General features: G+C 44.4%; 1 protein-coding gene and 1 long non-coding RNA gene across 4 annotated transcripts; one reads left to right on the forward strand and one right to left on the reverse strand.

Moving 5' to 3' along the window:
• Positions 1-2,150: 2,150 nt before the first annotated feature.
• Positions 2,151-48,118, reverse strand: septin12 (septin 12). Of its 3 annotated transcripts, XM_037475326.2 has the most exons (11): positions 47,927-48,118; positions 34,167-35,726; positions 14,475-14,843; positions 12,998-13,126; positions 8,806-8,887; positions 8,352-8,489; positions 6,901-7,018; positions 6,665-6,760; positions 6,022-6,118; positions 5,389-5,440; positions 2,151-5,116 (listed from the first exon to the last, which is right to left on the reverse strand). In XM_037475326.2, the coding sequence occupies exons 1-11, from the start codon at positions 47,979-47,981 to the stop codon at positions 4,951-4,953; spliced, it is 2,862 nt and encodes a 953-aa protein (XP_037331223.2). In that variant the 5' UTR covers positions 47,982-48,118; the 3' UTR covers positions 2,151-4,950. The 3 variants fall into 3 exon arrangements, with proteins under 3 accessions (XP_037331223.2, XP_037331225.2, XP_037331226.2); XM_037475328.2 differs by lacking the exons at positions 34,167-35,726; positions 47,927-48,118 and adding an exon at positions 20,636-20,721; XM_037475329.2 differs by lacking the exons at positions 34,167-35,726; positions 47,927-48,118 and adding an exon at positions 18,092-18,371.
• On the forward strand, positions 44,380-44,610 carry LOC134132941 (uncharacterized). Its single transcript, XR_009957120.1, has 2 exons — positions 44,380-44,460; positions 44,492-44,610. It is a non-coding gene; the product is annotated as an uncharacterized LOC134132941 (long non-coding RNA).
• Positions 48,119-72,089: the final 23,971 nt, after the last annotated feature.

Consider the following 72,089-nt stretch of genomic DNA (forward strand, 5'->3'; position numbering starts at 1 on the left):
CACTCATCTTCTCAGCATCATGATTCCTGGAGTGGAGAGGATAAAGCGACAAAATGTCAGGAGAGGTGCTGGTGCAGGCTGAAAGCAGGACTCAAATGCAGGATCTTCCAAGTTTCAAAAGGTACTCTTTATTCACCAATACAAATCAAAAAGGACGTGCACAGGCGTCTTGGGGCCGAGTCGGGCTGGGACGGGCGTCTTGGGGCCGAGTCAGGAGCCGGAACTGGGGGGTTCGTGGTCTCCTTCCCCCCGGGCTCCTTCTCCTCGGATTGCAGAGGTCCCGGAGTTCGAGGCACACCTTCTGGTAGCTTCTGGGACCGAAAACAAAGTTCGTTTTTCGCTGCCAAAATGGACTCCTCGCGTCCAGGTCGTCAGGGCCCAGATCGCTCCAAGAGTCTGCTGAGTCCTTTACTGGCCGCGTCATTCTGTCATGGAGAGCTGCTGGTGCAGGCTGAAGGCAGGACTCAAATGCAGGATCTGCTAGTGTTGTTACCTCCGACTCTCCTGCTTCGAAGCTTGTGTCGAAATATGAACCAGTGCAAGGTGAAGCAAATGTATCGGTGCTTGGCTCGTTCGCAGCTGATCACGTGATCAGTGACGTCTGAAGCTTCGTTCCGGCGCACAGTCACGTGACCGCTTCGATTTGATTCAAATGGGTGCGAAACTATGGGGCGTTTGTAAAATGCTTTACATATTTTATGTATTTACATGATTTTGACTCCAAATGTTTGAAAAAGCGACATGTGAATATTGTCCTGCTTTTTTTATACATATGATGATGCTAAATGTATGAAAATGGTGCAGGATTTTAGAACGTGCTACATTTTACAAACGGCGCCCCATACGGTAGTCAAAGTCAGTGTTGTTGTGAGTAGCAAAGAGCAAATTTACAATGGAACCTTTTGGCAAAGAGAGGTCGCTCCGAGATGTGGGAGCACTTTGATTTCCTCTTACAAGGTTAGCAATAAGAAGGCCAAGTCTGTCCTTTGTATTGTGTGATTATTAATCAGTTATGGATGTTTATTATATCTCAATAAAAATCAATAATTTCATGCCCCATCTCATGTGTCCACAAGCACCTCAATGTCCAGTCATAACAAACCTGTACAATCACTGCCCCACTGAGCTTTCCTCTGTAAATCACTTCCCACATTCCAGATAAGTCCCTATGACTGCCATGAAGTGCACATGCAGTAGGAAGCACTTGCTGGTATTTTAAATTATATTGCTTACATATAACTATACTATATATATATATATATATATATCTTCTATTAATTCTACTGCTAGTATGATCACAAACATACATGCACAAAGGTGCAGAAAGACACAAATAAGTGTTTGTTCCACTTCTTCCCAATGTACAAAGAATTGAAAAACACAAACAAGGACACAATTCAAACCTGAATAACAATAGTTGTATTCATATAGGAATCCATGTATTTATTAATGATTTATTGGTTCAACCTTTCATAATCATGTTCAACCCACAGAGACTGGGCCAAAATATACTGGTAGTGTATTTGAAACATGCACTACACGTATCCAACAGCAGAGGTCATCATAGAGTTTGCGATGCATTGAATGAATGAACCTTTTTCCGATACAATTGGCTGGAAAGCTTCACTGGTTCAGAAAGCTTCACTTTGCCATCACTAGGATCTGCCAAGCTTCAAAAGGTGCTCTTTATTCACCAATACAAATCAAAAAAGTGCACCAACAACAACTAGACTTAGACAATAACGCGACAAGGTACAACAGGCACACAAGGCTTAAATACACTAGGGAGGTGCAGGTGATTGAACACAGGTGGAAACAATCAGGCAATCACAGGACAAGGCAGGAAGTGAAGTTACCCAGGGACACAAGAGACAAGAAACTGCAAAATAAAACCGGAAGGAGAACCAAACCGTGACACAAAATGCATCCACTGCTGCCTGTATGTTGAATGTATCAGCACACTTTAATACTTTCTCCATACATAACACACTTTGTTCATTTTTTCACACCCTGTCTTGTAGAACAACGTAAAATGACACCTTGAACGTTTTGGTTGATTTAGGCACGTGGTGATAAGGGACCCGAATAATGTTGCTAACATGGCGGCCTGGACCTGTAGTTTATCACAATCACTTCACACTCGATTCAGAAGGTGTATTTAGGTATTTATTTGTAAATCAACAGTGCTAACAGGTGCATCAATACTATAAAAAACAATGAATCAAACCGGAACTAATAGTACATCCTGTGTATAAAATACAAGGAGGAAGTTGGCGCAGAGGCTCAGGATATAGAGCTGAGAATCAGTGCCAGATGATCAGAATGAAAATCCGTGAATAGTGACAGCGTAGTAAGCAAAATCAGGTGAGACTAACACTCGTTGGAAAATATTTAAGTGGTCATAATCATTTCCAGTAAAAGTTCCCACTGTAGCTGCCTACATATTACCATTGAGCCTGCTCTCACTAAGAGTATATGCAGTACAGTCACAGAGAGGAACTCAGCATCTGTCGCATTATATCCTCCTAACTCATCCATGGAGGGATGCTTTGTCATCTCAGCATGAACCATTGTTTCAATCCAATCAGTAGGAATCCTGCTACACATTTTCACATGGAGGTGTACATAATAAAATGAATACCGCCAGCATTTGGGTTTATTTTGAGAATTACAGAATTCGCAGCTTTATTACATGCTTTTTTTCTCTCCCAAACAAACTCTCAAGTTCGCAGAAGGTTTTGTATTTAGTCATGATAGCTAGCGGGGAACTTTTTTCACCAATTATGATGACCAAGGCACAGATGGTCCAACTTAATATCCTATTCATACACCTGCTCAGTGTAGAGGACAGAGACCCTTTATGAATGTTACAGAAAAGACTTTCCTTGTACATGTGCTGTTTTAGAATGGTGTCCATCCACACTGCACCTGCATCTATTGTTATCAGCCTCATGGGTTAAAACGGGAACGCAACGACTACTAGTAGTTCACATTATCACCCATAACAATACCACAATGCAACGTCGACCTGTGGTGGCAGGAGTATGACCTCAACACAGGAGGAAGCCAAGTGAAGGACTTTAAAGGGCTACAGGCTGGATTCAAATAGTCCCAAAATGACCTCCTAGTTAGTAAAAGACAACCACTGTGTTTAGGGATTCTGACCCCTGCTTCCACTGAGCTACCTATCTGTGATGCGACGGGAGACCCAAGTTAGTGATGTCAGTCAACGGTGGCAAAACTACAACTTTCCAAACATCCTGATCTTTATTTCGGCCGAATGATACGTCACCATATAAATTTCGCCGCCACTAGGAATTGTGGGATGGAATCTCCTTTCCTTTTGTGAAGCATGGTCCAGTGGTTCCTAGGCCAACCATCAAGGACAGCGTAGCTCCCACTTCTCACCAGAAATATCTGTGTGACTGTGTCTGAGGAGGCGGGAGGAACATTTACCCTACTGAGAACAAGCAGTCGTCAAAATAAGCTGAATATGATGAGACTGTACTGTACCTGTGTACTGGAAGGCAGTTCTTGACTTGTAATCTGAACACATTTAAAGGCATAGAGTTGTGAACAGATCCAATGAGCTGTACAAATGGGGCTTATGGCACAGATGATTGGCCTAAAGCATCTCCAATGATTCAGAGCGGTCAGTGCACCCCTAGTTCAATGAGGTTTATCATTAGCATTATCATAACTGTTGCATTCTCATCCACAATATTGACGGTTTTCATTAATCCCGGCAGGATAGGCTGCTTGCATTGATGAGAAAATATCTAGTGTTATGTATTTGGGTCATAGTTGGTGTGTCCAGGCAGGATGATCTGGATTTAGACACTGTGGTGTGTCTACACAGTGATGTTTGAGTTGCACTACAAACGTCTTGTATGTTTAATTGGCTGGATGCTTGAATGGATTGGTTTAGCAAGAAAATGAGAACATATATGTGTAAATGTCTGATTGTTTTAATGAACGGCCAACCGGGGGAACCAGAAGCCGGTCCAATGCACCTAAAAACCGAAACATTGAAAAACACCACTAATTATAAAAGCTAGTTCATACTCCTGCATCAATTATCCTGTTCGTAACCTGATCTCAGTGAAAGTCAGACAGTCATGTTTTCTACATGAAAAGCAGATTCCAGATTATGAGCTATGTGTTCAGGTGAATAGCTACACCTACATAGTAATAGCATATGGCTTTTCTGAGCAGCATGGAGTTTGTGTTACTAATCACTTGGCCTATTCAAACTAACACACTTCTGCACACCCTCTAAGTTAAACCCTGACTAACCCATGACATCATAACACGTTTTATTCTATCCATGGCAAGTAGAAAGCAGATCCAATTCCTCCACACATTTCACTAAAGGGTTGGATGAATGAAGCATGTTGGTTTGGCACTTAAATGTGTACCAGCATCTTTATGAAAAAGGTATGTTAGACACTAGGGTTCTGTGTCCCTCCCGTCATATTTTATACTTTGAACACGTGACCTCAGCAAGAATGACGCACTGTATGGACAAACATCTCTGCACGTCTGCAATATGAAGACACTATTAATTGGGCTCTAATGTGCTGCTTTCCAGATGTGAGATGTGAGAAAGGGTGAACAGAAAGGTTTGTCCACACTTCTGTCCATAAATCGTAAAATGTGTACAGTAGATAAAAAGACGCTTAGCAACCATTGTGGGATGTATTTGTTTCCCGTCGCCTTCTCCCCTGCTCCCGCAACTTGTCACCATGCTTCCAGTAAATACATATGTGAACAGTGGTTTCATACGTATCCATATTTGATGCATTTTGTATGTATTGCAACTTAATTTCTCATTTAAAAACAATCCACTTGGTGGTTTGTCTCTTACTGCAAAAATAAAATAAAAGGATCTAGTATGAAAATATCTGTCAATGTGATTGAGTGAGTAGGATGAGCAGGACGATGGGGAGATCAGAGGTGGCTGTCGGATTCACATTTGTCAGCTCGTCCGTTCTCCAGTGGCCAGGTGGACTGGCCCAGGTCTCTGAAGTCTACTTTGCTCTCATTGAGGCGATGTACGCGGTAGGTCTCATAGTGGACGTCGTGTGTTACGTCTTTCAGGTCCTGCAAGTGAGACCTTTGCAAAAACACAAGAGAATATTACAAATAACAACTTGATGTTCATTTACTATCATATTGTGTCATAAGGGTACTATGCAGGGATGTTTGCTATCGTTACCTAGACCACGGATGCTGTTAGTCTGGAGCCGTGGCCTCTGCTACCTACGCCACCTTGTGGCATCCCGTGATTACAGTTAAAGAACCTCACTTTGTTTGGCTGTCAAAAATAAGCCGGGGCCCACCAGTTATGGCCCATTTCTTTTTGTGCAGCATCGTGGTCCAACTCACCTGATGAGGAGATCTCGCAGGTTGGCAAACTCACAATGCGCCACGTTTTCAACTGTGGAGGGAGAAGAAGCATTTCACGTACTCTACATAAGCAGGGTGTCACTTTGAAGAAGAACATCAGGAGACATGTGTATGTGTATATTTAATGAGATCTCAGATGACCTCATGTCATGTGATTAAAACGGCTTCATACCATACTACTACCGCTGGCCGGTCTTACTCGATTAATGTTTCATTAATGAACTTGTTCTTGCTTATTATATCCACCATGAGGGGTTTAAGCGGGGCTTAAGGGTCAAAAACCCTTTGACATGCGCACAGGAAGAACTGATATTCCAATCAGTGGACGACCCGCTGCCATTGTCCCGTTGCAGTTCACCTTTTTGAGAACACCTTTTATTACTTGTTGTATAATACAACTGAGAGGTGGGCACGTGGAAGCAATAAGGATTCTATCACACATCAAACTTACAGATGTGTCAACAAGAATATGGTGACGTGGCCACAGAGAGCCAGAGGGAGGAGTGACGGGCTATTAGTTGCCACAGTAACACTACTGCAAGTACACATGTAAGTGGTTGGATGGGATGGAGGCAGCTGCAGAGGCATGGAGCACAAAATGTGGAGCTTTACCTTCAATGATTCCCCACTTTGTTTTACGGCCCAACACCTTGTTTCCATTCACTTGGTGCTCCTTGTCCGTTCCCACCACAGCAAAGGGAATGCTCTCCTGGATACACAGAACATGAGTGTGTCATGGAGTAGGCTCATCACAATAAGCATCCATTCCTTTAGCGAGTGAGATCGACTGTATCAGCACACAACAAACACAAGGTTACAGATGCTGAATCCATCCGGGCCAAATAAAAACAGTTGCATGGTATTAGATAATAAGGCTTTCCTTGCTATGAAAGTGATGTTAATTAGTTGCTTTAGGCACGGTTGACCCTTGCTAGCACAGCGCTGACCCATCCTCACACTTTGGACACTGGGAGAAATCTGTGCACATGAACCCTCGTGTGAGATCATGAGCTGCCTCCTTCACATTGTGTGCAGCCAAGGCCCCTTTAAATGAGGTCAGGTTGACCTGAGCGCTGTAAAAAGAATTTTTAAAATCTGAAATGTTCTTTTTTTAATACATGTCACATCAGGTCTAATTTTGTGAATTAGGTTGAATAGAAGAATAATTTTAAGACTAATACGTTCATGCAATCCATATCTGGTGGAATACAGTCTGAAGATTCCTGCAGCTCAGCGACAGGAGAAGAGACGTTACCCGGATTCTGTCATTGAGGATGCGCTCCTCGGGGTCTTCATCGTACTCCCTCTGGGGGTAGACACCAATCCCATTGGCGCTCAAGTCTTGCCTTATCTGTCAAAAGGTCAAACCTTTTTTGATTAGTTTGCACAATAGGTGACTTATTAAAGCAGGAAATTTGAGGGAATAGAAGATGCATGATCTCACCCACTGAAGATGTGGCAAATGAGTATGTATGTGTGTGTGTCCCTCACCCTCTCTTTGAACTCGTGTCTTTCCTCGATGGTGAGTGTGTCTGCTTTGGCGATGACAGGTACAATGCTTACTATCTTCCCCAACCTCTTCATGAACTCAACATCGATGGGGCGTAACCTGGAAATTAACCTCTGGTCAGTTTGAACCGAGAATGTAGTGGTAGTTATGTTTTATGGAACAGGAGGAAGCAGCTAAGTGGTGACGTTCAGTTTCTGTAGCTTGGACATATTCTGGAATATTTTATAGCTTGTTATAATAGCTCGTATCCTATGCAAGAAAAAAAGAAAAGGTACTTGCATACGAGTTAATAAATGTGTTCGCTGTTGTGGTTTTCATTGACTGTATTGATGGAATCTCCTCAGCCTTAAATATTACTTTTAGCTGAATTCAAAATAATGTTTTTGTCAGGGGCGGCTGCTGGTGCAGGCTGAAGGCAGGATCTTCCAAAGGTGCTCTTTATTCATAAACAAAAGCCAAAGGACGTGCACCAACGACGATGGACATAGACAATGACGCGACAAGGGACAACAGGCACACAGGGCTTAAATACACTAGGGAGGTGCAGGTGATTGGACACACGTGGAACCAATCAGGCAATCACAGGCCAAGGCAGGAAGTGAAGTTACCCAGGGACACAAGAGACATGAAACTGCAAAATAAGACAGGAAGCAGAACCAAACCGTGACAGTTTTTCTCTCAGCCTGAAAAAAGAAGTGTTCCTAAATTAAATTAAATAAAAAATAATAATATCTCTCTCTTTCTGCAATTCATACGTTTTTGAGGGTTTTATGGCTTTTACTGTCAAGTGCAGCAGGTTGCTAGGCAACGAGGCAGCGGAGGTGAGGGTAATGACCCAGGCAGGAAGCCCCCCCGTAGGCCAGACCGCCCCCGTTTCAGAGACCGCTTGGTTCACCAGAGTGAGTCTGACCCAGCCTAGGTGGACCAGAAGGCTGGGTCCTCCATGCAGCCCACTGAATTTAGACAAAGCTCTGATATCGCAATTCAGGCACTTCCTGTCTAAGTGATGCAGAATCATTTGTTACTTCTACAATTCTTGGATTGGTTTAGCCAGAAAATCAAATGAAAACATATATGCGTATCTATCTGATTGTTTTAACAAACGCGAACCCGGGGAACCAGAAGCCTGACAACATAAAGTCATTAACAAAAAAACACCCAGTAGCACTTCTACTTTGCAGAGGCACAAAGAGCTCGTCGCTCTGTGGAACTAACTGAACACTACATGGCGTGACTGTAGACATGTACCACTGTCACGGTGCATCACAATGTCAATGGCAATATGTATTCCACATTGCACTGGATCTGCCCTCGGATGTTCTCAGTGACGGGATCCAATCAAAGTTTAACATGGTTTGTGGATGAAAGAAGAAGTAACTGGAAGAAAAGTCTGTGAGCCGTGTATCGGTGTGTGATGCGACCACGTACACACCTGTGTCCTGTGGCAGGAAGGAAGTAGATGCAGCAGTGGACCCTGCTGTCTGGTATTCTCCTCTTGCGGTTGATATTAATCTCCTCTCTCAGGTACTTCTCATACTGCTCGTTGATGTGCTTCACTACGGGATCCCAGCTGGAAAGAGTCGCTGAGTTACTGCAATATTCTGTTAATGACTCAAATGAACAACTCTACTGCAAACCCCCTGAAGACCATCAGGACCAAGCGACAGGGCCTACTCAGCTGCTGCACCCCCCCCCCCCCCCGGAACTCCTCCCAGCCTCCCACCCTATTATCATTCAGAGCCTAATGCTCAGTAATATTTGGGTTTATTTAAGCTTAGCCCATATTTACCCTCAACATTGTTAGTTTCTGGATTGATGCATTAATTCATGAAGACTATAGCAGACGTGGAAAGTGCGATCCTTGTCTCCAACCTCCTACAACTCACCAATTTTCGTTGTTGATCTGGTCTCCAAATCCTGGAGTGTCGATCACAGTCAGCTTCATCTTCACACCTTTCTCCTCAATGACTGAGAGGGCAGAGGGGAAGCAGTTAGAATTTAGAACAACAAAATAGCTTTGATTGAAGCGTCAGACAGGTTGAAACGGTAATGTGGAGCGGTGCCTGTATTATCAGCATTATCTTGTTGAATCTGTTGGAACCAGTGGATCCCTTCCATATCTGGAACATGATCTTTTATAATTAACTGACAAAAAAGTCCAACACTTGTCCACACAAAGTGCACCAGACATGAAATGTTTATCGCATGTAGAAAATGTCCCGATGTGCTGGTTATTTTAAATTTAGACACCATGTTTAGTACAACCAGAATTGTATAAACCACAAGTTACAAACTTGGGGGCTAATGATTCACGGGGGTCATGAGGCCTTCTTAATTTGAAGTGAGACAACTTAAATACTTTTGGCCTATATCTAGCCATTTGATTAATAAATGAAAGAGCTCTTTGTAGTTTGAAGGAATGGCTGATTGTCAAAAAGACGTCTTTTGACCACTCAAAGCTGTTTAACACTTCATGACACTGGTGGGGTGACCGGTTACTCAGCTTAGAAGTCCCAGCGGGGTATGCAGTTTAGGTACATTTCTTCTTAGTGATTAAAGGAAGTGTCTCATGTAGTGTCTTTGCTTTGCTTTCCTGCTCTGGGTTAAGGTCTGCCCCCTCCTGGTGCATAACCTGACACTGTTGTGGAATATTTCAATAAAACTGGTTCGGGAGAAGAAAAATGATTTGGTTATAGGTTAATCTACTAAAACAGAGTCTTGATGAATGAACGTATTACAACCCTCTGTGGAGATGGCGTCCCTGAACAGTCAAAGTGTTGAGCTTTTATACACACACAAGAAGGTCTAATAAAGCGGCGCCGACTCCTCACCACTAGACCACATGGGAGGTGGCAAATATGAAACTTGCGAACCAAGTGAGATATGAAAATTGGAAATTTATACGCAAGGAACTAGGTTATGACCCTTGCAAAACAAGTGAGACAACTCGGGTAAAGGTGAAGATTGGGTCACAGACTTTCCTTTGCTTGAGCGAACTGGACTGCAAATGGAAACTATGAGTCATTCTGCTTTCCACATGTTATACTTTAATACAGACAATTATCACTCTTTTAGCATAAGACTATATTATAAGATATTTTACTATTACAACACTACACACACATCCTACCTAAATCCCTTGACAAGTAAATACATTAACATCAGATATCAAAATAAATATGTCCAATGAAATATGTCCAACAGGCATGTTGACGACCTACAAGCAAGCAATTTTTGCATTACCGTTTTTTGTATTTGTGGTGCCCAGTAGAGAAAACTACCACAATTGTACTGTAGGGAGAAAATTCCAGATGAAACACCCCTGGGGTTGGCAAAACATGGAAAAGTGCCCTAAAGAGGGCCCTTCCAGTGGAGAAAACAATATTAAATGCACTCTGGGGTGGTCCTCTAGAAGGAAAAAACAACAGGATAAAGTGCCCACTAGGGGGCCCTCCTATTGCTGATTACGTAATGAAGTGTCCCCTCGTATTTTCCTGTAATTGACAAAACTCCCCAAAATGCATTCCAGTAAAGACAATAGAAAAATGGCCTAGCATCACAGCTTGTCTAAAATGTGTATTTTCGAAAACTTGAAAAGAGTGTCTTACAGTTTACAAAACAAGTTGTTGATCTGAGAGCCCAAAAAAGTCAAACACTGATGAAAAGAATAAATCCTGGGTTCATGTTGCCAAGACCGCAACCTGGGCCAAGTCAAGAGGACGCCGTTGTCCCACAAAAAAGACACCACTTATTGGGACCCCACACTGAGAAATGCACTTTTGTGGGAGCCAGGCTAACCCCTCTACCTTTCTATCCCCTCTTTGAGTAGTCTCTTTTATCAGGTAGTCAAAAGTAAGGACAAAGGATTCAGAAGCCATCCCCTTAAGAAAAGCCAATGCTAAACAAATAGCAAAAGAACTGTAGGGATTCCAAAAGAGATTCTTGCTGACCAAGGAACTCCCTTTATGACCAGAGTCACCAAAGAGTTGTGTGCTTTGTTGCGAGTGAAGCAGGTGAGATCCTTGGTGTACCACCCCATGATGGATGGGTAAGCAGAGAGATTTAAGACTCGCAAAGCCATGCTAAGGAAGGCAATTGACCGAGATGGAAGGAACTGGGACCAGCTTCTCACGTACCTCTTGTTTGTGAGAGAAGTTCCAACAGACTTCCCCTGGTTTCTCACCTTTTCCAGAGGTCTGCTAGACATAGGCAAGGGAGCCTGGGAGGAGCAACCCTGTCATCATACCATGGATGAACATGTGGGAGAGATGCAAGACAGAGTGGCCGCTGTGGTTCCCCCCGTAAAAGAGCACATGGAAAAAGCTCAAAGTGCATTATGTCCCGGACCTCTCCCCTCACCAGTTGTAGCGGGCAAAACCCCTGCCTCGTGTCGATGAGCTGATTAAAAGCCTAGGGCAATGCACAGTTCCTAACCATCGTGGACCCCACAAAGGGGTAATGGCAGCTTCCTTTGTCATCAGGATCCAAGGGGAAGACAGCCTTTTACTCCTTTGTTTGGAGCCCCCGCCACATTCCAGTGATTCATTGTTTAGGTAGATAAAGCCCATGAAAGATATGCATCGGCCTATTTGGATGATACCGGGATTGGGAAAGCTACTTCGAAATGTAGCCTAGCCTTTGGGGAGACTAACTACTTGGGGTACACCATCGGACGGGGCCTGGTCAAACCCCAGTTTGCAAAACTCTGTGCCATCCAGCACTGGCCAAAGCCTTTAACAAAGAAGCAGGTGAGATTCTTTTTGGTACTTGCAAATTATTACAGGAGGTTCATAGCTCACTTTTCCATGGTAGCTGCCCCTCTCGCGGACCTGACATCAAAGAAACACTCCCTTATGGTGACATGGACCGAAGACGCGTTTGGCAACCTGAAAAGAGCCTTTTGTCCGAAAACGGTCCTTACCACACCCGAATTCAGCAAGGAGTTTGTGGTCCAGGAAAATGCCTCCAAGGATTTGTACCAGCCAGGAATAATCAAGATGAGGAACACCCAGTTCTTCATTTGAGTTGGAAACTGCTGCCGAGGGTGAAGAACTATGTCACCGTGGAGAAACAGTGCTTATCAATAAAATGGGCCATAGAAATACTCAAATACTACCTACTGGGAAGGAGGTTCGCTCTGGTGAAAGATCATTCCCCTCTACACTGCTTGGCTGAAAACAAAGAAACCAACAGCAGGGTAACTAGGTGGTTCCCTACAGCCTTAAATTTGTCATTTACAGGTCGGGACGGCGCCACAGGAACGTAGATGCCTTCTAGTCCTCGTTCACCCTGCCGAGGACGTCAGACCCAGGGAGAGGGATATGTGGCATGGCATCACAAGGTGCCAGGTAGTAGAGGGCTGCTTCATCCCTGCCGAGGATTGGCAGCCATATAACAAAATGGCCGCCATTTCCTAAACATGTACCAGAAGGCTTCTGCTGTAAAGCTAAGGACACCTAATTGAGGCAGGGCTGAGGAGCTTCAAGAAGGAAACATTGCTGGAAGAGAGAGATGCAAAGAAAGAAGCAAAACAGAAAAGAATGGGAAAAGCTGGAAACCTGGACCTATGGGATTGATTTGGCAAAAGAATTCTTTGTAAGAAACCGTATTTCTCCTTAGGGACACTATACTTTTTGTTTGATTAAAGGAATTACATTGCATGTTTTTTGTGGAAGAATAAAACTTCACCTTCTAATATTGCCTAGTTTTTCAGTTAGATGGCACTGCCTCACCCTAGCTTGTCCTAGGGACCTCTCGTGGCATAACAAGTAGTATTACACTGACTATGGAGATGTAGCTTACACAACCAACTGTTACAGCCCGCGCTGGGGGTCGTGGTCATGAGACAGGAAGTGAAAGGAAAGGCAATATGAAAGTAGGATGCGAGAGCTGCTGCTATTAGTCCTAACTCTTCAGACTGGACTCAACTGATCTGTTTTAAAAGGAAGAGGAAGACAAGAGTACAGAAACCCACACACACCAAGAACCATGACCTCCCTGTCAGTCAATATCCATGTCAGGGTTCGTTCTTTTTTTAGCTTCATAGTGCAATGGATGTGTGTGTGTCTGTGGACTCACCATGGCTGACTGAATGCAGCTTGACTGTTTTGGAGATTTTTTCTTCGTAGTTCGGCATGCAGGACTTCCGGCTGACTTTGGACTTGAACAGAGTGTTGACCAGCGTGGATTTACCCAAACCACTCTGACCTGTGGACACATTAAACCAGATACATGTGCATAAGAGTGTGTTGTATTTAGACATGTTTCAATACATATACCAGTGTGGGAAATTTCACTTATGTGTTGTAGGCTAGCAGTCTATCACTGATCTGATATCGCATCATCATATAATTCATTAGCATCAACATGTGTCACAGGATGTCCGTGCATTCTGTGGCAAGTGCAGCTCTCAGCACTATTGAGATAGTAGTGAGATGACTCACTGTTTCAGACGCATTCAACTGGAGAGTTACTAATGAATTTGCCGATGGTTTTGACATTAGCCAGAGCTAGCATAATATCAGGAGGTTCCTCATTGCAAGGGCAGACACTAATATGGCCACAGGATAAACTGATGAGAGACATCAATAATATTCAAATAAATAATGAACACACTGGTATTGAATATCGCCTGATGCTCAGGTATATGAATGGTTATCTGAGAAAAACTCTAGTTTTTCTTTGGCAGAAGACAATATGTGCTTTACAAACTATATAATCAACGTTGGCTGAGAAGGTGAGAAACACAACTCTTTAATGTACTCAAATGGTTGAACAATTTAACAAAAAAATACCAACCATGACAATGGCAGTGGACAAAATGTCACAGTCACATGCAGGTGTACTGGAAATTCTGTGTTAGTTCTGTGTTATGTTTTAAACTTCCTGTTTTCAATCAAACAGCAGGAGAAGTGTACTATATATGAAACTGTGTGTGTGTGTGTGTGTGTGTCAGGAAAGAGCAGATAGCTCCAACCCCCAACACTACTTCCTCTTCACAGAATTACACTTCCTCTTCCAATACTATATTATCAACAGCATCACACACATTGTACGCATTCTTATGTCGCTGCCTATGGAGTTTGAGGTCCAGAACACGGTCCAATGAGACAATCTGGAAGAGGACAGGGTCTGTGCAGGTGCTGACAGTCCGGTAGTAATGAGAGTAATTCCTTTCAAACTAGTGGACAGAGAGGACAAAGGACCTCATAGTTTCTCTTCCAGGGGTCACTGGACCAATGGCCAATAGATAATCGATTATTCTAAAAGCTTTGACAGTGAGTTGATTGAGACTACATACAGCAAATTCCACCAATAGGCTAATTTAATATGTATGGGATTAAATCTCAGCTAGTTAAACATTTTTGTGATGATAAGGAAACTCTTAAAATGATTGTATTTGTACTCTTAAAAATTTGTATTGCTACACAATATGCTGAGAATTGTTCCCAATAACGACTTTTTTCAGGTGTTTGACATATAGCCAGTGTGCACCTTTTATCAGAAGCATGATGGTGGGCTCTGACCCCATGCAAGCGCTTCGTGTCAGACTCACCAACCACCATGATGTTAAACTCCAGGCCGGCTTTAATGGTCTTGCGCCTCATCTGGTCCAGCACCGCCTCGATACCCACGTACCCAAACAGGTCAGTGCCTTGGATGTAGCTCATCTGCAGGTCTTGCACAGACGGGCACAGCTCCACCTTCCCCTGGGCCTCTAGGTCCATCTCCAACCCAGTTTCTTTCCTCATTTCTCCCTCCTCCATTCCCTTCTCCCCTTTCGCCGTCTTAGAATTCTGTGTCTTCGGACTGGCCGGTTGTTCTTGGCACTTGACCTGATCTTCTTGTCCCATGATGCCCCTCTCCATCTCCTGTCTTTCCTCCATTGGGCTGTGCAGGTGCGTATCCAGCTGTGCAGCAGTCTCTGTGGGTAAGAGTTTAGACAGAGTTAAAACTAATTTGCAGTAGTCTGTATCTTCATTTCTACAATTAGAAAAGTGCTATCTGTTGGAATTACTATGGCCATTGCCACTCCGATGTCTTTAATCCCTCCACAAAGTGGAATGGTAAATGGACTGTACTTGCATAGAAACTTTCTTGAATTCCAGCCAATCAAAGCACTTTAAAACAAAATGATTTATATTAGGACTCTTGAAGCATCGACAACCATTCAAACAGCACAAGCACAGCAGCAACCTTAACCATGCACACATGACCACTGACCAGCAAAGCCTCCGATTCATGGAATACGTGCTCTGTTTCCATGGCCTACGTGATAGAAACTTTGACTCTGTAAAAGTCCACATCCTTGCCTTTGATACCTTTAAGTTTGCAGAAAGAACAACTGTGCTCTAACTGAGTGTGGCTGAGAAATACAACCGTTTGTATACAATGAACACCGGAGAGGCCGAGAGCAACAGCCCAGGACTCCCCCACTCTCGATCTACTGGTCATGCAGTCAGAGATCCAGTTACTTTGTCCTCTAATATTACTACAAACTGTGTGTGTGTGGTTGAAAGCTGGAGCGCCCTCCTGTGTCCTCAGGGCCAGCCACACTTTCTTTATTCTGCTGTAGTGAACATATCTGAAAGGAGGGCAGGAGAGAACTAAAGGCTCCCCAAAATACAATTATCACACACACACGCTCATCCAAAGGTTACTGGCAATACATACACAAACAATTCAATTCAATTCATTTCATTTTGTATAGCCCAAAATCGCAAATTACAAATTTGCCTCAGAGGGCTTTACAGTCTGTACACATGCAACATCCTCTGTCCCGAAACTCCCCAAAATATGAAAAACACACACGCACACACAGCCTTTGTAGGACCTGATCAGTATGTAAGTGAAGTGAATCATTTCATTTCTTGTGTGTGTGCGCTGTAACAGGACTGGACTGTGTGTCCGTGTGGTTTAATGAACAAATACCCTCAAAGACAATCATGACACACACACACGTTGGTTAGCGTTAGTCCACATAATTTAATCAGCTATAAATATCTAACTGTACCCGCATTGGAACAAAAGTAATCCCCATGAGTAAGAGGGAGACATGATATATTTGCATACTGCATGCGTCATTGGTTCCAATGACTGCTGTAGTTTATTCGGCATATACTGTATTTATGCTACCAGTTTGACCCTTTTGGTACGTCCAACAAAATAATTTAAATAAAGTTGGATGAAGTATTGGTTATCCGGCATTCTGTAAATATGCACAATAGATACTGAGAAGAAACACAGTATTTTCAGGATAACGAACACAAGGATTTGAAATGACGCAGTGATAGTTCACTAATATAGTACAGTAAAGTATTGTTTGACTCATTTCCTTAAAATGTGTGTTTCTAAACATTACAATAAATGTCAACAAAAGAGAATCAAAATGTAAAATATGTGACGCAGTGTGTCAGTCAATCAACAAGTGGTTCACTACGGAGTCTGAGAGGTAGAGACGCATCAAACTGCAGCAAAGAGAGCGAGCGGCCGGCATCAAAACACAAATAGAAGAGAAGGACAGAAAGACAGAAGGACGGGCTTTTCTAATCCAGGGCTGTTGTTCCATATCTTAAAATATAGCTGCAATGTACTATATCAGTAGGCTAAGTACCGCAGGCTTCACCACAAACACAAGGAAGAGTCCACAGACAAAAAAGCTGTAACGGACAAAAAGCCACTCACACGTAACTTGTGTCCCCCGTAGGAAAGGTTAAGACTCATCGGATGCAGCTACCTCTGCTACTACTAATGGCACTGGTAACACAGAGATATCTCAAATCGAGATGGTCTGCAGCCATTGATGATGACGACCATTAAGATAAGGATTGGTACCTTCCCTATCCCACTGTGTCCCTTCGGTCAGACTACCGTGTCTAGTCTGCTCATGTCTTCAAGCCTTTTTTAATCACGATCAGCTTAAAATGTATATTTCCAAAACACTGCTTGGTACCATGTGTTGCCCGTGAAGGTCAAGAGGGGGGAGAGGTGTGATGACGTCTGTCGGTGTAGGTATGACACACACTCAGAAGTTGCTCTCAGTTGCACAAAAGCTGGAGAACAAATAAAAGCTAAATGACTGGAAAAACTTGAGCTAATCATGGAGCATGTGTGCTTATTGTATCGTCACTGGAAACAACTTGTGATGGGATTGTGTCCTGGGTTTTCATGTCTCTGTGCCCAGGGATACATCCACACTAATACGTCTCCATCTTGAGAACATAGTTTAATTCAGCAGGGTTTCTGAATTGATCTCCGTCATCACTCACAAGCATGAAGACCAGAATCATGTGACTATTCACGTATACTGGACATGCAGGTGCTCGCAGATTAGTTGCTTGGTTATAGAAATAGGTTGGGCTTGATACTTCAGACCTTCCTTCTCAAATCTTCCTCTGTAAACTCAAACACACACTTGGTGGAGAGTTTTAAGGCTGTATTCTTCTTGGTTACATTGCCGTGGTGCCGGTGTCACTGTACGAGCAGTAGGAGACAGCTCTCTGCTCCCATGGAATCACCCTTCAGACTCAACAAGTAGAGACAGGAATAGAAGGATGGTGACCGATCAGAGCCAGAAGGTGATTTCATCAAATCAAATGATGTAGATTCCTGTCTCACATTCAACCATTTTAATGCAAGTTTTATTAGGGGATACATAAAATCTACAAAACAAATGTTCCAGTTTGTATCAACTTAATAATAAAGTTAATAACAATAATCCCTTATTGTAAAGGGAAGTGTTGACGTCACCTTGGTTTCTCTTCCTAATTGTGTGGGCTAACCAGGAGGATCTGATCACTGCGCTTTGATGCAGATACATCACAATTAAAATAAGGAATATGTCAATCGATTTCATCGTCATGAGGTGGAACCCTACTCGGCAATAACTCCGATTCCGAATTCTCTTTTAGACGTTCTCATTAATGCTGAGACCAGCACACATGAACTGGCTACACCACGCCATTTTTATCTATGTTTGCTCACCTTTGGTCTTATTGTTCTGTGACACATGGAGTGGTACATGGTATGTGTCTCACTGAACAGCCGAGGCCTAACCTCCCTCCTACCCCCATCCTGACCGCCATAGTGGACCAGTCCTGTCAGCTCTCATTGTTAGCCCGGGACACATGGACGGGGGGGACGGGACACAAAAAGATGAGGAAAACATCCTACCTTCTCATTCACAAAAGCCACTTGAAAGATTCCCTGGTTAGTGAAGGGATGCTTTCTCAACTCCTCTTTCTGCAAACGTATGTCCACCGCCGCCGTGCTGGTCCACTCTGTGCCAGTATCTCCTTCCCTCGCTCTGGTCCCCCCCCCTCCCCGATGGCAGGAGAAGTGTGGAGAAAGAGAGGGACAAGAAGAGCCAGAGAGACGGGGGGAGGCTGGTGGTGGCTAAAAGCAGCTCCAGGATCCATTCACATGCAAATGGCCCAAGAAGCTTCCACTAATCCCTGAGAGGAGAATGACTACGCCTCCTCACTCCTCCCCCTCCCCCGTCACAAGCATTTGGCCAGACTTAGCTGAACTGTCAGTCAGAGTGAGATGGAGGTGCAGGGCAGTGCCAAGTGGCTCTGAAGCTAAAAGCAAAGTGGGTTTCCTTAAAGGGACATGTTTGGAGTTCACTATGGGTGCTTTGTGCTCTCCTTACCTTCTTCTATCCATCTCCACCTTTTCACCATTACATTCTAGACCGTCCAACATGTGGAAAAATTAGTATCCAGATGAACACCTGCTGTCCATGGTGGTTATATCCGATGGAGGATGTTCCTGCTGTTGTACTGCTACTGCCAGTACTATGAGTAGCCACATTGCTATAGCTGACACCATTACTTCCTGTTATTTCTACCAGATGTCCTGAAAGTATTGTACCCCTGTAATGTTGTTCCTTCTGTTCAAATGATACTATCCTGGATACTATTTCTGCAGCATGCATAAGCAAAAGGTATTTAGGAACATCATGCAAAAGACCAATGTGAGTCTCAGTGACTCAGGTCTGTTTCCCTACTAATCAACCAGTGACCTCTTGACAGTTCACACCTATATTTCCACCATGGCCACACTGCACAGGGTTGGATGGAGGTTACTTTGCACCGCAGCGTGACATGGGGGTGGGGGCGTTCTGCCCAACGTTCCACACCATGGCCTTGAAAATGAATGGAAAGATTTGGGGTAAAGGCAGCCCTCAATTTTCTTTTGTTCAATTGAAAATGTTAAGACATTTTAAATGTCTTAAAGGAAGTAGATTGCTTGCTTAGTTAAATAAGAAGTATGACATGCAATAAAGTAGTCTTTAACAATCAATTGATATTTGATACTTGATATTTAACATATCTCTAGCTCTCCACAAAGCTCGCTAATCGCTCCAATAAAAGCTGCTGCCTCTGATTCAAGATGACCCGGTCAGCTCAACCTGTAATCAATGGTCCACGTTTAAATGAGCTGGAAGTCGCTGGATGAGGCTTTCTGCTCCCACATGGCTACTGTGTGCTTTCAGGTGTGAGCTACAGGAGCCAGATGTAGTCACGGGTCGGCCACCTTAACATCAGCAGTTTGTTCTGACTTTTTTTCCCGACTTCAAAGGTCCGAAACAGAAGGAAACTTCTCCAGGCAGAAAGAACCAGAGAAGGAGAAAGAAAAGTGACGAGGAAGGGAAGAGGAATGGGGAAGTGTGACACGAGCCACTGCTGAGCTACCGGGGGCTTGAGTTCACACATCCGGTTTCCAATAAATCTGTGGACATTTACTGAAGAGCCATCGTAACTCAGTATGTCCATGTGTTCAGCCACATGTCATGTGTTCACTGGGAATAAGGCAGAGGTGGGACAGGTGCCATCCTTCATTGATTTTATCAAAGTTTCTAGCTGTACTTTACAGGATAACATTTGTATTTTGTCCATAATCCCTCATTGTTAGAATACTCCATCTGCAGATGCAGACACTGATCGAGTCATCCTAATGAGTATTGGATAAGCACATCACGCCGCCGTTCAAACACATCAGTGAGCCACCCTTCACTGGATGACTCAGTCCCGCATGTAGCGTCCTGCCGCCTGGAACAAACAACACAGCACACACGATTTGACTTTTTTTCTTGTTGTTCGATCCTTTGTACTGTCTTAGTAACCCAGTTTCATCTGTAGAGCACTTTGACTGACACCAACTCTACGTATGGTGCTATACAAATAATACAAACCACAAGGCTCAAATTTAGGGAGTCACCAACTATAAACTACATTAATTTAAAATGAATCAAAGTATGTATTTGCGAAGTTTGTAGTAGACAATGGGAAACCAAGTGCTGCATTGAAAAGGATGATGATAAAGTTGCAGTACTACATGCTGTGTAACTGATGAAGACAGTTTGAATGATTGTTTGGTTTTTCATGCAACATCAGACATAAAACACTCAGTAATCACCTCAAAAAGAAGAAATACCAGCTAGACGGATAAAACACAACCACTAGGGCAATCTGAATGATGAAGTCCATGACTTCAATGTGACAATCCTCGTACCGGGTTGAAAAGCACACACGTTTCACAGATGTCAAGTGGACACCCTTTGAGCACAGAGCGACGAGAGCCCACGGACACAACCGTGAGAGGGGCGTCGCAACGGGGGCTCCGGTATCACCGGGCCCCCGGGCAACAGGCAACGGGCCCCTCATAATAGCTGTCTGAAGGTGTGATAACACGAAGGAGAGAACTGTTCTTTACCTGATATGGAGACACAGCAGTCAGCAGTGGCACACATATACAACGGAGCAGGATGTCATATCAGTGCCTGTGTGTGCAGAGGGGCGTGGTGTGTGTGTGTGTGTGTGTGTGTGAGTGTGTGTGTGTGTCAGAGATTGATGCATTTCCTGGCCTGTGGGGGAAACCGTTTCCTGGTGAAGTCTTCTGCTGGCTCTGTAACTCAAAAACACGTACTTCAACAACCTTGTTACACCAAAATAAGCATGTATTAAGCAATACGGTACAAGAGGCTGTGCATTATCGTACAATAATGTTGTCGTCCAATAATGTAACAGTTCGGGGGTGTAGTTAATCCAGTTGCACAGCACAGACAAACAAATTTGTGGCCGAGATGACAAAGAACTGGGCTGAAAAGAGGCAAATGTGACCTTGACCACCCAAGAGGCCATTTTTCATCACTAGATGATCATAATTGACAAAAAAGCAAACAAAAGCAAGGGTCATTTAACTAAATTCAACAACAATTTAAAGTAATAGCTACAATGCAAATGATTGTCTGAAGATGTCACAATGAACAAGTTAAACAGTCATCTTCATACACAACCTGCACACCTAGAGCAGCACCCGTGTGTTTGTATCCATGGGTTCGAGGAGTGCACACGGTGAATAGACCACACTCCAATCACACACAGCACATGTCAACTACATGTCATCATTCACACACAGATGGCAAAAGGAGCAACCTGCCAATCAGAACCAACATTCATTCAACATTACTGCACTGTAGGCATTCCCAGTGTCATGGCCTGGGCTGTGCTCCTCCCACTAATTGACCAGCACAGCTGTAAGGCATTCACCAATCAAGCTCCAGGCTTTATATTCTCCAACCTTCTACTCATTCCTTGCCAGATTGTCAGTCAACAAACCTGGAACTAATGCTACGGCGAAAACACAGCGCACTCCCAGTTTGTTATCTGCCTCAGCTTCTCTGCCCTTCTGGATTCCCTGCACCTGCATTGTGGACTACGCCAGCTCCAGCCTGCCGACCATCCCTCCAGCCAGCTCCCCACTTTACACCTCCTAGTTCTTTATAATAAAGACTGTTGAACTTTGTCTGCTGTGCGTTCTGCACCACAACCAACGTGACAGCCGAAGGAGCACCTTGGCGTCAAGCATCTTGCAATGATGCTTGACGATTGTGGAGAGAAGTTGCAGAATGTCTTCAGCAAAAAACGGGTGAAGTAATTATCTATTTCTCCATCTGTGTGACTTAGGTGATGTCACTCAGTTAGGTCTCAAACTGCACATTTCATCTCACATGTAGGGTTTGGCAGTCTGAGTTACACAAATCCAAAGGAGTACATTGCAAAGATTGAATTTCACATTAAAGCTCTAAAGAAACGAATTTCTTATTCCAACTGTGGAATCTTCATTCTGACTCAAATTTGTCTATTGTGGGAATTTTGTATTAATTTCTTTAACTGTTGATAGATTTGTATGCATAGTACAACTCTATCTGTAGTCCTACACATGGGTGTTGAAGTATAGGTTAAGATAGAAAAATACAAAAGACTAAGACTAATAAATACCATTAACTTAACAGAAGACTTAAATTGTGAACCTATGCATTAACTCAAAGTTTAGCCTGTTTTCCATCTTGGCCTATATCTACTGGAGTGGAGCAATGAAAGGAAATGATTCAGCTTTTCTACCTGATCTGTCTTTGTATGTGGTCTGAAATGGAAAGAAAGTCCATAAATGGATGGGATCTCAGTAGTGAAGGTAAGCAGTCCAGTGTTGGACCTGCTGCTCTTTGGTCGGTCGCAGCTGGTGTAGAGACTAAGCTAACTGTACACTGACAGGCTTTATTGATCTGTTCATCCGAAGATGAAAGGTTAGCCAGGCTGTTTGCACTCAACAAATGCCTGTCAACTGCACTACCGACTGACCATTCAGTACATTTGATCAACAAATTCTACCTTTTCTGCCAGACATCTGGTTAGGGAAGATAGAGTTTGGGTTAAATTTTTTTTACATTACATTACAAGTGATTTAGCTGACGCTTTTATCCAAAGCGACTTCCAATAAGTGCATTTCCACATAGAGATACAAACTCAGAAGAACAAGTAACAAGAAAGTAAATTTTTCATCAAATAAGCAGTTTCAAAACATGTTATAGAAGTGCCATTATAAGTACAATTTAAGTGCTACCATTTGTTAGTGCTACGGTTTGCTAGTGTTTTAGTCAAGGTAGAGTCTAAAGAGGAGTTTTCGACGGAAGATGTAGAGGCTCTACAGCTTTAATTCCAAAGTTAAGGATGTTATTGATGCTATTGCACACACTAAGGAGAATGTTTTTTCTGGTAAGCAAAGATCTCCCCGTAGAAAGGCCAGAATAAAGAAAGGAGAATGTAGACGTTCTGAGCGAAGGTGGCGAAAAACAAATTGCCAGGTCCATTGTGACATCCATCAAATAAAATGTAAGACGTCTTTCTTGTGTGGTGTTTAACTCTTGTGTTCTACATCTACATATGTTTCACTAGCTTAGATTATAGAAAAGAAAGTATGCCATCACAACTACACAAATCAACATAACTACATCGCCCAAGGGATCCCTTACACGTGTTGGGTAAATGCATTGAACAAACAACTAGATGTTCTTTCATTTTAGTGGCCAGCCTGTTAATTTGGCCTAAAAATGGCATACCATGGAAAAGTGTAATAATTCTGTCATTACTTTGTCTATTTGGACAATTAATTAATGAAGGAACCCCTGTGAGTGTTGTGATGTGTAAAAGGCTATTTTTGCTTATATCAGCGTTTTCAGCATTGTTTTGGCTAGCTATTCGCGGTGTCTGTTGGAAGTTGGTTCTGCCTCCATACTGCTCCATGTGGGGGCTCCAAGAGTCAACTCGTCCTCCCAAGAGTTCAACAAAGATTAAACAGAATGAATTGTATTGGTTCTATGGACAAACAATTGAACGTCAGCTTCATTTGGTGATGTTTGGTGAAGGTGAGGTTGTGAAAAAATGAAAAAAGTGTGTTATATATGGAGCTCAGCGCATGACGGGTCTCCTTCCTGGTCCCAGAGTCAGAACCAAGTTCTTCTACATGGTTCTTTTGCTCCACATATAGAACAAACTCCCAGAATGACTTCCAGATTTTTTAAATAAGACTGAAGAATGTGTTGTTTGCTGCTGCCTTTAATTAAATCACATTCAAGGAGGAAGAGGATGCTTTTTACAGTTTATTTCATTAACTGCACAGCAACATTCATTCTGGATTATTGTTTTAAAGTCTATTTCTATCTAACTTTAAATTTCCTTCTTTTTCCTGCCTGCTTTAATCTAAAGCACTTTGAATTACCTTGTAATGGAAATCTGCTCTACAAATCCATTTGCCTTGCTTGGCCTTCATCAAAGCGTGTTCAGATGTTGCCTCAGGTGAATTCTTTGCTTGAAGGATGAACTCGATTGCATCAAAGTGGCCAGTGATTTCTTCAAACATCTTTGAAAAACTAATTACAGAACAGACATAGTGTTAAAGCGGTCGTTAAGACTTCAACTGGCCCCAGCCTGAGCGTCTGCTTGGCAACCAAAGTGCACTTTCCTTCACCACACACACACACACACACAAACTAGTTCAAGTTGGACATTAATGAGCAATGGTATGATTAGCTCATCCAAATACTATTATTTATAAAATATCATATTGGAGCAGAGAATGAGGTCTCTGCTTCTTTGTGTGTGCTGTTATCCGAGCTTCTCCTCTACATAGCAGGCGGTCTTCCGTGCATGTTCCCTATTGTCCCTCGTGCTGTCAGCACCACTAGCTTCTGGCTCAGCCCTCGCTGAGTAGATATGCTGTGAATTAGATATGGAGAATCTATTACAGAGTTCCACCATTAGAGGGAAAACTCATCCTCACATAGCATGAGTAATACAATGTATTATGGCCATCCTAAAAAGCCTCAATTCTCTTCAGATTAAATGTTCACTGGAAAGTCTAACAACAAAAAATCTGACACTGCACACAAAAATGAGGCCGGGGTTTGAAAGGATTTCCTTTTGCACTAAACCTTGTACCTGGACTTGTTGCCTTTAACAGGACCAATGTTGGGAGTAACGCGTTACAAAGTAACCAAGGGTTACAAAGTAAGGTGTTAATGTAACAGTTTGGGGGTGTTTTGAAAATACAGTAAATAAATAAAGTAAATAGCTGCCTTTCAGCACAAAATAAATTGTGTATCTCATTTCATCAGTGTAGAGAAAAAATAGTCCTTGTACGTGCATGTAAACAGCATTAGGTCTCCTTACACAATCTCATTCATTCACATCGCTGATGACTCTACCTTAATTGTCGGTGGCGAAAGCTTGCATTGCCCAAAACTGATCATTTGTGGGATTTCCGTTTTTTTCGGTGATTGTCACCGAGCTAGAAACTGAAATGTCAACTAACGGTCGTGTAAAATCTAACGTGTTACTTTGAGTGCACAGTGATATGAAACAATGGGGTCAATGTGAACAGCAACTGTACATTATTGCTCAACAATGCACCCCCTGTGTCTCACTCTCAACCAATCAGAACGCTGGATTTCATCTACCCATATTAATACATTGTAAATAATGTGGATAGAATGAGATTTCTCTCCTGGAAGTATGGACATTACTTTTCGCTTGTCGAAATCAAAAACAAAAATGTAGTGGTGAGCTGTAAATGATGTGCAGGTGCAAAGAAGTTATCCACATCTATGAGTAGCATTTCCAATGCTCTGAAGCACCTACCCAGCCCAGCCCTACGGATGCTGAAGGCCACTGCATGCTAGACCTTACATGGACTGCAGTGCAGCTGATGAGGCAGGCACAGCTGAAAAAACTATGTTGTCGATGACGTGCATCGTCTGTCAACTGTTGAGTATTAAAAGGGACTTTTTTCACTACTGCTTGATTTAGCCCTGTTGGTTACAAAAATAGGTTAATTACTGTTCATATTTCAAGACATTAAAGCAACTTAAAGGTTTTTTTTCCATAGTAACTAATTACCTTTCATATGCAGTAACTGGTAAGTAATTCAGTTCTCCTTAGAAGAAGTAACTGTGAGCAGCTGGAGCAAACCCACAGCATGCAGACTGCACCCGGCAAGGCCCCCGAGACCTCCATTCAGAGAAAAAACATTAAGATGTTGAATATTGTTGGTGAAACGTTCTGGATGTTCTAAGGCCTTATTTGTTCATTATTGTTCACCCTGGACGGTGCTCTCATGTTTTTGTGTCTAAGACACTAACGTGACGAGCCAACCCATCTGAGAAGTCCTCAGGGCTCCTTAAAGGCAGGAACTAGCAAACACATGGATGACTCTTCAAAGCAACAGTAGAGAAGGCTTCTCTTCGGCTCCTCCTGCTGTATGTGATCCTGTAATTGTTTCTTGTAAGCAAGCGGAAGCTAAAGCAATAATGTAATTATTGTAATGTACATTACATTACATGTAATGTCATGTCAACGTACCTCTCACAACTCTGTGAAAATAAAAGATTATTATTGATCCTATCTGCACCATATCATCATGTCTCCTTCTTAAATCAGCTAACGCAACAAACACTGACGCTCATCTCTCCGACTCACACCCACGTCTCCCCGGTGTCTCCTGGCAACAGGTCACATGACACAATAGCAAACAGGACGTGTTGAATATAAAGCAGAGACCGAACTTGTCAATACCAGCTAACTCACTGCAGTGTCAGCTTTCACACAAGTCAAAGTTAGCTTGATATTAACTAACTGGACACAGAATGGAGTTTACAGTCTAGTTTAAACCAGCTGAAACCACAATTCACTGTCAGAATGTCCAGAGTTTCAAGAGGTGAAAAGAATCCAAACTGTTCTCCCAGGATTGTGCCTGTGGTCATTCAGGGTTACAGCTCACTCGTAGGCCTACAGGAAGTGATGAGGAGGCCAGCTGAGGGAGCTCTTGACCGTGGAGGAAACAAGGACACGGTGCTGCCTCCCAGTGGTGCAAAGAACCAGGGATTGTGGACAATGAACAGTGAACAATATGCACTATTTACTAAAAAATAAAACTAGACGTCCTCACATATCCACTATGAGAAGAGCGGCAGATGGACTGGCCAACGTTTACCTCAGCCTTCTTATTCTCTAAATCCTCAACCCATTCATGCCGATAGAACATGTACAAGCTAATGGGGGCATGATGCAAGAACGTCACACATTACCTTCTGGATCTATGTGTATATATTCATGTATGCATACATGCATATTAGGGCAGCCCGTTGTAGTACTACAAGCCTGAAGTACTACGAGCCTGAAGTACTATGAAGTACTACGAGCCTGAAGTACTATGAGCCTGAAGTACTACGAGCCTGAAGTATTATGAGCATGAAGTACTATAAGCCTGAAGTACTACGAGCCTGAAGTACTACGAGCTTGAAGTACTATGAGCCTGAAGTACTACGAGCCTGAAGTACTATGAGTCTGAAGTACTATAAGCCTGAAGTACTACGAGCCTGAAGTACTACGAGCCTGAAGTACTACGAGCCTGAAGCACCACTTAAAGCGTCACACTCCATTGATGTGAACTCACAAACAACCAGTGGAGCGAGACTTGTGGGGACTACGTTGATGTCAGTATGTCACGCTGGCACACGCAGCAATCAGCGGTAGCCCCAATACGAGCACATGGCAGGGTCACGTGCACTAGCATCCACCCTCACAGACGCACTAAAGGCCCGCTCACAGGCTCCAACATGCACTCAAAGACCCACAGCCAGTAAAAGAGAGGGGGAGATCTGATAACACACACATAGGGAGACAGACGTCTTCCTCTGCTCACGGATGGCTCTCAGTAAATAAGAGAATAGCTGTGAGATCAGATATTCATGATTACAGCTGTAGGTTAGCTGTGGATGTCAGAGTATCCAGTTTGTACTGTAAATGTCTCCGTAGAGGTTGAGTCGTTATCACACCAGAGAGTCTTGCACAGATGGAAGAGTCTGTTAAAGATGAGTCAGGCTCTGCTTCTTGAAGCTTTACAGTTTCCTGTTGATTCACAGTTAGGTGTGGACACATACACACAGTGGAGGCCTTCAGGACGTAGCTCTGCAGGTTGCACAATCCTTCAAGATGTTTAGAATGCTCAATAAGCCGCTTTTAGGATGTTGGCTCCTATTCTATCACTTTGTGGTGTGTACTTAATGTGTCATCTAAAACTGTGAGGAAAGGGCTGCAGGTTATTATGTTGTGTAAATGTTGATAACCTGTGCAAGAGCTTCTTACATAATATAGGTCACACCGATTATGGATATTTGATTGGCTGACTCACATTGTTTACAACACATGTTTCCTGTAAAGGGCGGAAAGCTGCGCTGGTGAAAGGGCTCCATCACAATGTAATAAGTCTATATCGTGGGTTATAGTCCAGTGTCCAGATACAGTGACCTTGTATTTACAGAACAGCAGCCTTTAAACCAGGGAAAGGATACACTTAAGTGATTTTCGAATCATCTCAAAGTCTCAATTTCATCATAAATTCATCCATTAGACTGATAAGAGTCCTGTTGAGGAATCAAGCAGACAGACATTAATTCAAATCAAAAGTTTAAAAACAAAGCCCTTGAGAAGAGGAAAGAAATCTGACTCTGACAGTCCAGATTCCATACCAGTATACCTCACAGTGTGGGGGACTGGGATCATTATTCTTCTCTGCTAACATTGCAAACGTCAAGTGGAACGTGCGCACCAAGTATGTATAGATGTATGGTCAAACTGTTGGTTGGTTGGGATTTGATGAGGGATTCCTCCCTCTTGAGATGACAGATAAGTCACAGGAGTGTGAAGGACAACCATTCAAAAGGTTACCAGAGAGTGAGGGATGACACAGAAGCATCAAGCTTTATCATCATCATCGATTCCTATCATCTCCCTAAAATGTACTGTGCAAATCAACCATCAACAGGAAACCACATAACAATATCATATAAATAACTGCTTGTTCAGTTCTAAACACAGACATGCTAAAGTACAAGGTCCACACAGCAATCCACCACTCACTGCTTCTCCTGTCACTTCCACCCTGCTGAGAACAGGCCCCCTCCACTCATCCTTCCTGATTCCCCACAGTACCTTTGACCCCGTACCAAGGGGCCTGTTTTGGTCTAGTGTGTGTGTGTGTGTGTGTGTGTGTGTGGAGAGCTAATCTTATTTGGTGTAGGAAACACATTTCGGGGCCTTGAACCAAACAACTGTACAGGAAATGGGGCTCCAATCTGAGCTGAAGGGAAGGAAAAACTAGGCGGCTGAAACAGCAACGCACAGCATCAGAGGAGGTTCCAAGATGATCTATTTGTAGGTCCCAGATCAGCTGTCATGGAGCCGTGAGGTGGACACCTCAAGTTAATTCAAGTGTTTTGGAATTAAGATACTACCGTTCCTCACATAGCAGACATACTGGTTTTAGGACATATGTGAGTTATTCTTGGTTTATTAAGGCTATGGTCTGGTTTTCTCCTAATCCTGGAAAACGCTACTGAACAACTTTATAATAGCTGTGACTCTCTTACTGTTGTGTACCTCTCTCCGTCCCTACTGCTTGTCTTCATCCAACCCAAGGCGAGGGCACTAACTATCACAACGCAGATATCTAATTGGCAGACTAGCATCACAGAGATGAAGTATAAAGCATGTGATTGGTGGCTCAGTTTCCTGGGCGGCCGAATGTCGGGAAAGGCTAAAAGGATAAGTTCAAGTGTAAGAATTTGGTTCTGGGTACAATGGCGCCTGGGTCCAGAGCGAGACACTGGCCGGTCTATAAGCCCCCCTAAAAACAACTGTTACAGGATACACATGATGAAAAACCAAATATAGGTATCCCTCCAGAGATGGAGGACTACACGAGGGCGTATCTGTGGCACTGTGAGCAGTGGACTGTAGACCTCTTCCTTTAAAGGAGAGATACTCACTCTCTTCCCTGAGACTGTTCCTCATAGAACGACGTCAGACAATCTCAACGTTAAGCTGTCAGTCAATAAACATTCTTGTCAAATCAACTCCTCATCTCATTCAGGTTTGCAGTGTGCAGTCATATGTCCTGAAAATCAAGATTTTCATGTTTGAGCAGATGGTTGGTAAAATAATACCATCATATTATCACCATTGACAAAACCATTAGGAGAGAGGAGGCTGCAGAGGACACAGGAGGTTTTGAGGATACTTCAGAGTACACAAGGAGACAGGGAGAGATGAGGCTTCAGAGCAGACAAGGAGCGAGGAGGATTCAGAGGAGACAAGGAGAGAGGGAGAGATGAGGCTTCAAATTAGACAAGGAGAGAGGAGGATTCAGAGGAGACAAGGAGAGAGGCAGAGATGAGGCTTCAGATGAGCCAAGGAGAGAGGGGGAGGTGAGGCTTCAGAGTAGACAAGGAGAGAGAGGGCGAGATGAGGCTTTAGAGGAGACAAGGAGAAAGGAGGATTCCGAGGAGACAAGGAGAGAGGGAGAGATGAGGCTTCAGATGAGACAAGACCATTAGGAGAGAGGAGGCTGCAGAGGACACAGGAGGTTTTGAGGATGCTTCAGAGTACACAAGGAGACAGGGAGAGATGAGGCTTCAGAGCAGACAAGGAGAGAGGAGGATTCAGAGGAGACAAGAAGAGAGGCAGAGATGAGGCTTCAGATGAGACAAGGAGAGAGGGGGAGATGAGGCTTCAGAGGACATGAGAAGAGAGGAGGCTTTAGAGGAGACAAGAAGAGAGAGATGAGGCTTCAGAGGAGACAAGTAGAGAGGAGGCTTCAGAGGAGGCAAGAAGAGAGAGAGAGGAGGCTTCAGAGGAGACAAGAAGAGAGAGAGAGGAGGCTTCAGAGGAGGCTTCAGAGGAGACAAGGAGAGAGAGAGGAGGCTTCAGAGGAGACAAGTAGAGAGGAGGCTTCAGAGGAGGCAAGAAGAGAGAGAGAGGAGGCTTCAGAGGAGACAAGAAGAGAGAGAGAGGAGGCTTCAGAGGAGGCTTCAGAGGAGACAAGGGGAGAGGAGACAAGGAGAGAAGACGCTGACGACAAGTGAGTCGAGAATGATGGACACTCGACATTTGTGCAACATAAATAAAAGCACTGAGACCGAGAGGATGAAAGGAGGATGGGGCTTAGACATCTGCTGGGGAGGAATTCATTCCCTAAATCACTGTCATTAAGGCTTGAATCAGAGACAGAAAAGGACGGGGGTTGGGGGGACAAGCCAGGACACGATGGCTATAGACAGAGGAGGTCAGAGAAGAAGGGAGGAGGGACGGAAGGAGGGTGATTGCGACAGAATGAGATTTGTATTTATCATGGTGGCTGATGAAAGAAATGTAGGACTGGCTTAGGGGTGAGGCTGATAGAATTAGGGTGGGGGGTGGGCGGATTGAGTTTCTTCTTCTTGCTTTACTGTTTAAATGTAATTTTCCTCTCTGTATCTCTGAGAACAGAGAAGGGGGGGGGGTGTGGAGGGGTCTAGGAACCCCCACCCCACAGCTTCTTATGGGAAACCGAGGCTCTGAGTAAAGCCCTGTGTCGAGCAAAACAATAATTTCCTGTGAATGGCCATTACTGCACAGGAGCCTGCATTTACAGCAGGGAGGGTCACATGTTGTTGCTATTGAGTCCCAGGGTGGATCTTTCCTCCGACTGAGCCCTCCACCCAAGCAGAGTATGCCATGAATGCATGCAACCTGCCAAAATATAAGCAGATAGATCTCTGAATGTATATTTAGAAGAGAGGATCAGCAGACGTTCTCTACAAATGGACTTTACTATTCTCCACTGAGGGTAAAGGAGGCGAGGGGGAAATCCCAGCAGGTGCCTTGAAACAGATATCACCTGTTTGTTAAACCGCGCACACACCAGTTTCTCAATGTGCACGGGACGAGATTCCTGTGTAAGCATCCAGGCGCCTCATCACACTTCATCAGGAGGTGACGGTCTCATGGCAGGAGTTTGGGGGACAAGCTGGAGCCCAGTGTTTTGTCCAAAGAGACTCTAATATGTGGACAGGAGCTGGGAATGGTTCTGTCAACCCTGTGGTTAGTTAAAACAGAATAGTTCAATCTATATGCAATCAAAGTCTGAATTCATCTGAATGATTAAAATCCTCTGTCCTACAAACCAACAAAATATTCTGCTGTGTTCACTGTTTCTGGTTTGACATTTGATCTCTGGGTCACTGCGACACACAAGCTAAACAAAAAAAATACCCATGTAAAACAGCAGCTTTTGACTCGCAAGACACAGGAAAGTTGACTTTGTTATTAAAGGAAGCTGCCGAAGGCCACCTGGCGAGGAGGCAGACTAAAAATAGCTTGTTCCAAAAGTCAGAGCAGCTTTTAACACAAAGACATACAACTCATGGACACACATTTGTTCTGTATGAGGAGCAAATAACGCAATATAAATAATGCAGCTGTAAAACTGTCAGACAAAAATCTAAATGTTGGTTCGTGTATTTCTTTGCGTGTGGTTTGACACACACAGAAATTGGAACCTAGAATTGTCGTCCACACCCATGAATACCTTCTATGCAGTGTTTCACAAAGTAGCATGGCCAAAGGAGTGTAACACTTGGCAGTGACATTTGAGGGTGGCTCACACCTACTAGAACTCCCCAAACCTTACAGTTTTTTTCAGTTCCTTAGAAGCATTATTCTATTCTGAAACCACACTTTCAAAACTCTTCACACAGTCTGCATTTCCAAGATTAATTTTGGCCAAACAGTTAATCTAACCTACAAAACTCACTCGGATCAACAAAACACTTCATACATATGTCAAAAAAAGCTCGTTCCACCGATCACTGGAAGCAGATTCTCATTCAGTAAACATGCACGTCCTAAAAAAACACTAGCAACAGGGAGCATTACATCAATTTTGAACTTTTATTGAAAGTTTGAATTAATTTTCACATGAACATTATTTCATTACAGACTAACCAATTTTTAATCTATTGAAAGCATACTTATGGAAAAAATGTTTTCCTGCAAAGTTCCAGCCTCTCCTTCCTCTCTAAGGCAACCATTGGATCCTACAGTAAAAGACAACATTTACTGTATTGTACTGTAATAGGTGTATCATCTCACCTGTTGTTCTGCCAAATAAAATGAGTACTTTCGGCGCAACTATTGAATGGTGCAGATCTCAAAGTGAGACCCTGTTCACAACATTTACTTATATCACCGCTCTTGGTCTTCCTCGCCTTTGTCCTCCACACACTCTCCCTAGTGCCACTCCTCTTCTGTGATCCATATTTCCAAACAAAATCAGTTGCAAGCTTCACCTTTTACTGAAACATGGTGATGAGACTAAAGCAGGACACCTGGGTCGGCTTTGAGCTGAAATTGTAATTAGCTTGGACTGATAATTCTTTGACTTTCTCCTAAGATTTTCTATATTTCAAAATAATTACTGCAGAAATGTTTGAATTTTGTCATTATTCTGATTTGAATGTGGTTTTGAAAGCAGTGTGTTAGCATATGAAGAATATCCTGGAAATACACATTGTTTTGCAGTTTGTGGAGTATGAAAAACACGAAAGTGTTTGTGGATTTTGAAAAATGTGGTGATTGAATGCATTTTGTCTGTTACGTCTGTTACGTCTGTATACGCTTGTGTTTCGCTGAATGTGTGAAGAGTTTTGAAAATGTGGTTTGAGTATTGAACAATGCTTCTTAACAAATGAAAAAAACTGTAACTGAGCCAGAAAACCACATTTAATGGCTGTTCCCGTTACGAGTATATATTGTATTGCAAGATCATATATGATGGCTTTATAGTTTTTTTGAAAACATTATCCAGTCACCATTCCATTATGTCTCTAGTAGACAAGGTCAGACATTCCATTGGTGCAGGTCCAATGTTCAGCGATGCCTGTAAGATTGTTTGATGACACAAAGCAGTCTTTTGGCACAACACAAAGCAGAATGTTGCTCTCACAAATGTAGGAGTCATTTCTGCATGTGTAAACACACTAACTACATACAGTTTACCACATTGCACATTATCTCACTCTGATGTGGCTGATGTGATGGCAGCTTGTAGGGAAGCAATCCGTGTTCAATGCGTCTAAGTGGTCGTCGGAACAGGGTAGACGTTGCGTATTGCGATGTCTACAACAACACAAACACACAGCTATACACACCCCTCTTATTTCATTGTTTGGATATTTAGCCACCATTGTACCTGGGCGTCTGTGAGTGAGTGGGAAACACGGCCGTCCTCCATTCGGAGAGTTGATGTGTCCTTGGGCGGGATACTTAACCCCAGCATTGCTCCTGTAGCTGCGACTACAGTATGTGAATGTTAGTTACTGATGGGCAGGTTCCACTGTGTATGGTAGGTCCTGCCATCAGTGTATGAATGGCTGTGAATGGGTGAATAATGTCATGTAGTGTTAAAGCCCTTTGAGTGGTCAGAAGACTAGAAAAGCACTGTACAGTCCATTTACCTCCTACCCTTGGTTTCTGAGGACAAACACCTGTTTGAAAATATTTATTGTTATAAATTATTAAAAACCTCTTACCTTGTTGTTTCTTCCCTTCTTTACGTGTGGGCATGAGAATGGTTGCAGCTGGACAGCCAATGTCAGATGACAACCCACCATTGCTTTGAACTGTAGGGGACTGGGTCAACGCAGCTGGGGTGGTATCAGTAACAGCATGCTGGGAGAAGGAAGCGATCCTTTGTAAGATTGAGCCTACGCTATCTCTGGCATCACCGTGGCTATCCGCCACAGACCAAATGGTTCTGGGGCTGAAGGGACTGGAAGGGGTAGGCAGGGTGGGGACCACCTCGGCAACTTGGGGCCCTGAGAGAAACTTCTGCTGGGGGATCTCGGCATGAGAAAGGGACCCTTGGGAGCAGATCATCTCTGAGAAGGGCATTGATCCCAATTGTGGTACAGAACGTGGAGAGAAAGGGAAAAAAGGGTGGTGGAGGGAGAGGGGAGGGGTGTCAGAAGCACCATCCAGGCTGCTCAGAGAGGCTGAAGGGCTGGTCGAGGTGGATGGTGAACTGGTGTGGTGCTGAAGGCCTCCTGTACTCCTTGGAGGAGGCTTGGGGGTGTTGGGGCTTAGGAATCCTCCTTGAGTCTTGGTGGGAGTGGTGCTGCTTACCAAGTTGTCCAGATCCAAGGGAAACTTGTTGAGACGTAAAGTCTCTTTGGCCTTTGGCTGGGGAGTCTTCAGGACCTGGGTCTCTACTGGTTGGTAGTGCTTTTTGGAGCAACTGTATCCCTCCTCCCCAAAAGAACTGGCATTATTTAGACTATTCCAGTTAGCATTAGCATTGATATGCCCTAACCTAGGAGAAATCTGTCCTCCACTTTCAACGCTTTGCATACCGACCATTCCTCCCCCTCCATCACAACTTTGGAGGTCTAGGCTGGTGGTGGAGCCATGGTTTTCCCCGCGACTCTCTGGTACACCCAGTATCATCCCTGGGCCCTGGTCCATCTCAGAGTGGAAAACACTTGACTGGTAGGAAAACTTCTTCAAGTGAGGGTTGTTTCCCAAGTTGGAACCTACTTGTCTGTGTTGTGGAACCTGGGGCGGTGTTCGGTGGTACTCCCCCCAAAGTGGAGGGCTAGAATATGCCCCCAACTTAGTAGGAGGTAGGGCACTACCACATCCCCCAGAGTACTCCAGACTGGACGTGGAGCTGTGGAGGCTGTCGTTGTCACTGCCTGGCCCACACAAAATGGAGTAACCATTGGGGTTCAACCTGCTCTGGAAAGATGCTGCTCTGGATACTGCAGAGCCGTTGTTCTGACTGGCCGACCTGTTCATTGTCCCTCTGTTGAAGGACCGGCTGCTTACCACAGCTCGGGACTTGAGCACTGGGCTTGGAATGGAACTGAGGCTGATGCGTGAGTGGTGGGCTGTGGGGCCCAGGCTGCTGTTGTTGTTGTTGTTATTGTAGGCCAATGAAGGTGACTGGCTACCCCCTCCCAGCTCCTCACTGGCTTTGTTGTGGTGGAGGAAGAAGTGGGCAGAAGAGGGGGAAACTGGGGTGGAGACGGCTGATGCTGTAGAGAAGGATGGTATGTCGTCAACATCTTCGATGTCAAAAGATCTCTTCAGCGCTGAAAGAAACAGACGGGTTATTACTAGAATGTCTAACCAATATAACCAGTGGGTCTTCACATATGTCAAATGCTGTTGGAGTCGTTGTGGATTCTACATCTGGTCAAAACGGTGCATGTTATAGATATAGGTATAGATAACGTAAGTTCACTGACGTTTAAATGGAAGTTGAATTATAGACTTGTAGCCTCGCAAACCTGAATATCTTAGCGTGGAAGTTTAACTCACTGAGCTATTTGCCACTAGTCTGCTCTTTTGATTCATAGATTTCTCGATTGCTAGTGTTGGTCTGTAGCTTATGTGCTAGTTTAATGTTCTGCAGGCAGACCCTGTAGATGAAGAGAGGACCAGATCACAGCTGATCTCTGACATTATTAAGGAAGTAGGCGGTGATGGCAGAATGGGAAATCATGCACAGTGCATGGTATGTAAAGATATTATGGACATTACCAGAGGTGTGGACTCGAATCATGTGACTTGGACTCGAGTCAGACTCTGTTTATCTGCATCTGTCAAAAAAATGTGCGCCACCTGTATGCAGAGAGCGCGCGCTGCCTGCACGACATCCAATCACTGCAGTCCATTTTACCGTATCAACGAGACAGCTCGTTCATGCTTACAAAAATCGGGATTTTTGAACCCGGATTCAGACTCCGATGGAAATCCTCGCCAACATTATGTCAACATCCGTTTTAAAGTACTATAACACAGTCAGTCGATCCACCATTACCCTTCCCTTCGTAGTCTAGGTCTGTGAGGCAGCGCACCATCACCCAGGGTTCCCCGTCCCCACTATAATAAGAGGACTTGAAATGACTCGAAACTAAAATGGTAGGACTTTGGACTCGACTTGAGACTTGTTGGCTTTGACTTTTGACTCGACTTGGGACTTGCCTCATCTTTGACTCGACTTGACTCGGGACTCAAGGGCAACGACTTGAGACTTACTTGTGACTTGCATAACAATGACTTTGTCCCACCTCTGGACATTACATCCTATAGGTCACCTTCTCAACTGCAAAAACTCAAAATGATAAAAAGTTTAATAACTCTCTAACTACTTTTATTTTGACCCTTGTCAGTGTTATGATGTGTAAAAATCAGTTTATATGTTACTGGTGAATTGCATTTTTGAGATTTGCTAAAAGCACATCTACGTGATAGCCAGTGTGTGGACAATAATCCTAAAAAGGAGAGAGAAAAAAATCTGGATTTTCTGGATATGTGTTTTTGTGGATTATCTCGGGCTCCCATAGCTAGATTTGCCCCTTTCAACAACTTTACCCAATCGTCTGATCCCATTGGAAATGATCGACAGCTTCCTTAGCCACTCAGAAGCAAAAACGTAAAGCGTAAATGACGTCTGACAATGGCGTCTGCCTTAAAAATTCGATGTTAATTATTGCATAAAATATACATATTATAGCCAAGACTCTAATGTTTCAAAACGTGGGAGGCAGTCATATATTCAATAATCCTGTTCTGGCCTGTTTGTAACAAATGTGGTGACCCACATAAGAACCACAGCTTTCTTTTTAACCTGTCTTCCTCATTTACTGAGCTGACCTGCCACCGCCATTGTCCCGTGGCTCTTGTTTTACACTACAAGCAAGGTGCAACATTCAAACCCATTCAAACACCAAAGTCTCTTGCTATTGGACACAACGGACCGAGCAGAGCCAGGGATCAAACCGCCTATTGCAGGATGACATGATGTCCCTCTAATCTATAGTCACACACAACAGACAGACACATCTGTTAGACCAGTGTTTCTCAACTGGTTTGCATGGAACAATTAAATTTAAAAAAAAAAATTCATCCTGTGATTTTATTTTGAAGGGACTTTTGAAGTGGAACCCCCACCCCCCCCCCGTTGACCGATCGAATTGGGTCGCGGCTTGTCATTAAGAGGTGAAGGTGGGTCCCGGAGCCAGACAAGTTGAGAACCACTGTGTTAGACTACAGAAGAAGGGCCCATCGGGGGCCTCCACTGTGGATGATGGACCATCCCCCAGAGTGGACCTGCAGCATACACACTGTCTGAAAAAGGACCCAGAAAAGGATGTACTTCCTGCTCAGCTCAGGAATGCTGTGTGTGGACACATGAACTCTGAAAGTGGGTGAATGAGTGTCTCTGCTCAAGATCCTATTAAATCTCTCTCTCTCTCTCTCTCTCTTAGTCCTGAAGGATCTAAGCTAGTTGCCTTGCCTTTGTTTGGGAACAGTGTCCGCTTCCTTGGTAACACACACACACACACACACACACACACACACACACACACACACACACACACACACACACACCTTCCTGCTAGCCAATTCTTTTTTTAATCAGGGCATCGAAATTACTCTGCCAAACTGTTATCCCAACAACACCAAAGCAGACCCATGTAAAGGGTCTATGAAATACTACTATGATGCATAGAGAAACTAGAGAAGATGAGGAGAGAGTGCAGAGCTGAGCTGTAATTACAGCACTCCTCCCACGCCATTGACACTTCAACACAGTCTCTTTGGTGCATGACCAGGTGAGTAAACTCATTCACTGACCTCTATCAATCTCATTCAAAACAAAGCAGCTGTCCTAGTATATAACTGTGAAAGTGTTAAACACATAATATATCTGCAGGGAGCACGTTAGAGGTGCAAGGGTTGCGATGGTAAGTGTAGAAGCTTCTCCTCATGCATCTTGCAAAGCCTGGAAGTGCCACATTGGCCGGAGACCACTTCACATTTCCCCTTTGTAGTAAGTGGATGTTCAAGTGGAGGCTAACCAAGCAAGGACATTGTATTGTAATGAATGTGCTGGCCACGTATTTGTCTTCTTCAGACTTGAGGGAATATGAAAAAAATATCCTGATTTACACATTTTAGTCCCAAAGACATAACCATTTGTTTAATGACAGAGAGAAGCATGGCTACCCAGGACACCAAGGTAGAAATCCCAGTTTGATCCTTACGCTCTGCAATTAACCTTCAGTGGATAATTGATAAGGTAAAGCATAAAACGGGTCTCTCAAAACTTTAATTGGAAAAAAATGGAAGAAATGAAGGCAGTAATAGTCCTTCAGCCCGCCTTATTTCACACACGTAATTCTTTTCAGGAGTAACTAATAGCTCACAGCCTCTGAAGGCTGCAGGCAGGGTGGGGGGGGGGGGGGGGGTTGTGTGTTGGGGGGACGGTTTTGTGGACTCGGCTGGGTTTGCTGAGGCTACAAGTGTGAACCTGCCCTCCATTCAAAAGATAAGGAGTCCTGGTTCAGGTAATTGCTGGCAACCTGTCAAATATCGGGGAAATAATTACGGTGGCAGAAGCGCGCTTCGTCTCCGCTCGGCTCCACCTGTGTGTGTGTGTGTGTGTGCGTGTGTGTGTGTGTCTGTGTGTGTGCGTTGTCTACATTTGGCTCCATTCCCTCTGGTCTCACTAATCCTCTCCTCTTACACAATCTGATGAAAAAAGAGATGCTCAAGCTCTCTCTCATGCTGAATGACTCACATTTATGTCAAAGTTCTTGGAAAGTGTGTTTAGCTCGAGTGTAAACGCCCTGAAACAACGTTTAAGCCATGTAATAATTACCTAGAATATTTTTGTAAACTGCACAAGAAATGATTAAGTGAGCACTCTGCAACGTGTAGAAGCAGTCCTGTATGTGTACATCATGCTTTGTGCTTTTTTACTTTCATTATAGTTAATTATGATTCTTTTTTTCAACAAAACCTAATTTTAGAAGCATTTTATCAAACAAAGGCATTCATCTGTGCACGTTATGTTAATGTCACTTAACAAATACCAACACAGTCAGCGGTCAGTGCATGCTTTTTGTCTTTTTAAACATTGCCTTCTTCATCTAGCCTCTCATGAGGTGGTTACTGATATGTAAATGCTCTTAGCGGTGAGCATGTACTGTTTATAGGTTGGACTGCTCATTGGTTCATGGACCACACTTCTAAAGCTTGAGTTGCCGTCCTGATAAGGACACCCCCATCCCAAACAACACTACAGAATGGACCTGTCAATCACAAGGCAGCCCTGCCCTAAAGCAGACCCCGCTTTATGGCAGGTTTGATTCCAAATGGGACAATGGCTCTTTGTGTAGCCCTGTCTCTGTGGCACATGAGGGCAAGCTGTGCCAATGTAGGATGAAAGCACAGAGCCAAAAGGTTCTGTCCCGGACCTTTTGCCCCATAATCAATTTGATGATGATGAACTCCGCTGCATGTTTATAAAACAGTTCAAGTTCCATCCATGAATGCCGAAACTATGGAGAAGAAGACCTGCTCACACTTGTTGTTGTTTGTTCAACCTTTTTGCCATTTTAGTCCTGAACAACTTCCAATCAGCTCCTTCAGAGTGTTTCCTTGTTTACAATGAACAACTTTTTTTCAAATTTGCGCATAAGAGATGAAAGGCTTTCCTAAACCAAATGAGGCAGGCCCAATTACTTTACGCTCCTGTGGCCTTCATGCGATATGTCTGTGTTGGTGTATTTTTCCTCTCAAGTCTGTAAACACGGGACACTGAAGAGCTGCAGTTGTTCTAGCTTTGGGCAAAAGGCCCCACGCCCAGAAGAAGGAAAGAGGGAACAACTGGCCCCCAGTTCAGCAGGTCAGAGTCCCATCAATGCTGCGTGTGTTCTCTACAAAATACACTCACTACATTAGGAAAGACCAAGACAAATATGGGCCTCAAATATAGATGCCACTCAATTTCTGTAAAAGCTTGAGGTCTTGAGTTTTCCACAGCATCCCACTGTTGTCCTCAGTAGGTGAACTCCCAAAGTAAAATATTAGCTCTCCCCTGCTTCAGCTCTCCCCTTTAGCTAGTACGGTGACTTAGGCATAGTGGCCCAACCGCTTGCAGATCCTTCGCGTACAATGTGATACATTTTTTCCAATTTTGACAGCGAGTACGTAAAAGACATTTTGGATATCAGCGTGAACAGATTCACAGTACAGTCACATGTACAATAAATCACCTCGGGCCAAATTATTCACACTGCTGTAACATCTTCACACAGTTATTTGTTTCTTTGGTTAGATATTTGCGCCATTGTCTAGTTAGTTCATTTAATTTGATATTATTAAAAATGTTTGATATATTGTGTATATTGTGAAAATGTGTGAATTTTTTATATTTTGTCGTATGTATAAATGCTGCTGTAGCAAAAATAATGCAGGATTAATATAGTAAATATATATCTTTCTATCTATCTAAGCTTAACAGAATGTAGTTAATCATCCATAATATAAAATCACATTTAGCACATTTAATTTTAAACCTGGTTTTTAAATATCAGTTCATGTGAACTACAACCAATTCTTAGCTAGCGTTAGCCAACCCTCCAGCTCCACCCTCTCGTCGCGACGTGTTCATTTCTGGTTCCAAGAAACCACGATGGGGACAGTCAAAATGGTCCACTCTTGGCCTCCAGCTAGTGTTCCATAAACCATTGCCAGCCTAGAACCAATGGGTGACAATGTGATGACTACAGCCGAGCAGCACCAACGCTGTTTGTTACGGACCACAAAAAATGGAAATGTTAAATAACCAAGATTAGCTCATAAAATATGTAAACGGTTGATGTAGACATATGGAATTGCTAGGTTAAGCTCTAGGAGGGGTGAGGGGTACAAATAACCAAAGTATTGCCTCCATTTGTCATAAAGATAACCCCTCCGATGATTAACCAGCTCAAGGCCAGTGAGATGGGTTGATTTTGGAACCTGTACGCACTAGGAGTACTGGAGGCTGTCCTGTGGACACACAATGAGGGGATGCTGTGTCTGGGCATGTCCACCCACCCCCCACTCCCTTGTCTGCACATTCCACACAGGTAGATCTATCTGACAGACAACACACCGTGTGCATTGACATGTGTGAATGCAAAACCACAAAGAGCTATGAGAAGTGAAATGCATATGCAACCAACCGCAACCACAACGCTGTACAGACAGACACGCACACACACACAGACGGACACAAAAGACAAAGACATTAACAACTTCCACTTCCTAAAAGCACATCTGGAAGACACATTCCAGAAGCCACTAGCAATGCCTTAACACTGAAACGCACTCATGGCCTGAGGACACACACGAACCGCGGGAGAGGTATCTAGATACCATTTGCCTCATGAGCACCTGTTGCCTGAATATTAGAAGCTGGAGTCTATTAAAGGCGAAGTGTGTCCTGGGTTTTACTGACTGCTTTGTACCTTTCCAAAGAACAGCACGGTGGTGAACGGCCAATGTACTGCCTGGTACCAGTCCAGTGCGTTCACTTGGGTGGTTTGATGGTCTGTTTGGTCAGATCTACTGTTTGGTACATTCTTAAAATGAAGGACTGTCCTGGAATGCTCAGCAACTTCTAGGCCTTTTGGGGTTCTGGGTTTTCGGGGCAAATTAAGGAATTATTTTCTTGGTGAAGAAAGACCCCTTCATACATCTACAGAAGTCGAGAACACTCTGGAGGAGGTAGGTGTGTCATGTTAAAGTCTCCAACCCAGAGATGCCTTCATAGAACCAGAATGATGAGAAGAAAAGACTGTAGAGAAAGAAAGGAACAGCTCATCTGTCAAACATGGTGAAGGCCGTGTTAGAATCACCAATGGAACTGGGTCACCGGTGTTCACTGATGATGTCACAGCTGAAAGAAGTAGCAACATCAACTCTGAGGTGTTTAAGGCTATACTGTCTGCCTAGATTCAGCCTCATGCTATGCAGCTGATTGGACGGCACATTACAGTGCAGATGGATAATGACCCAAAACTGTTTTCCTCAATAATTAGAAGTAATAATAATAATCTCACTCTTGGTCTTACATGTTTTTAAGATGACGGGATGGACATTGGAGGCAGTGGAGACCAATGACTGTATGAATGGGCATCAGTGACAGAAGTTCTCCTAATAGTCAGCTATAATATTACCCAGCATGCCATTTGGCACTGTGATTTTCTAGTTGTTCCATCATTAGGTTTTAAGTAACCTGTCACAAATTGATACCAAGGTACCAAGGTTTTTTATTCTTTTAAGGAGTTACTTGTGGGTTATTCATTTAGTTCTAACTTGAGTGACAAGGGTTTCTTCACAATGTGCCTGTAGACTTCTTGGCTGTAAGGCTCTTTGTGACCATGGCAGTGTATGGAAATTAATATTGTATTGTAAATTATAAACGTTATATGATATGAAAGCTAAAATCTTGAGCGCAAATGTACCCAAAATAAAGGCCTGCAACATTAGAGCCCAATAACCTGTTTAACCAATCAGCACCACTGTTTGTGTTCCATTTGAAACCATCTTATGTGACTTAGGAAACAAATATTTTACAAAAAGAGCATACTTGTTTCAACCATGATCTTTTCTTAAACCCAACATGTACTGGAAATGCCTAAGTCCCTGGACATTTCCAGGTGAATGTAAAAAACTCATACAAACCACTGTTAACACAAAAAGATGTAGGTGCCATCTTGAACCCAATATGGTTCTTCAGTGATGCCAAAGAAGAACCATTTCTGGTTCTACAAAGAAACCCATTTCCTTTTTTCACTGTTTGATATATAGAATTAACTAGAAGTTTACTATACCATACCATCCAATCGCTCAAACATGGAATCTCCCAATACAACAACCATGTCAAACCATAGTAGGAGATGGTTCTTCTAGGAACCACACTGCATTTTAACGCACCATTTAAGAACCATTATTCCAGTGTGTATGAGGATGTGTCCACTGGTGTGCAAGGGTTCAGGTCACTTACATTTTCAAACCCAAAACGTGTTTTTAAGAACCAGATACCTATTGCTTCTTTGATATTTCAAGTATGCACATGAAATAAATCATGCTGGAGAAAAGTGTCTGAACATGAAACTTCATAACTGAATTTAGAGTTCACACATTTTTTCTTCATACTTTCTCTGCAGTAATAGTTTGTGCTCTGCTCTCTGTGCCCAGTGTGTTAATGGCCTGACAACTCTGACATGTCTCAGCAGTGAAAGCCTGTGTGATACCACATTCAGAATTAATATAGATGCATGTGTGTGTGTGTCTGTTAATGTGCTTTACAACCTACATGTATTCATAATTAGTTATTTGCCAACCTGTGATGATCAGATGTTTCTTGTCAGAGGATTTTTGTCACATTTTTATGTCCACACCAGCTGCACATCCAGAGGTGTCATGTAAGTAAATTAGGATTTTGTGTTCAAATTAGGGCCAGGACTTTAGCGCGTTAATTAAGATTAATTAATTACAATATGAATTAAGATTAATTAATTACACAAAAATTAACACATTAAACATTTTTTACGCATTTTTACACTTGTTTCTCACTGGATGAGTTTCGGCGGACCGAATATACTGGAGCACCAACTAGCGTTCATGACTTCAGACAACAACAAACCACAGTGAACATGAACGAAGAAACTGACGAGACCGTGTCGTGTGGCCCTGTGAATGGGAAATTTTATCATAAAAAACAAACGGATGGAAGCGTCGATAAGAGCATGGTTGTGTGCAAGCTATGCAACAAGGAATTCGCATATCACCGCAGCACATCGAGCCTCAAGTATCACCTCAACACAAAACAATTAGCAGCTAGCGTGGACGTTAGCTCGACTCCGAGTACAAGGACCCACACCCAACCCACACTGCACCAGATGACTGGTTAGAGGACCAGGGTAACTAAGTCCACGTCTGAAAAAATAACCAATGTTCTGAATGTACTTGAAAGTATTGGTCTACTTAAAAAAAACCTAGTTTACAGAAGGTCTACTTACCTATAGGCTACCTGAATTTCTGAAAGTACTATATTTCTAAATATGCTATTGCTACACTTGTCTGCTGGAATTGGTTGAACAAAAATAAAAATCCATGTGAAAAAAATGACTTCTCACTGTTCTCAGGTCAAATATTTGTATGTATAATATATGCGATTAATTTCGATTAATTAATTACAAAGCCTCTAATTAATTAGATTAATATTTTTAATCGAGTCCCGGCCCTAGTTCAAATTCAAAGTAGTTTTTGGTGAGAAAGACAATAACAATAGACAATAAAAGAAAATAAAGCCTTGATTGCATTTATAGTTCAGATAGAACATGTAGATTGGCTGGTCTAAAGAAAAAATGAATAAATAAATCAGAATTAGCCTAAATCTGTTGGGGCTGATTCAATCTCTATATATGTAATTGATAATTGTTTGTTTTCACAAATCTCTGACTAACTGTTGTTTCTGATCATCTGTATGCTCCAGTGCTTTAATGCAGGTTGGAATTTACAACTTTTCATGAGTGAAGATGACAAACTGTGTGTGTATGTGTGTGTGTGTGTGTTTGTGTGTGTATGCGAGTTCACTGGGTCAGTAAGTCATGAGACCCCTCTGATCTCTGCAGGGTTCACACCCGGCTGGACCGTAGTACCAGGATGTGACAGGGCTGGGAGGGGCAGCTATTAGCCCCCTTGACCTCATCTAATCTCCCGTATCACCCAAAGGCCTAGGCGCCCCCCTGACTCTCCCTCCAAATTAGTACACGCCTTCCTGTGCCGTCTCTCCCGCTGCTGTCTAGCACAGGGTTTGCCCTAACCTCTATGGGGAAGTTAGACTATGGAAGAATGAACATGTAGACAAAATGCCAAATGCATGAACAAGATAAGCTTATAATGCCATATCGCCCTACTAGAGAGCTGCGCTCCATAGATGCTGGTTACTCGTGGTTCCTAGAGTTTTAAAAAGTAGGATGGGGCCCAGAGCCTTCAGTTATCAAGCTCCTCTTTTGTGGAACCAGGTTGCACGTTCAGTCCAGGGGGGTAAACACAGTCAGCTCATTTAAGATAACTCTTTAAACTTTCCTCTTTGATGGAGCTTATAGTTAGGGCTGGCTGAGGTTAGCCTGGACCAGCCCTTAGATGGCCCTTGACATTTTTCAAATTCGGCCTGCGGCCCGCTGGCCTATCAGCGCTGAGATGCTCCCTGTCATTAGACGGATGCCGACTCAGAAAGACAGAAGATCAATGGAAACATTGGCTGTGTGTGGGTACCCAGGACTGCACAATACATCCTCAAACCTATACTGCACCGATCCAGGAAAGACCACACAGGATACAACTATATGTGCCTTTTTACAAAAATATACTAAATATAACACTTTACAGCGTAGGGTAATTGTATTGTTTATTGGCGCACTGCTACCCAATATTAAGTAACGTTGCAGGACGTTTGCTCAATCATAACGTGTGTGTGGCTCTTAAAAGAGCCCTTTGGATGTCCTTGAGGATGCGGTGTCTTGCCATGGGACGGTCTTGTATTGCTAGAAGCTGCAGTCATCCAGATGCACTTCCTATAGGAGAAATACACTGAGCTGTCTCTGCCTGAGGATGCTATTTAGTACCCAAACACGATAGTGTTAGGACTTCCAGGTACATATAAGGGCTGGGCAGTATACGGTATACATACAGCTGTTCAAGTGGCCGGCAGTCCTTTCTGACGACAAAGAATGAATGAGTTTACTCCAAAATAAATTCCGTGATCTTCTAAAATACAGTGAGCGCAAAAATGCAGCAACAGCCAAAGGCTGCACTAATTTGTGTAGACACTTCTCTAAACAGAAGAATGTGGAAAGAAAGACAGAATGAAAGCAGAGGGGGACGCTGTTGTAAGGATCCTTTAAGACATGACGGATTGCGTGAAGAAGAGCCGAGTGTGGTCATCCCCCCCTCATGGTCTCACTCTGAAGATACACATAGGGTATAGACAGCTATGCTTGTGAAAGGTTGATCACATGACAATCCGAGATGCTGAGATGTGAGACCAGGCCTACATACCTTTCACTTTGGCTGGGCTGTCGGGTGAGTGGACAAATATTTAACCTCGGCAGCAGAGCCGTACTGTGCTGTTCCATACTTCATAAGAACAGCTTCTAGCTACGGTTCTGTTAGCTTTAGACCATCAACTAGAAAGCCTTAGGCTAGATTTAAGCGAGGTCATTTCATGTCCAGAATGCGCGGTGCTTCTGATATTATATTTATATATTACAGCTCTTTAATCACTCACACAAACACAAAAAGAAAAAACACAGATACATTATGTGAGATTTTAGGTGTAGCCAGCATCGAGCAATAACCCAACCTCCAACTAGCACGATGAGGAGGAAGCAAAATTATTTGAAAACTCAATCATTTTTTACTGAGCCTCATTGACCTTCAACAATTTACAACTGATTTTGACATATGGAGTGTGTGCATAGGGTTAGTGATTAATCCAACAGTGTTCAACCAGTTCCATTTATGGAGTGATTGAATGACTGTTTTAACGAGTGGCCCTACTAACTGAAACCTTTACCTGAATGCGTGCCTGGTTGTTGAAGGTCACCAGTTAACATGTTCATCACTATTTAAACAGTCGACATGCTGACACAGACCTTGAGTCGTTTATTTCTTGATTCTGACTTGTGAACATGCAACAAGGGGCCGTTTGGATGAAGGTAACAGCATGTCCAAAGCTTGCAGACTGGGATAAAACCACTTGAGCTGCAAAAATGTCCGTACATATTGGACTTTAAAGGGGTCAATGGAAGTCTTTCTGAACTCTTGTTGATAGAGTTGATTGTTTTTGTGGGTTAGGTCAATTTTCCATTTTTATAAAAGTTCATCAAGCATTACTGGAATGTTGAATATACACATTATTAAAGACAATAAGGTGTGTAATGAGCCACGTCAAAACAGAGCAGAGTCCTAAAGAGACGAATAGAGCAGAATGCACGGCTTCTCTCACACACGCGCACACGCAGAGGGGCACTATGTCATTAGCTCTCGTAGCTGCCCAGGCCCCTTCCATCTGACTGGTAATCATACTGGAAGTGTCCCTCACAGGAACACATGCACACACTATGGAAGAATGGCAGCTCGGTGTGCAGCCTTCATCATACGGACAGCGGGGCGTTTTAATCAGAAATAAAATAATAAAATGGGTCAAGTTTTCAAAAAAATGTCACCCTGGGGTGACGTGTGCGAATTACCGATCACAGCCCGAAGCCCCGGTACAGAGGCCAACAAAGACGCAAATGCTGCTTTGTGTGGATCAGCTTCGGGATGAGAACCAACACCGATCCAAAGAAGCCCACTGGTTCCGCTGTGCGCATGTTGTGCGCGTCACTTGGAGGCTCGTGAGTGCGCACCAGTAGACTTATACACCATCACAACGTACCTTCAAAGTCGGATAAGATCCCTTCCAGGTGGTCACTGACGGAAAGTTCCGACATTGCGCACCGAGCCGGACGAGAAAGAAGCCGAAGTGTGAAGAACAACTCGGGATCCTCCGGAGAGCAGGGACCGACTGGGCTGCTGTTCTCTCCGTGTCCTGTCTGTGCCCCCCCATCTCAGACCGGACTCGTGGTGACGGGGGGCTTGTGGGCGGAGCTTCATGGAACACCTGGAAAGAAGTGGTCCCTTGTCTCTGCAGTCGCAGTTTCAACATGAACTATGCTGAATTAAAAACATGTCAGATGAAGGTCTATTGGTTTATTTACCTTCATGTTTTAATTAATTTCATTCCTTTTTGTTGTTTGAAAACTGTACAAATTAACTTTAGATTTGGCATGCCCGACCATATTTAAAAGGTTCTTGTGTGAGCTTAAAACCAGTTATGGAAGTACTTTTCAAAGATGGTTAACACATCTTTATAAAAGTGTTTTGTGTGTTAAGTGTTTATAAAAGTGATTATTTAGCTTGAAAGACTTGTGTGGTTACAATAGATTTAAAAATGTGTTCAACAGAAATACCCAAACCAGATAGATAGCAGCATTAGCTTAGCACAAGCACCTAGGTGGGACAGGCAGCTTGACAGGCAGGTAGGAAGACAGTCAGACTGGCAGGTAGACGGACAGATAGGCAGACAGACAGGTAGGTAAACAGTTAGGAAGGCAGACAGACAGAAGCTACAACAGGCTACCACCGGCTAACACAGGGTACCACATGCTACTAAAGGTTACCACCAGATACCACAGTGTACCACGAGATACTAAAGGTTACCACCAGATACCACAGGCTACCACAGGGTACCACGAGATACTAAAGGTTACCACCTGATACCACAGGGTACCACCAGATAACACAGGCTACTACAGGGTACAACAAGATACTAAAGGTTACCACCAGATACCACAGGCTACCACAGGGTACCACCAGATACCACAGGCTACCACAGGGTACAACGAGATACTAAAGTTTACCACCGGATGCCACAGGCTACCACAGGGTACCACGAGATACTAAAGGTTACCACCAGATACCACAGGCTACCACAGGGTACCACACGATACTAAAGGTTACCACCAGATACCACAGGGTACCACCAGATACCACAGGCTACCACAGGGTACAACGGGATACTAAAGGTTACCACCAGATACCACAGGCTACCACAGAGTACAATGAGATACGAAAGGTTACCACCAGATACCACAGGCTACCACAGGGTACAACGAGATACTAAAGAATACCACCGGATACCACAGAGAATTAACAGGGTACCACATGGTACCACATGGTATAAAAAGATACCACAGAGTATAACAGCGTAGCAGAGAGTATAGCAGGGTACCACACAGTATAATAGGGTACCACAGAGTATAACAGGGTTATATCTCTAAGGCAACAGCTCTAGTCACTGCACCTGCTCATTCAGACCGTGTGAAAGTAAAAAGTGCAAGAGTATTACTGTGTGCCACACTCCGCAAAACTTATTTCAATCAATGGGTTGACGTGAGTTCACATGTTGATTGCAGTCAGTTGGCTGTGTTGCTCTGCATAAAGCAATCATGAGATACAGGAATGATCAGAAAATCAAAGTTTTGTAATCTAGCATTGCAGTATCACAATACTTACTAATCACTAATACAGTTTTACATTAGAGACAATATTGTTGTCTTATGTTATTTATTTAAAGATATATTATTGGATAAATATTAGTGTTTCAGTGTAATCTACTTTTAGGTGACAATTAGAGCCAATAAGCAACTGTTGAATGATTATCACTTAAAGAAAAAAAATTGATTAAATTCTTAGTAACAAAAACGAAGAAAGCTACAGTATATTTGTCTTTAGAAACATTTTTCTGTATTTCAACCTATTCCAATAAAAACCCTAAAAGCCGCTTGCCATCCCATCTGAGGGAGTCAGAGTAGCTTTTCATTCAAGGACACACACACACAGACACACAAACACACAGACACATACCAGCCTTGGTGCAGAACACGAAAGCTACTGTGGCATTAATCCCCCCTGGGTCAGACCGAAGGGGCTAATGAGCGCTCCTGGCCCACAGTCAAACAAGGTTGCTGGCAGCTGTGGGAATTTAGTCACATGGGCTTGACTCCTCGCTCTCTCTTCCTGGGACAGCTTAATTGCCCGGCTTCCTGTGATATGCTTGATAGTTCCAGACGGTGCATATGTGTGTGTAAACATGTGTGAGGGTGACTACCACGTTGTGTGTGCATGTGTGGGTTTGCTCGTGCTACGACTCGCCTGAAGGAATCTTCTTGTACACGGCGTGATGTCTGCAGTGATTTGTTGGGGCCAAAGAATTCAGGCACCACAGACAGGAGCATTTAAGATAGAAAGGCTCATAGACATGTTGGCATGTTGGAATATGATACATGTAGGTACATTTTAGCTGTAGAACATGATTATAGAAAGCTCACATGAGCAAACAATAGGTTCTAACAGGTTTTAACAAGCACATTTTGACTCACTCATCTAAATTGTGCTTTTCCATGTAGAAAATACTATGATAAAAACTCAGTTGTAACCTAGAACCGGGTGCACACCCTGCAAGCTGTTATGAGCTCGTTGATACAGGGCCCATTTCTGGTCAATTTAGACTCCGTATTGGCTATAAAGCCAAATATCAGCTCTAAAGAGTACCGACACTTCATTTACACACCGGCTGCACTCTTGTGAGATAATAACTCTTAATCAAATCACTTTTCCATCTCAAACTTAAGTTTTCCTTCACTTCGTGAACAGTGCTCAAAACTTCTCAAACCCCAAAGCTTGATTTGGAGCAGTGAATCCCTCCCAAACGGAGGGCTCAAACCACCAACTATTGGCGAAAAATTATGTTTAATTGTAATTTTTCATATATTCATTTTTTAAATGTATGTCATGTTATGGGGGAAAAAACAGTTTCTCATTCTAATTCTGTTTTGGCCCTAACACTTGTAAAGAGGAGCCAGACTAAGCGCAACCCGCCAGGAGCTTTTGCCCCGTCAACAGAGCTCCCAAGGTCCCACAAACTGCAGCCACGAATGTACTGTCCAATGGTGGTTGGTAGGCTGTGGAATCTAAACGATTAGAATAAATACTGGAACATATAAAGTAGACAGAACGTCCATAAGTAAAAGTCATGAACTGCAGAAATAGTGTTTCATTATGAGCCAAATAAAACCAGGGGTATCAATAACAACATTTATTATGTGTCCTATATCATAACATCATCATGAAACATACATGTAACCCAGTGATGTCTGATGGTCTGTTAAAGTGAGATTTATCTGAGTTTTGTTTGAACACGTTACTTGAAAATAAACATGACTTGAGTTAATGTCACGGTGTTGGGTTTAGTTTCTGAGTTTTCCTTTTTTATTTTAGGTGTCCCTATTGTGTCCTGTGTTTACTTCACTTCCTGCCATCTGTGTGTGTGTCTGGCAGACTATATCCTCCTGGGTGTAATTCCCAGTAGATGTAAAAGCTGTGTCCCCTGTCTCACTGTTGGTTTGTCTGTTGTGTATTACCTGCACTAGTGGGACCCTTTATGTTCCCTGTTGTGCTGGACTTCCTGCTTTCCCCTCGCTTCATTATTTCATTTTGATAAGTGCATCTGTGTCTAGTGCCATCCATCCATACATACATACATACATGCATACATACATACATACATACATACATACATACATACATACATACATACATACATACATACATACATACATACATACATACATACATACTGTGATGAGCGTCCCAAGCCACATCAGCGTTGCCCTGGAACCTACAAGGAACACCTGCTCACCACTCATCACGAGCTGAGTGGCCACACCTGCAGCTCGTCAGCTCCGCTGCATTTAAGCTGCAGGTTCAGAAGGAAGAAGGGGGCCCACTGGAGAAGACGTAAGGCTAACCCTCTTGTGTGCCATTCTCTCTCTAGAAAGCAGCGAGTGACCCGCACTGCACCGACTCCCCCACAAGCGGATTCACCACGAGCACCAGGGCCTGCAAAACCTCGCAAGCTGGACCTCTGGATCTCCTAATTAACTCTACGGTTGTAAATAAACCTTGCCCTCCGGGGACTTCACTTGAGCTGTTGTGTAGTGTGTTCCTTCCACCCCGCCACACTGGTGGAGAATGCGGGCATACTGAGTGGGAGGAACATCCGGAGGAAAACCTTTTTTTTTTTTTTTTTTTTTTTTAACAAAACTAAATAAAAAATATTTTTTTGCTCGGCCCCCCTAGGCAGCCACTCCTTTCCCGGCGACATGGATGAAGTCATTGCACGCCTAACGGAGATCAGCATGCGCCAGCAACAGATAACTGAACATCTGGCGACGCGACAAGGGCAAACCGAGCAAGAGTTAAATGAACTGCGCACGGCTGCTGCACGACATGTTCCACTACCTGATCCCAGAATGAAGGTGACCCAGCTGTTGCCGAAGTTGACAGCTGATGACGATGTGGAATCCTTTCTCCAAATGTTCGAGAATACCGCAACCCAGGAGGGCTGGGACCCTGGTGACTGGGCACGCTTGGTCGCACCCCTCCTCACGGGGGAAGCCCAGCGGGCATACTTCACGCTGCCAACTGAACGGGTAGACGACTACAAGGAGCTAAAAAGGGAAATCCTAGCTCGGCTGGGCCTCTCACCAGTCTGCGCTGCACAGTATTTCCATGACTGGGAGTATAAGCCCCGCCTCCCTGCCCGGGCCCAGGCCGCAGAATTGTCGCGTCTCGCGCAGCATTGGCTGCTGGAAGGAAATCCCACAGCCGCCCTTGTGACAGAGCGTGTTGTCGTCGATCGGTTCCTCCGTGCCCTCCCGAGATCCCCTCGTCAAGCCGTCGGTATGCGGAACCCTAGCACGATTACTGAGCTTGTCGAAGCTGTGGAACTGGCGGAGGCTGTCCAACACCAGGGTGCTGGAGAACGAGCTCCGCCGTTTCCCCGGAGGGTGATCCAGGAGCGACGCAGGCCAGAGGGCAACCTGCGGTCCGAAGGCCGGCCGGGGCCTCCTTCTCAAAGAGACGAATCAATGCCCACCGCAGACCCCACACCGGCTCCAAGAACCTGGCTAGCGGGCTGTATCCTACATCAGGATTTGCCAAAAGGGGCGCCGAGGGTGGACGTAGAAGTCGATGGCCGCCCGTTCGCAGCTCTTCTGGATACCGGCAGCGCGGTCAGTTTGATCCAGTCTCATATCCTCTCGCCCCACAGACTAACCAAGGCTACCATCCCGGTCACCTGCGTGCATGGAGACACGCGACATGTTCCAACCAGGAGAGTGACCATCTCCGCTGGCCCTGACTCATGGCCGATGGACGTGGGCCTAGTGAAGGATCTGCCGGTACCCGTCCTTATCGGTAGAGACTGGCCGGGCTTGGATCGCCTGCTGGCCGCGAACGTGCCATTTGCCAGTCCTCGACGGGCCCACCTCCGAAGGCGGCCAGGAAAAGGAACCCGTCATCGTCCCGTCTTGCTGGCCTCCGACAGCGGGAGAGATGGTGAGTCCCCACCCCCTCATTCTAACCTCTACCATGACCTTTTCCAACAGGTGACAGGAGGCGGGTCGTTTGCCAAGGAACAACGGGAAGACGACCGCCTAAAGCACTGCTGGGCTCAGGTGCGCATGGTTGAGGGAAAAGAAACTCAACCGGGGCCCCATCCTCTCCCGCATTTTGTCGTCCAAAACGGCCGGCTCTATTGTGTTGCACAGCGAAGGGGGGAAGAGAAGAAGTTGTTGGTGGTACCCCGAACAAAGACAGAGACGGTCTTAGAGCTGGCACACTCCCATCCCTTGGCGGGCCACCTTGGAGCCAACAACACCATTCAGCGGGTCCGTGACCGATTCCACTGGCCAGGATTGGACGCCGAGGTGAAACGATTCTGCCAGGCCTGCCCCACTTGTCAGAGAACATCTCCACGGACCCCTCCCCCCAGCCCACTGATTCCACTGCCGGTCATTGAGGTACCCTTTGAGCGCATTGGGATGGATCTCGTAGGGCCGTTGCCTAAGTCTGCCCGGGGGCATGAACACATCCTCGTCATTGTGGACTACGCCACCCGGTATCCTGAAGCAGTGCCTCTTAGGAAAGCCACGGCCAAGGCCATCGCCAAGGAGCTCTTCCTTCTCTATAGCCGGGTGGGCATCCCCGCCGAAATCCTGACAGACCAGGGAACCCCTTTCATGTCCCGGCTAATGGCTGACCTGTGCGCCCTCCTTAAAGTGAAACACCTGAGGACCTCTGTCTACCACCCCCAGACGGACGGTCTCGTGGAACGCTTCAACCAGACCCTGAAGCGGATGTTACGGCGGGTTGCAGATGAAGACAAGCGGGACTGGGACCTCATGCTCCCCTACGTGCTCTTCGGAATACGGGAGGTGCCTCAGGCGTCGACAGGCTTCACCCCGTTCGAGCTCTTATTCGGACGCCAGCCCAGAGGCCTCCTGGACGTGGCCAAAGAGGCGTGGGAACATCAGCCGGCCCCCCATCGCTCGGTGGTAGAGCATGTGAAGGAGATGAGGGAAAAGATCGACCGGGTCATGCCGCTAGTCCGGGAACATCTCGTCAAGGCCCAACAGGCGCAGCAACGGTATTACAATCGAGCCGCCCAGCCACGAGAGTTTCAGCCAGGAGACCGGGTCATGGTTCTTGTCCCCAACTCCGCCTGTAAGTTCCTGGCCAGTTGGCAGGGCCCGTACACCGTCATCGAGAAGGTTGGGCCGGTTACGTATCGTGTCCGACAGCCAGGCCGACGAAGAACGGAGCAGCTCTACCACATTAATCTGTTGAAGAAATGGGTGGGGACAAGGGACCAGCTCGCCGCCCTCGCCACCGTCGACTCGCCGGTAGTGGACATGGACGCCCAGCTGTCGGCAGCCCAGAAGTCAGAGCTGCAGCACCTGGTCTCGCAGTTCTCGCATGTGTTCTCCTCCAACCCCGGGCGGACCCAGATCCTCCAACATGAGATCCACACACCACCCGGAGTGGTCGTCAGGCAACGGCCCTACCGAATCCCAGAGGCTCGTCGGAAGGCTATTGAGGAGGAAGTCCAACACATGCTGAAGTTAGAGGTGATTGAACCATCCAAAAGCCCTTGGTCCAGCCCGGTTGTCATGGTACCAAAACCGGATGGCACCCTCCGCTTCTGTAACGACTTCCGGCGCCTAAATGGAGTGTCTGAGTTTGACGGATACCCCATGCCTCGAGTGGATGAGCTCCTTGAACGTCTGGGAAGGGCCCGGTATATCTCCACCCTAGATCTGACCAAAGGGTATTGGCAGGTGCCCCTTTCCGAAACAGCCAAACCCAAGACCGCTTTCACTACCCCCAGTGGACACTGGCAATACCGGACCCTTCCCTTTGGCCTACACGGAGCTCCGGCCACCTTCCAACGGATGATGGACATCTTGTTGAGGCCTCACCAGTCCTATGCCGCAGCGTACCTGGATGATGTAGTTATCCACTCCGAGACTTGGGAAGACCACCTAAATCGGTTGCGGAGGGTGCTACTGGAGCTGCGCAGGGCTGGACTCACCGCCAACCCCCGAAAATGCCATCTGGGCCTGTCTGAGGCGAACTATCTGGGTTTCCAGGTGGGAAGAGGAGTCATCAGACCCCAGGAAAAGAAGGTTGAGGCAGTCCGCGCCGCCCCAAGACCCAGTACAAAGTCCCAGGTACGAGCCTTCTTGGGGTTGGCGGGTTATTATCGATGTTTTATACCTAACTTCTCCTCTTTAGCCTCCCCCCTGACAGACCTAACCAGGAAGGGTCAGCCAGAGAAAATCAACTGGACGCCCGAAGCCGAGGAGGCATTGAGAAAAATAAAGATAGCATTGACGGCAGAGCCGGTCCTAAGAGCGCCAGATTTTGGCTGTCCTTTCCTGCTGCAAACAGATGCCTCTGATACAGGACTGGGAGCCGTCCTGTCCCAGATTCAGGAAGATGAGGAGCATCCTGTCTTGTACCTCAGCCGGAAGCTGACCCCGGCCGAAAAAAACTACGCCGCTGTGGAGAAGGAAGCTCTGGCCATCAAGTGGGCAGTTCTGGAATTACGGTATTACCTCCTAGGTAGGCGATTCACTCTCTTTACAGACCACGCGCCCCTCCAGTGGATGGCCCGAGCCAAGGACACGAACGCCAGGGTGACACGGTGGTTCCTGGCACTCCAGGACTTCCACTTTGAAGTCCGGCACCGTTCTGGAGCAGCAAACTCTAATGCGGACGGCCTTTCTCGGATCTGGTCGGCCTTTGTAGGTCTGTCAGGGGTCATTCCCCACCAACCCCGTACATCACCCCTACTAACATCCTATTATTCCACCAGGCCAGGACAACGCTTAAGGGGGGGGGAGTGTGATGAGCGTCCCAAGCCACATCAGCGTTGCCCTGGAACCTACAAGGAACACCTGCTCACCACTCATCACGAGCTGAGTGGCCACACCTGCAGCTCGTCAGCTCCGCTGCATTTAAGCTGCAGGTTCAGAAGGAAGAAGGGGGCCCACTGGAGAAGACGTAAGGCTAACCCTCTTGTGTGCCATTCTCTCTCTAGAAAGCAGCGAGTGACCCGCACTGCACCGACTCCCCCACAAGCGGATTCACCACGAGCACCAGGGCCTGCAAAACCTCGCAAGCTGGACCCCTGGATCTCCTAATTAACTCTACGGTTGTAAATAAACCTTGCCCTCCGGGGACTTCACTTGAGCTGTTGTGTAGTGTGTTCCTTCCACCCCGCCACAATACATACATACATACAAACATACATACATGCATACATACATGCATACATACATACATGCATACATACATACAAACATACATGAATACATACATACATACATAGATACTCCCATAACAAACACAAATATGAAATAATTGTGCTTGTGTACATTTTGAAAAGGATACTATTTTGCCACTTGGCCATAATGATACGTTAGGCATAATGATATGCCAATATAGTTCCAATATACATAGACTTGATGTTTTTGCATTTATATATGATTCTCTTTATAGCTACATTTGCAAAAGAAAATTTGAAAGTATCATATGGGAAATTGGCAGAAGTACCACTGGGTACTAATGTTTGTTGATATTTGACAACAGCGCATTTGAAAAAAGATGTTCAGTAGATCAGTTATTGGTGGGACACTCTTTTCTGTTTTTAAATCTAATTACACAGTTGTATTCTGACATAAAAGGAATCCTACCTGAAGCTCTTTGGCAGTGCATAAACAGCTGCCATGGTGCCTCGTAAAGATCCTAATAAATACCTAACCTCAGGCCCACTGAGCGCATATTTATTATCATCTTTACAAGGCACCATTTCACACTGTCATGTGTATACATTCAGAAACATTATGAACAAAAAACTTTACCCAGTGCCATTGGTTGATTTTCAGTTTTTAAATCCTCCATCCATTTAAAAATTCTTCTTGTGGTTTTTGTATGTAATGCCTCCAGCTGAACAGCAGAAAAACACAAATTTATTTATTTATTTATTTATTTATTTATTTAATTTATAGATTCCAACCCAGAACTGATACAGTTTCCTTCACCTAGTTCTGCACTTTTTGTACAGTGTTTGAACAGGTGTGACAGCTCTAACCTTGGGTTGTCTCCCCTTCCATCAGTGTATGAATGGGTGTCAATGGGTGAATGACATGTAGTGATGAAACACGTATTTACCATGAGAGTAAACCTAAACTCATCAACGCGCTGTAAGCCTCTCATTGTGAGGTGGCTCTGTAGCCGCTCACGTGCATCTTTTAGTTTCTAAGTTAGCAAGAAACACCAACGTGGCGGGGGAGAAAAGTTCTCCAACTCTTCCTCTGAAGAACGTCCTTCTTTATCTGCAGGTTAAATGTGGGGTGGAGTTTTGTTTGATCGGGAAAATTGAAACTTTTCATTTTTGCACGCCTCCTTTAATGTGAATGAATAGCGTGGCACGGCAAAGAGATGAGGATGACCATGAGACTGGCCTCAGCGACATCAGGGGCAGTACCAGGATCCCCTGGTGAGACGCTAGGCCCAGGTAGGGGACGGGACGCAGCGTATACGGACATAAAGGCTGCAAGATGCTTCTGTGTCTGCTTCTCGTGTATTAAAGGCAGAGTCATCAACTAGGAAAATATTTTTTATTCCATTCTTTTCAGGGGGGCGGGGGATAATTTCAGCAGGGGGGCGCTAATGATATAATAATGTTTAATGGTAGGGGAAACACTGGCTACATCTATGTCAACATGTACCCAGCGCTGGACACGGTCTGAAGAGAACCACACTGTTGCCCTTCCAGACAGTGGTTGGCATAAGGAGTGAGACTGGTATGTAATCATATTGATAGATTTACCTTTCTTGTTTTGTAAATTATGAGATCTCACAACTCTTTTTTGTCTCTGTTTCTACCAGACTGCCACCTCTGGATTTTGGCCGGAATCAAAGGTTGCTATCCGTATGAGTTTTAATTTTTTTAATTGAATGTACTTTTCGACACTTTTTACACTGGGCTTTCTACAAATTCACTAACATTTTGGTCTGTCGTGTTTAAGTAATACTATTATATCAAATATGATTCTAACATACAAGATCATATATTATGTGGCATTTGTTTGGTTTTGGTTGCAAAAGAATGTTTGTTTATAACTTTCACAAAATAAAAACAATATGTTTGTAAGTAAAAGAAGCGTGTTTTGTGACATGAAGAATATATTCAACCTGATCCTGGGGCGTCATTCATCACGAGTCTCAGACGACCCAGCAACCGGACGCGGGCCGACGTGTTTCTTAGTGCCGGGTTTGGGCCGATGTGGGACCAGTTTTTATTTGATTATGGCGCAGTGACCGAAGAGTAGTATTCCGGAGTCGGGCCAGTGTATTCGGCCTGATTCTGGGGCTCTGAGCACCAATAAGAAGAAGTGATGAAGACTATTTCTTCTCAATTGAACAAAACGAAATTTTAAAACATTTGTAAATAATGTAATACTGTACATGGACACATAGTTGAAAGTTTTACCTGTGAGGGACAACGTCATCGGATCCACTGAGCAGACGTGATGTCCCCGTGTGACTACACCGGCCTGTGTCCATCCGTCGGTCCACTTAGTCAGGTAGGTGGGACAAAGACCCACTTCCTGTACTATTACTGAGGCCGTAGTGCACACTAACATCAGAGCCGACCCGTCCCTCTGCCTGTAGGACAACTCTGCACAGTCTCTGTCTCCATCTAGTGTCAAACTGTACCTACGGTTTGTCCCCACCGTGTCAACATCTTTACTAAAGACTTTTCTTTGGACCAATGACATTCAGCTTTCAGAGACAGGGTTTTGTTTGTGGTCTGTGGTGGCGGGTGTGGTTTCAGCCCGGCTGCAGGTGGGAGAGAGGGGGAGTGGCTCGGGGAACAGTGCCAGGTGAAAATAATAACAATCACCTGGGGATAATGACATGTGTGTGTGTGCTCTCCCCTTTATAGCAGTGAGGCAGGGGCGAGCGAGGGGGGGGAAGACCGACCGAGCGAGCGGCGTTCCTGCGAGCGGAAGTAAAATAAATATATTTAAACCGACCACCCTGTCATCGTGTGTCTGTGTCCGGAGCCCTACCGACCCACCCCTACAGTGGCGCCCAACGTGGGGCATGGCGGATGAGGGACAGCAGGCGATGCCGGCCCAACCTGCGCTGGCACTGGGCCAGATGATTGGGGAGCATGTGCGGCGGGTGGACGCGGTGCTGGAGTCGTTGAGGCGGGCCGGGCTCACCGCCAACCCGGGGAAGTGTGCAGTTGGACGGAGGGAGGTACGGTATTTGGGGTACCACTTGGGGGGGGGGCAGGTGCGTCCCCAGGTGGACAAGACAGCGGCAATTGCAGCCTGCCCGCGCCCCAAGACGAAAAAGGAGGTGAGGCGGTTTTTGGGGCTGGCAGGTTACTACAGACGGTTCATCGCCGGGTTTGCGGACCTCACCAGCCCCTTGACCGACCTGACCCGGAAAGGTGCGTCAGATCCGGTCCAGTGGTCGGAGCAGTGTCAGCGGGCGTTTGAGAAGGTAAAACAGACTCTCTGTGGGGAGCCGCTCCTCCACACACCTAACTTTTCTCTCCCGTTTGTGCTGCAGACCGACGCGTCGGACAGAGGGCTGGGGGCCGTTTTGTCCCAGGAGGTCGGGGGGGTCGACCGCCCGGTGGTCTACATCAGCCGGAAACTGTCGGAGAGGGAGGCCAGGTACAGCACGGTGGAGAAGGAGTGCCTGGCCATCCGGTGGGCGGTGGGCTCCCTGCGCTACTACCTCCTGGGACGCTCATTCACCCTCTGTTCGGACCACGCCCCGCTCCAATGGCTCCACCGCATGAAGGATACTAACGCCCGGATCACTCGGTGGTATCTGGCCATGCAGCCTTTTAACTTCAAGGTGGTCCATAGGCCGGGGACGCAGATGGTCGTGGCGGACTTCCTCTCCCGCCCGCTGGAGGGAGGGGGGGGGGAGTAAGCTAGGCCGGACGGCTCCCCGGCCTAAGTCGGGCGGTGGGGGTATGTGGTGGCGGGTGTGGTTTCAGCCCGGCTGCAGGTGGGAGAGAGGGGGAGTGGCTCGGGGAACAGTGCCAGGTGAAAATAATAACAATCACCTGGGGATAATGACATGTGTGTGTGTGCTCTCCCCTTTATAGCAGTGAGGCAGGGGCGAGCGAGGGGGGGGAAGACCGACCGAGCGAGCGGCGTTCCTGCGAGCGGAAGTAAAATAAATATATTTAAACCGACCACCCTGTCATCGTGTGTCTGTGTCCGGAGCCCTACCGACCCACCCCTACATGGTCCAATTCGACAAAATCACGTGTGATAGTTTGTTGCATCAGAGTTCAAATCAGTTGAAATGCTTTTAATGGGTCTCCATTTGTTAAATACATGTTCGTTGACACGTCTTATTAATGACTGGATTTTGCTGTGGACTTCCTTTACATACACACACACACGTGTGGTTGGTCTACACTGGGATGGTATGTTAAATATCAGATATTGAAGATTGAAGCTAACCCTAAGCTCTAAATTCGATGCAACATTGCTGATACTTGAAAGTTGGAATTGTATTGACTGATTATTTCTTAAATGTGGTGTGATTAATTATTTATATTTTTAAATGTTACATTTAAAGTCAAATTACATGACATTCAATTAATATAAAACATATTTTAAGAACCAAATAGTGTAAAAAGAAATAGTATTTTGCAGGCATGGCAGAACAAAAAAACATATTTTACAAAATAATCATTATTCAACATTTCCATGTGATTTTCTTTTTATATTTGTAGAGGTTTCTCTTGTTGTATGGCTTCATTATTAAATTGTGCAACTTTCTGTATTTTTATCTACACTAAACCATCATTTCTCGTTGCTGTGAGCCTCGGTTCAGCTGGTTCTGATGCTTATTTCACAGGCCAAGGGTCCAAGGACCTGCATGAGGTACTCATTTTAAACCCCATTAGACACATTTGGCAAATTTGGCAAAACAATTCATATTGAAATTTAGCTTTATTACTTTACTAAAGCTTTAACTTTACTGAGCTGCTGCAAATCCATTACCAAATGGGAATACATTTGTATGGAATTGTTTTCTTTAGTTTTTATGAGCAACTAGTTGTCCGCAGTATCAAAGACAACCAGCTGGGGTCGACAACTCACCAAAATGTATATTTATTTGATATGACTGTATTCTCTCCAATGACATGCGTTTGTCCCTCTTGACATTTCCCCCACAGCTAGTTACTTTGACATGAAAACATGAAATGGTCCGTGAGGCCACAGAGGTTGGGGGCCGCTGCTCCACAGCCTTTGTGGCTGGGTCCTCTGAACCGAGCGGTTCTGGGCTCCAAAATGGGACAGTCTGGCCTACAGGGGGACTTCCTGCATGTGTCATCAGCTTTCCTCCACTGCTCTGGTTGCCTAGGCAACCTACCAAGTTGCCAGCAAAAGCTGTGGAAATTGAAAAACGTAAATAAAATACAGATAGGAAGGTAATCTTCATATTTCATTTAATTTGGGAAGATATGCATACATAGACTCATATTTGCAAGTAGAGTTTAAATTGTTCCCGTAACAGCACACATCTCCACATGGAGACACTGGCTGGATTTGGACTCATGTAGAGCCGGTTCTGGATTTCTCCAACACACGAGCAAGGAGATCGTAACCAGAGTGGCCCGTGCAAGTGGAATGAGGCAACCAAACTGGACCTGGGTCAGCTGGTGAGGGGCCACTGGAGCCCGAGCTGAAAGCTGGAGCATTAACAGTTCTTTAAGCTTTATTCTTTTTAAACGCAAAAGGATTCAGATCTGCAGACTGCAGCGATGGGATTCTGTGTACGTGTGTGTCCTCTGAGGCCATTCATCTTAAATATTCATTCATCACTTATACGTCAACTAAGTTAAAGTTGTTCTCTCCCTGCTGATTCATCCACTTATTTCCCTCCCCGTCAAATGGCCCAAAATCATCACATTTTAGTCACTTCCACTTCTCATCCATTCCATGTTCTTTCCACCAGTTGCAAACAGCTCTGCAATTCATTCAATGCCATGATCTCTTTATTTCCCTCTGAATGGACCTCATAAACAGAGTTTAGAGAAATTGATGACAGACAAAGCAGCAATAGCAAGCTCAACAGTGAGGCCCGACAAAGTAAGACAGGCCAAGGTAAGGTAAGGTTACTGTAAACTCTGATCGAAAAGAACAAACCATCGATAGGAATCTAAAATGAATGAAGTCTTTAAAAGCTACACATCCCTCGGCTAAACCCACTCTGCCATTTGAAGTCGAACTGATCAGCGCACGTGCATAAATATAAAGGAACAACAGCTAAATGTGTGTGTGTGTGTGTGTGTGTGTGTGTGTGTGTGTGTGTGTGTGTGTGTGTGTGTGTGTGTGCTTGGAGGTCACATTACAACTTTGGATGGAGCTCAACTCATTTCTAAGAACCTGACCCAGTTTCTTAATAGACTTAATCCATGACCCAGAGTTCAGACCAGGAAGCAGAGTCGCAGTCTTACACACTTCTCTGCGCTTTATTCCGAGCAGTCACTCAGCGTAATTAACTCTATAGAAACTGTTTCTGCCCCACGGACACCGTTATTTAAGTTAACGGTAAACAACAGAGGAGTTATATTTAATAACTTAATCAAAGTTAAATGTAACAATACAACTGTGCAACAAACTAGGAGAATTAAAGGGGGACTTTTGAATATTAGATCTCTGTGCTCTAAAGCTGTTTTAGTAAATGAACTAATATCTGACAACCATGTTGATATTTTCTGTCTTACTGAAACATGGCTATCGGATGGGGAGTATTTTAGCTTGAACGAAGCGACTCCTCCAAGTCATGTTAATACTCATATCCCCCGAGGCACAGGCCGAGGGGGTGGAGTGGCAGCTATTTATGGCTCCTGCCTTTTAATAAACCTTAAACCTAAACTGGATTATAACTCATTTGAAAGTCTGACTTTCAGTCTTTCACAACCAACCTGGAAAATAATCCAGCCGGTTCTCTTTGTAATAGTGTACAGGGCCCCAGGTCCTTATTCTGAATTTTTATGTGAATTTTCACAGTTCTTAACGAGTTTGGTCCTTAAAACGGACAAGGTAATTATAGTGGGTGACTTTAACATTCATGTGGATGTCGATAACGACAGCCTTGGTACTTCATTTCTCTCTTTGCTGGAATCAATTGGTTTCTGTCAGACTGTAAACAAACCAACTCATTGTTTTAACCACACCCTCGACTTGGTTCTTGTGTATGGTATTGTGATAGAACACTTAACAATCTTTCCACAGAACCCTCTCCTGTCCGACCATTGTCTGATAACCTTTGAATTTCTACTGCCAGAATCTCCTCCTCCTGCCAAGGGTTTCTACAGTCCATGTTTATCGGATACTGCTGTAGCCTCATTTAAAGAAGCCATTCCCTCTGCTCTAAGTTCAGTGTCCTGTCTCAAGATATCAGAAGACTCCTGTGGAAACTTCAGTCCGTCACAAATCGACCATCTTGTCGATACTGCTACAGGCTCTTTGAGAATGGTACTTGACGGTATTGCTCCCCTCAAAAGAAGAATGGCAACAAGAAGGAAGTTCGCCCCTTCGTATAACTCTCAAACCCAAAACTTAAAGCAAACTGTGCGGAAACTTGAGCGGTTATGGCGTTCCACCAAATCAGAAGGATCTAGGCTAACTTGGCAAGACAGCGTTAAAACATATAAGAAGGCTCTCCGTAACGCAAGAGCATCCTATTACTCATCATTAATCGAGAAAAATAAAAACAACTCCAGGTTTCTCTTCAGCACTGTAGCCAGACTGACAGAGAGTCACAGCGCTGTCGAGCCGTGTATTCCTGTGGACCTCAGTAGTAACGACTTTATGAACTTCTTCAATAATAAGATTCTGACTATCAAAGAGAAAATTGATGGTCTACTACCCCCAACCGGAGCCGACTCGTCCTCGGATGTAGGATCCTTAGATGCAGCCGTGGGCCCTGATACCTACTTGGATGATTTCTCTTCCATCAACCTCGATCAACTGACTTCTACAATTTTGAAATCCAACTCTTCCACTTGTCTCCTGGATCCGATTCCAACTAAGCTGCTTAAGGGAGTTTTTCCGTTAATTAGCACATCCCTACTGGATATTATGAATCTGTCTTTGTTGACAGGACATGTACCACAGTCCTTCAAGGTAGCTGTAATTAAACCTCTTCTGAAGAAACCTACTCTAGCTCCAGAGGTGTTGGCTAACTACAGACCCATCTCTAATCTTCCCTTCCTCGCTAAGATCCTGGAGAAATCTGTCACGAATCAATTATGTGACTTTCTACAAAACAATGCTTTGTTCGAGGATTTCCAGTCAGGATTTCGAGTGCATCATAGCACAGAAACGGCACTGGTGAAAATTACAAATGATCTTCTACTTGCATCGGACCAAGGACTTGTATCTTTTCTTGTATTGCTGGACCTCAGTGCTGCATTTGACACCATCGATCACCGTATCCTGCTGCAGAGACTGGAACACTTGATTGGCATCAAAGGAACTGCACTCAGCTGGTTTAAATCTTATTTATCGGATCGATCCCAGTTTGTGTTTGTGAACGGTGAATCATCGAGGACCACCAATGTTGGTCACGGAGTCCCACAAGGTTCTGTGCTTGGACCGATTCTATTTACCCTGTACATGCTTCCTTTTGGCGACGTTATCAGAAAACACCGTATAAACTTTCATTGTTATGCAGACGATACTCAACTGTATCTATCGATCAAGCCAGAAGACACCAACCAACTTGTTAGACTTCAGGATTGTCTTGGAGACATCAAAACTTGGATGACCTGCAACTTCCTGATGTTAAACTCGGAAAAAACGGAAGTTATCATGATAGGCCCAGAGCGCCTTCGAAGTCAGCTGTCACGTGATACAGTCTCTATGGATGGAATTGCTCTGGTATCCAACAGCACCGTCAGAAATCTTGGAGTTCTCTTCGACCAGGATATGTCCTTCAACTCTCATATAAAGAAGACTTCAAGGACTGCCTTTTTTCATCTACGGAATATATCGAAAATCAGGAGCTTCCTGTCTCAAAGTGATGCAGAAAAACTAGTTCATGCATTTGTTACTTCTAGACTGGATTACTGTAATTCTTTGTTATCAGGCTGCTCTTGTAAATCGCTTAAACCTCTCCAACTGATTCAGAATGCTGCAGCACGTGTATTAACAAGAACTAAGAAATGGGATCATATAACTCCTGTATTAACTTCTCTGCACTGGCTTCCTGTTAAATCAAGAATAGAATTTAAGGTACTTCTCCTCACCTACAAGGCACTTGCTGGTGAGGCACCGTCCTATCTTAAAGAGCTTGTTACATTGTATTCTACGCTCCGTAGATGCTGGGCTACTTGTGGTTCCTAGAGTTTTAAAAAGTAGGATGGGGGCCAGAGCTTTCAGTTATCAAGCTCCTCTTTTGTGGAACCAGCTTCCACTTTTAGTCCGGGGGGCAGACTCGGTCAGTTCATTTAAGATAAAGCTTAAAACGTTCCTCTTTGATATTGCTTATAGTTAGGGCTGGCTCAGGTTAGCCTGGACCAGCCCTTAGTTAAGCTGCTTTAGGCTTAGACTGCCGGGGGACTTCTTAGGACACACGGAGCCCCTCTTTCACTCTCACTCTCTCCTCCCACAATCATCCATGTTTTATTAATGTACATCACTGTGGTGGCGGGCGTGGTTTTGGCTCAGCTGCAGGGGAGAAGAGAGGGGGAGTGATTCCGGGAACGGGGCCAGGTGGAGGCAATGAGCCTCAGCTGGGGGGGAAATAATCTCTAATTGTGTCCCCATATAAGATCCAGGGAGGCGGCGAGCGGGGTGGAACGAGCGAGCCGGACGCCTCACAACTGGAGCACGAGCTTTATTCGAGAAATAAAAACATTCAAACTGGACTTTCCGCTGCCTTCTTCCCGAGCCCTCATACTCACGCGTTACAATCACTAATTAAGCTTCTTTCCGGGAGTTTTTTGTGCTTTCTCGCCTAGCAGGTCTCCGTGGATCATAGTTTCGTGCGGACCCCGGTTCTGACTCCTGGCATGGCTCCGCTGACACCTGCTGCTGCCATCATCATTACTTTAAATATGATTCATATTACAGTCATCAAAAACCAACATCTTTCTGCTCTCCCTCCCCACAGAAGCCTGTGTGGATGGTGGTTCTATCTGATGGTGGTTGTCCCTGTGGTGGTCTTACCGTACACCTGTTCTGCTACTTGCAATTATTGTATCATTTCTGTTAGAGAAATTGAATGTATTGTACATCTTTTACATTGTTGATTCTGTACACATGACATCCATTGCAGTCTGTCCATCCCGGGAGAGGGATCCCTCCTCTGACGTTCTCCCTAAGGTTTCTTCCCTTTTTTCCCCATTGAAGGGTTTTTTCATATTTTGGGGAGTTTTTCCTGTGCCGATGTGAGGGTTTCGGGACAGAGGATGTTGCATGTGTACAGACTGTAAAGCCCTCTGAGGCAAATTTGTAATTTGCGATTTTGGGCTATACAAAATAAAATGAATTGAATTGAATTGAATTACAACTGGCTTTCTGAAATCTAAATTTGTCTAAGAAGTGATACTTGAAGGCTTGCTGCTCTAGAGGATTACCAAGTTGCTCTAAAATTTTGTCCAAAACCAAACATGCTTATTTTCAGGGCTGGCTGCAGACAGTAAACACTCGTGCTCTTTTGGCATTGTCTTCAACGCATGTATTTTCACTTTGTTTAGGGGTTTTCCATTTGTATGCCTCAAGTCATTGTTTTGCTCTTTGGAGAAACTGTTCTGCCTTGTCTACAAAGCCATCAAAAATGGAGAATCTTAGATTTGAAGAATGATCTAACCTTGCCCAGTATCAACGCTTTGTGTTTTTGAAACGTGGATCATAAACCCGATAATATATGTAAAAAGAATATCTGCGCAAAATATCTGCTTTTCCTGCAAGTCCTCCTCATCGCTTGCCACAACTGGGTTCGGGTCGTGTCCCAGAGCGGCGGGTCTAAGAAGCAGTTAGCCAATCACTGATAGAGTTAATGAGTGACATTATAAGAGATTCAGGCTTGCCCTTGGCCGTCCTACGCTGCGCTCTCGTCAGGGCGAGTCTCCGACGCGCCGTTTAACAACACAACAAGAGTGACCAACGGCAGTGTCCTTCTAAGAAGACCCCACCCGAACTCGGTACGAGAGGAGAACTGTGGTGGAGAAACACCTGGACCCAGATCAGCCCGACCTCACAACCAGACAACGGACCGGCGTGAAAGGGAAGGCCGCACATAAGAAGCTTCTGTGGGGCTTTGGAGTCGGTCTTTCCTCAACCCACTGATCGGGTGTTTCACAAAGGTTCATAGGTGCATCTCAATATACTCACCGGCCACTTTATTAGGTACCCCATGCTAGTAACGGGTTGGACCCCCTTTTGCCTTCAGAACTGCCTCAATTCTTCGTGGCATAGATTCAACAAGGTGCTGGAAGCATTCCTCAGGGAGTTTGGTCCAAATTGACATGATGGCATCACACAGTTGCCGCAGATTTGTCGGCTGCACATCCATGATGCGAATCTCCCGTTCCACCACATCCCAAAGATGCTCTATTGGATTGAGATCTGGTGATTGTGGAGGCCATTTGAGTACAGCGAACTCATTGTCATGTTCAAGAAACCAGTCTGAGATGATTCCAGCTTTATGACATGGCGCATTATCCTGCTGAAAGTAGCCATCAGAAGTTGGGTACATTGTGGTCATAAAGGGATGGACATGGTCAGCAACAATACTCAGGTAGGCTGTGGCGTTGCAACGATGCTCAATTGGTACCAAGGGGCCCAAAGAGTGCCAAGAAAATATTCCCCACACCATGACACCACCACCACCAGCCTGAACCGTTGATACAAGGCAGGATGGATCCATGCTTTCATGTTGTAGACGCCAAATTCTGACCCTACCATCCGAATGTCGCAGCAGAAATCGAGACTCATCAGACCAGGCAACGTTTTCCCAATCTTCTATTGTCCAATTTCGATGAGCTTGTGCAAATTGTAGCCTCAGTTTCCTGTTCTTAGCTGAAAGGAGTGGCACCCGGTGTGGTCTTCTGCTGCTGTAGCCCATCTGCCTCAAAGTTCGACGTACTGTGCGTTCAGAGATGCTCTTATGCCCACCTTGGTTGTAACGGGTGGTTATTTGAGTCACTGTTGCCCTTCTATCAGCTCGAACCAGTCTGGCCATTCTCCTCTGACCTCTGGCATCAACAAGGCATTTCCGCCCACAGAACTGCCGCTCACTGGATGTTTTTTCTTTTTCGGACCATTCTCTGTAAACCCTAGAGATGGTTGTGCGTGAAAATCCCAGTAGATTAGCAGTTTCTGAAATACTCAGACCAGCCCTTCTGGCACCAACAATCATGCCACGTTCAAAGTCACTCAAATCACCTTTCTTCCCCATACTGATGCTCGGTTTGAACTGCAGGAGATTGTCTTGACAATGTCTACATGCCTAAATGCACTGAGTTGCCGCCATGTGATTGGCTGCTTAGAAATTAAGTGTAACGAGCAGTTGGACAGGTGTACCTAATAAAGTGGCCGGTGAGTGTATATTCATGCTCTAATAAATGTTATATGAGAGATGCTATGTAAATATATTCATGTTGTAATTTATTTATCCTTTAATATAATATATTTATTATGATATTTATAATAGTTACAAGATGGTAATTATATCAATAGTGGTGGGTGGTAATCATATTCCGAATATTGTTTTTTATTTATCTAAATAATGATATATATATAAGTGTCACCTTGGGGATGTGTACTATCATCCCATCCTGAAGTGGAATGGTCATGAAAGTATTGATTGTTTTCTTTTAAATCTAATCTAAATATGACACAATGTAGTCTGGTGATTGAGATATTGAAGGACATTGACTATATATATATATATATATATATATATATATATATATATATATATATATTCATTGATATACTACATTGTTTGAATAAGATGTCCTTATTATGTTAATATAAGGTGTGCGGGGTCGGGTTTGGGAGGAAGACGCTGGAGACCAGTCTGCCAGTTTTTAATTCTTTTATTTATCTGCTTTTGCAGCACACGTGCCGGCGTCCTGCTCGCTCGTTCGGGGCCTCCCTTCGCTCGCCCGCCTCACTGCTCAAATGGGGGAGAGCACACACACACAATCATTGCCAGCTGATCGTTATTGTTTTCACCTGGCACTGTTCCCCGAGCCGCTCCCCCTCTCTCTCCCTCTGCAGCCGAGCCGAAACCACGCCCGCCACCACAGTTAAACTATTGGAATAAATGTTAAATATTAACTGCATATTAATAATGGGTGCTTGATACCCTTTTTTGCATTGAATCATGCTGGGATGTTTCCGTGGATTGTGGTTCCATCTGGACCATGGTCCTGACTCCTGACTGGCTCTGCTGACATCTACCGCTTCTAACACCATTATAATTCCCATTACTATTCCTGTCAACAATTCACATCCCTAACTTTGAGTATTTGTACTTTCTCCCTTCACAGGCTGCAGGGATCATGGTTCTGCCTGGAGCCTGTTCCTGTCTCAAGCCATGGCACTAACATCATTAGGGTCCTCGCTACGACTAGTCGTAGAGAAACCTATTGTATTTTAAGGAATTATTATTATTATTTTCACAAACTGCGGCCCTTTTTGGGGCCTTTATCATATTCAAAAAGTTGTTAAATTTGGTATGGATATCTGGACTGTTAAAAAATGTGATAATTTTTGGGTCTCACATTTGTGTATAAAGAAATGTCTCTATAGCGCCCTCTAGAAATTTAAAAAAGACCACACTAGGCCAGTTTCCACCCCCGATGTCCGATAAACTTGATAAAATTGGCACACAGGTGCTCTTGGACATGCTTTACAAAAATGTCAATCATGGTATGCAAATGCTCCTAACTAGATTTTCCGCCATTTTGAATTTAGTGAAAAACACATTTTTGGCAATTTCTCCTAAACGCTGAGTTGGATTGTCACGAAACCTTCGGTGGATAATTATTGGTTCAATGTGCCCATGATGAACTTTATCAGAATGGTGCTGATAACTCATTGTTTTGATGAGATATGGGCTAATTAACTTTGCAAGGGGTGTGGCTCAATCTGTCAGATTTTTAACTTCCAAATGACTTGGCCTGCCCTCACCAATATTATAGCATGTGTGAACATTGAAGCCCTAAACACACCCTCATTTATATTTATATTTTCATAACCTTATGAAGAATAGGGGGCGCTGTAATTAATGGTTGAAAATCTACCTTTTTGGCTTGTTTTTGGCCTTTTTCAATATTTCTCACAGCTGTAAAAAACTAAACTCCTCCCAGGGATTAAACCCAATTCATTTCAAAATCGCATAGTGTGATCCTGAGACTGTAGGCTCTAAAAATTGCATTTTGCCAGAACTCCAAAAAACCCTGAACACACCCTAATTTTTTCAGAATTTTTTCAGATTTTAGGGCGCTGCATTTAATCATTAAAGATGTGCCTTTTTGGCATATTTTCATAATTTCTTACAGTTATAAAAAACCGAACTCCTCCCGGGGATTAAACCTGATAATTTTCAAATCCATGCAGTGTGCTCTTAAGACCTTGGCCTCTAAAAGTTGCATTTTGCCAGAAGAAATATGAATAATATAACTATGTGCGTAGGGTGCAATAAAAAAAAACACCTTTTAAAAGATTTCGAAGGAAGTTGGGTCATGTATGGTATTTTGAGAGACTTTTATTTTGGGATGGAAAATCAGAAAGTCCTAGTTATACATAAGTGTCACCTTGGGGATGTGTACTATCCTCCTGAAGTGGAATGGTCATGAAAGTATTGATTGTTTTCTTTTAAATCTAATCTAAATATGACACAATGTAGTCTGGTGATTGAGATATTGAAGGACATCATCTATGGTATTCTGAGAGGCTTTCATTTTTAATGGTACATCAGAAGGTCCTGGTTATATGTTGACGTAAAAGGCCTAAGACCATGATAATGTCAAAGATAAAGTTTTCTAAGCCGCATTTCTGGCGTTGCTCCACACGGTTAACGACCACTGACTGGCGAACGATTCGTCCGACAGTCGCAGGGTTCCTCGGCCGCATTTGTAACTGTCCGGCAAGTGCCCCGACGTGCAAGGAGTAGCGAGGACCCGTCCAACGCTGCTCGTTATTATTATTATTTCAAATATAAATCACATTATTATTACTGTCATCATAAACCAACATTACCCGCATTAAGCCTTTGTCCTTTCCCTCCCCACAGAAGCTTCTGTGGATGGAGGTTCTATCTGATGGTGGTTCTCCCTGCAGTGGTCCTACAGTACATCTGGCTTACTACTCGTCAACAATTGAATGTATTGTACATCTATACACATGGCATCCATTGCAGTCTGTCCATCGTGGGAGGGGGATCCTCTTCTGACGTTCTTCCTAAGGTTTTTTTCCTTTTTCCTAATCCAAGGTTTTTTTCATTTTTGGGGGGATTTTTTCCTGTGCCAATGTGAGGGTTTTGGGGAGGATGTTGCATGTGTACAGCCCTAATCT

This window comes from Pungitius pungitius, chromosome 12, assembly GCF_949316345.1.
Source record: "Pungitius pungitius chromosome 12, fPunPun2.1, whole genome shotgun sequence".
NCBI classification, from domain to species: Eukaryota; Metazoa; Chordata; class Actinopteri; order Perciformes; family Gasterosteidae; genus Pungitius; species Pungitius pungitius.

Bases quoted from the DNA above. Each gene is read 5' to 3' on its own strand.
- septin12 (XM_037475326.2), bottom strand. From the start codon at position 47,981: ATGTCGGAACTTTCCGTCAGTGACCACCTGGAAGGGATCTTATCCGAC. The intron at 7,019-8,351 runs GTGTGTACGTGG...GTTAATTTCCAG, and splicing joins CTTCCTGCCACAGGACACAG to GTTACGCCCCATCGATGTTG. The intron at 6,761-6,900 runs GTGAGGGACACA...ACCTTTTGACAG, and splicing joins GACACGAGTTCAAAGAGAGG to ATAAGGCAAGACTTGAGCGC.